This window comes from Arachis hypogaea, chromosome 6 (genome assembly GCF_003086295.3).
Source record: "Arachis hypogaea cultivar Tifrunner chromosome 6, arahy.Tifrunner.gnm2.J5K5, whole genome shotgun sequence".
Lineage (NCBI taxonomy): Eukaryota > Viridiplantae > Streptophyta > Magnoliopsida > Fabales > Fabaceae > Arachis > Arachis hypogaea.
This window is the reverse complement of record NC_092041.1, coordinates 92,158,836-92,230,924: the sequence shown is the minus strand read 5'-3', so window position 1 is coordinate 92,230,924 and position 72,089 is coordinate 92,158,836. Positions and strand designations below refer to the sequence as shown.

The window sequence follows — 72,089 nt, the reverse complement described above, 5'->3', positions numbered from 1 at the left end:
ATCAAAAGAGTTACAGTTCAGCCGCCTAGGAATACAGAAGTCTTTGGTTGAGGAAGATCGAAAGAACCACAAGATCCAAATTCTTCTAATAATAATTTATGTTTATGAATTCAGGTACGCTTCCGTATTGTGTTGTATTTTTGGTGATTCAATATGGATGATCTGGGTTATTGAAATTAATTTATTCCGACAAGTGGTATCAGAGCCGATGGTTAATCGGTCTGGTTTAAGGAGTATTCAAGGTGAAGCATCGAAAGTCTTCCCGGCAAAGGTGGTCCGGGCGGCGTGTCCCGCGATGTTTTGCGGCGGTGTGATGGACGAATACTCGTGGTGGTGGAGGAGTTAGAGGAGAGTTGATACTTGATGTGGAGGCTCACACTTGAGGGGGAGATTGTTAGTGTTGCAAGTGTGAGGAGTGTTGAAGTTAGTCCCACATCAAAGAAAACATGGAAGAGTCAGGAGTTTATAAGATGAGAGACCCATTAACTTAACACCTTAAGGTTTTGAGTTGGATGTGGTGTCTTCTCATCTTATGTTCTCTCACTTGATTCCTCCCCGAAATCTTCCCGGTAGTCGAGAGCTCTCCACGTTTGACCCAAGATGAAATTATACTAAACATATTGTTAATACACCAAATGAATGGTGAAATAAAAAATAATTGATATGTAATAGTTTATTATTAAAGTAAAAGTTTTAAGTCTATTTTTTATAATGAGTATCGTGTTGATTAATTATATATATACAGAAAATTTTCTATATGAAAACTTTAAAAATAATTTTTTTTAAAGATGAGTTAATTATATTATTACAAATTTGCTTGGACTCTCTTATTTGAGATATTACCTAATAATACAGAGGAAGATGGTGACGGTAGCAGAGCTTTAGTTAGACAACAGAGGATCATACCAACAAACTTTTTATAAAAAAAAAAATTAATAGTACTTTTCTTAACGAAAAAATGTAATTCAATTGGGGCAATTTATATAAATAAGTTGTTTGTCCTTTAAATTTATATAATTGCATTCTTTTAAATATGAAGACACAAATACACCATTTCATATATTTATAGAAACTGCTACTCCCAGTAGCGGTTTACGTAAACACATAATCCGCTATAGCCAGCTGCGGATTACATGCAAATGAGAGAACACATAAACCGCTAGAGACTGTTGCGATTTCTGTTTATTGATGCTTGGCCATAAATCGCTACTAACAATAGCAGTTTATGTGTATAGGGACACGTGCGTAAACCGCTGGAAACGGTTTAATACAATTTTGGTTAATATTACGATATAATATAATGATACAAGAAGCATGTAGGATAAAAACAAATATAATGATTTTAAATAAGATAAAAAATTAAAAAAGATAATTAAAAATGATGAATTATGATTTTAAATAAAATAAAAAATAATTAAAAATTGTAAGTCATAATTTACATCTTTTAATTTAAAAGAATTATAATTTATAAAATCGTAAATTATAAATTCTTTTGTCATATAAGTTGGTACTCGCAATTTATATTGTATATCACACTTATGGAATATACCAATTTGAATTTATATTAATGTATTACACAGTTTCATCTATGATATAAAAAATAATTAGTATCCTAAACATGTTATATTGTTTGAATATTGTAAACAAAATAATAAAAAATATTATAAATAAAATATTTTCAACTCAAAATTAATCAGTTGTCCGAGTCTAAAGTATGATATATTCATATCTTGATTTATTTTTATATAATTCGTTACAAGCTAGTACGAAATGAGTTTTTAAATGTAATTTGTTGAATCTTATATCATATTATTTAAATCAACAAATCACAAATAATCTTTTAAAGCTAAAAATAATTTAGTAGGGTTAGAATTATTAACGATATCCAGTCACAAATTAGTATAGAAGGAAAAGAGTAGTTTGTGGCAGGCTCCTACTACTTATGTGAAGGTATAATTTTCTTCTACTTTCAGCTAACTAATTTGAGAAAGGGTTACATTAATTCACCTAACCTTTTATTGAACTAACAGGAGGAGAGAGCTTTAAGTTTGTGGTTCTTAGTGACGAACTACCATTTCAAATCTTTTCTTTCGAAAAGTTTTAAAAGAACTTATACAATTATTGTGTGAAAAGTAGAATCTTAAACCAAAATAGATCATTTTTATTGACTAGACGATTTCATCTATTTTAATAGACACATTAATAAGCAGGTTAGTTCATTAATTTTTACTTAATTTAAAAATTTTCATGTTAGATTAGAAATGAAGGAATTGTTGTTGTTTATTATTAGATTTTGAATAGTAATATTTTTTGTTAGAAGTAAACTTTAAATGGTAATAATATTCTTAATTAATATTAATGAATATAATTTAAAGTAAAATGATAGGAATAATAATGATTAGAATTAGATAAAGATAGACTAAGATATGTGTGAATACTGGATTAAAATAACGGTTTATATAGGCATTCACTTTCCACGTAAATTGCTATAGCCTCCAGTGGTCTATGCACATCTCCCAATACACATAAACCCCTATTGCCAATAGCGATTTATGGCCAAGCATTAATAAACAGAAACAACGACAGCCTCTAGTGATCTTTGTGTTCCCCCATTTGCATGTAATTCGCGGTTGGCTATAGTGGATTATGTGTTTATGTAAATCGCTACTAGCATATGAAACAATGTATTTACGTCTTTATATTTAAAAGAATGCAATTGCGTAAATTTAAAGGACAAACAATTTATTTATGTAAATGGCCCTTCAATTGGCTTAAGTCTTTAATTTTAACATGAGATATTTGAGTTCAATCTTTACCTCTTATATTCGTTGAATAAATTTTAAAGGCTTTTGTTGGCTTCTTTAAAGAAGACTTCAAAATCCTTCATTCTATTTTTAAAAAAAAATTAAATCTAGAAATATTTTTGTTTATTTGTGGAGGTTTTTTCTCTTATTTGTGGAGGTTTATAACCTCCGCCAAATAGTTTGTGGGGTTTCCAAAACCTCCAAAATTTGAGGTGCCACGAGGTCTTTTGTAGGGGTTTTTAAAAACCTCCACAATCTATTTAGTGGGGGGGTTGTGTGTGTTTAGTGGGGGTTTTATATTGTATTTTTGTGACAGTTTTAAATTACTTTTGTGACGGTTTAAAACTCTCACAAATTAATTTTTTAATTTAACAAAAATTAACTATTTTGTGAGATTTTCAAACCTCCACAAATCCTGTAATTATTTATTTATTTTTAATTTCAAATCATTCATTAATCTCATCTCATTTACATACTCTCATCTCATTAATTAGCTACTTATCAATCATAGGATTTTCTATCAAAATTCAACACCAACAGTGTTTTTTGCACATGAGTCAAAATATACATTGATCAATTCCATGGAGCTTCCATTCATAATTTTTTACCCCAATACAACCAAGAGGTATATATTACAAGAACAAACATGAATCTAGAATTAAATTGCACTACATGAAAGTTACAACCTTATCCAGATTGGGAGTGTTCTTCAAAAATTGAGCAACTGAAGCAGGTTTGTTTTTCCACTAACTTATAATAATATCCACACAAAAAAAAGCTATTTCAAATCCAATATGAAAGTTCAATGAAACTACAGAGAATTTTAAAGTAACTAAACTTCGAATGAACTACTTGCTTCCCATATAATTGAAGCTGTTTGAGAAACAGCAATTGCAATTTAGATCAGTATTTTGAGTACCCTGAGCAATTTGGATCATTATGCACGGCCTTGTCCAGCACAGCTTCTCAACCCTATAAAATATAAACAATCTTATCATAATAGGGATTAGTTAAATAGGATTGGATTAGTAACATATTTGTATAAACTATTTACCTTAATATCAGCACCCCTAGCAAGATGTTGAAGTGCCTCAAGATGAATATAAAATATCACACATTATTTTAATTTTTTGCCACACAAACCCACTTAAGATTAAAATAATATATTTAACATGTCACACACTTAATATATATCTCTTATTATTGTATTAAATGTTAATTTAGCAGAGAGCTTATAATAAATAGCAGAGAGCTTATAATGTTAAATGTTAATACTTTTTGAAAGCTGATCTTCACTAATAACATATAGTAAAAGAATGAATCGCATATTAACTCAGATTCTCTCATATTTAAGCTTAACTGCAGCAGAACTTGATTGATGTGCATAGTAGCTAGTTAGCTTAAAAAGTCATTAATTTGCAATATAATAGTACTAATAGACAGTCAAGAATAATAAAGAACAAAATTGGTTACCAAAACAACAATAAAGTACAATCAAAGTAAAACCATAATCAAGATAATTATTGGGGGTAAAAACTTTATTTTTATAGTGTTTTTTGTTTTAAAATTTTTGAACTGCATCTATTGAAACATTTAAATTGTTCAGTCGCCTGATATATACTTGCAAATCTTTTTTTGTTTTATTTCTACTTTCAAAATAATAATAATAAGTTTAAAAACAAAAAGCATAGGTTGTTTGCTACTTGGCCTGCAATGCAACTTAGCTATTTACTGTTCAAAATCAATGAAATATAGTTTTCAAGTGTTCATAGAAATTTGGTCATATTTTGTGTTTTAAAGACCAATCTAAACTGTTTCTTTAAACACTTGGTCACATATAATACTAATAAATAGTAATTAACGTTAATGCAACTAGATAGATAGCTAACAATAATGAACTATAGAGGCAGATTTTTTAGGATGATTATTATTATTGTTTAGGGTGTTACCGGTGGAGGTATCAAACACATTTCAATTGTCTAAAAGTCACTAAAAAGGATGAACAAGCACTGAAACCTAATCAAACCTTTCGTTTCTTCTAGTCACACACTTTAAACCTCCTACACGTGGACACAACCTGCATTGAAATTTAGAAATATTAAAATTACATTTTCACCTTAATACAGTACAAAAAGAAATATCAGGTGAGGTGCACATTACAAATGAAAGTACCTCATCAAACTCTGCCACTGATCGTGCCATTGGTACTCACTCGGATAAGGTTCCTATAATTCCACGCAAATATATAAAATTACAGAAACGCACCATTGGATAATCAGAATTTAGCTGTTGCATATCTAGGCAAAAAATTTGATACAATTAAAGAACTCACCTGTAATTTTTTGCCAAAATTTTTGGAGTGAGACCACTGAGATTATTAAATGACAAGTCCCTACAAACAATATAAGGTTATGGAACTATATTGGACTGATTTAGAAGGTAAAATTATTACAAAGTTTCATAGAGGAGTAGAGGACATACAAAAATGAAAGACCTGTCAAGTTAGCAACAAGTGGAGGAATCTGTCCAGATAAATTATTTTTGTTGAGCCGCCTAAAAAGTTTGGCATGATTGAATTAGGAATTATGGAGTTAGAGAAACACTAATTAATAAAATTAAAATTTAAGGAGAACAAAAAGAACAGAGTTAAAATAACATCATCATCTATCTATTTGTTAAGACACATTCACAAGTAACTTAGTTGAGACAATAAGCCCAAAGAACTAGGAATTTCTCTAACAAACTGGTTACTGGAAAGGTCTAGAATTTGAAGCTCTGACAACTTGCCTATTTCAGTTGGGATAGGACCAAATAACTTATTGTTCTACAGTAACCTAAGTTCAGCAATGAAAAGCTCACTTAGTCACATGATAAAATGAGTTCATTGCAGTTATGACTACTTATTTTTCTCCTACTGTTGTTTGGCATCTATTAAAAATTAGTGGAAGATTATTATGACTATTTTTGAACAAAAAGCATAATAAAGAAGGCGTCTTTCAGACACTTCTGAGTAAAAAATACACCACAATTCACCATTAAGTTTGAAAAGTATAGGCAATTTATGTGGAGAATAAGAGAGACACTCACAATGTTCAGAGATGGCTCAAATTTCTAATTCCTGACGAAAGAGCTCCAGATAAACCAGCATTGGCCATTTTCCTGCCAAAAGTAGAATGTAAGATCCAGAATCTTTGAAAAGTCTTTTTATGATCAAGTCTCAAATCATATAGTTATTTATAGCCTTAATTTCTGAAATTATTTTATTAAGAATAATTAAGGCAAGTTTTGATTTATTGAATTTGAGATGAATTATAATTATTATCTAATTTTATAATTATTGGATTATTTTCTATATTTAAATTATAAAGTTGACAGTTATGAAATAATAGGGATTTTACATGATTTGAATTAGATAAGTAATATTTCAAATATTAATGTTGTTATTTTGGAAAATAGAGAAATTAATTATATTATTTCTAATTTTTAGATTTGGGCATTTTATTGGAAATAACTTGTAAAGTTGATAAGCAAATAATATTTTCCTATATATGATTAGTGTTGGATTTAATTTGGGTTTCAATTACCATATTATCCCTATTTTTTATGTGAAATTACTATATTACCCCTAACCTAAGTTTCAAAAATTAAACCCTAATTCCTAAGCATAGCAGCTGCCACCCCATTCTTCTTCCCTTCAGCAAACCTGCAACCCAACAATTTCCTAAGAGAAAAGGAAACAGAAGCAGAAAATGGAAAGAAGGGAGAGTGCGCCGGCCAGGGGGAGAGAGAGCTCGCTGCCGCCGCGCTGTGCAGAGCCGCCGCTATTTGCTCTCCAGTTCGCCGTGCTCTGTCGATGCCACGGCGCCGCCGCCACCGTGCCACGCCTCACTGTCGAAGCTCGTCATTTGCCACTGCCAATCGCGAAGAGAGAGATAGCAGCGCCGAAAAGGGGGGTTCGAGGGAGCAACTGCCATGTGTGAGCTAGAGGAGCTCGTCTGTACCGTTCTGCCGTCGACGTTGAACCTTGACTGCCGCGGTCGGAGGAGCCCGAGGAGACAGAGAGATGACGCGACGGGAGGAAGGGGGTAAGCCACCGCAACTCCATTGGAGCTCCTGTCGCTGTCAAAAGCTGCCGCCTGTTCCACCGCCGTCCAGCGGGTCGAGCCTCTGCCGCCGGGAACGCCTCAGATCCGTACTGTCTCCACTACCGTTCACTGCCACTGATGTTGTCCACCGCCGCTACTTGCCGAAAACCCCTAGTGCTCCATAACGCTTCTGCTGCTCTGGGCCGCCACTGCTGCTTGCACTGTGAGCGGCTGCACCATCACTGCTGTGGTTGGGGTCTGCTGTGTATGGTCGCCGGAATACCTCTCTGCCGCCAGAGAACACTTTGCCGGTAAGGGTTTTAAATTGTGATTTCTGTCCTTTGGATTCGAAAAGGTTTTGATGCCACATGGTTATTATAGTTGAGCCACCGGAGCCTTTGGCCGCTACCGGAGCTGTTGCCGGGTCGGTCCGGAATTGCAGCTGCTTCGTTTTGTTAATTTAGTGAGTATTTCTATTTCGAAAGCCTCGCGTTAGTATTTTGCTGTGTTCGGTTAATGAATATGAGTTTTGGTAACACGGGGTCAAGTCCTAATTATTATGTGTTGCGATTAGAGTCGTGGTTGTTGAGAAAGCAAGTGGAGCCAAGGTTCTGATTGTCGGTGATTTCGGGCTGAGTAAAAAGGAATCAATTAACGAGATGGGTTATAGTTTCAATTTGTCGAGGTAGGGGCGCTTTCCCAAAACTATGTTTTGTGTATTGGAATTATTACATATGGATACTGGTGTGAGATATTGTGTATTTGGTAATTGTACCTGCCTTATGTATTATTTGATTGACTCGAATGATTATGGATGTTGGTTTAGCTGAATTGTTGTGCAGCTTTGTGAAATGTAATGTTTTGAAGTTGATTCTTTAAAGATTTGAAATCTGAGTTTAAACCGTTGAGGATTGGTTTGAATTGAGTCAATTATTTCAATGATGTGAAAAGTCGAATGCACTTTTGAATTCAGCCTGGCTTATTTTAATTGACTTGGTTTTGGACAAATGATTTGTTATTGAGCCGTTTCTTTAAAGCTTTGGAAATGAGTTAAATCGGTTGATATTGATTTGATTTTGAAATGGTTTCCTTGAGATATGCCACTTAGGCGACTGTTGGATTTAGCGTGATTTTGAATTGATTTTTGGATTCTGGACTGTTGAAAAGGATTGAGGAACGGTTTAGTTGGGACCCGAACCGAGTGGCAAAGTCCAAGTTTTAGGGGAGATGCTACCGAAATTTCTATAAAATTCGAGTCTTTATTTGAAATATTATTTGGGAAATTTTGAGTTTAATGCCTTTCCTAATTACTTGGAGGATTGTGAATTTAGAACTTCTTTATCATCTTTACTTAAAACAATTATGAAAGCGATGAAGCTACGCTTTGAAAGAATTATTGAAAAGAGAATCATGATTCCTCCTTATTTTCCAAGAGGAATAGTATGTTTTTGGGAACAATTCATTCGAAATAGAATTTTGCTTTGAGGCTATTTTAAAAAGGTAAAACGGGTTTATGTTTTCTATATTAAACATAAAGATTGTCCCTTGGAAGAGTTTTCGTGGTTTTGAAAAGGATTTGGATTTTGATTGATGAACCTTATTATTCTAACGTTTTAAATAAGCTTCAGAGTATCTTTTGAACTCTAGTTAATCACAATAAAAATGATTCTCTTGGTAGTTTGAAATGCTTCAGATTTAGTCGTGGAATTGAAGCCGATTTTGTTAAGTAAAGGAAATGGCTTTGAAAGGAGTGATTGATTTCATGACTCGGTTTGGCTTAGATCCTATTTTATTACTCAAATCGGAAAGCCAAGGTTTTAATGATTTTAAATAAATTTGGCGAAATGAGTTATGTTATTCTCCCCTAAAGACTTGGAATTCTGTCGGAAAACTTTTGTTATAAAATGCTTTGAAATAAATCCTTAACTTGCCATGGTTTCGGAAGTTTTGGAAAGAGAATGCCGAGAGTGGCTTTGTTTTAAAAAGGAAACTCACCTTGAGTAAATTTGGCTTATGAGCCTGAGATGATTTGAGAAACGAGATTTCTAAAGCCAAGGCTGAAAGAGTTGAAACTTGATTTCAAAGTGATATGATTTGAGAAAAAGTGATTTATGGCTTAAATGCCGATTTTATGAATTGATGATGTTGAATGTGGAAGTGTTGTTTTGTTGTGAGCCGGAATGGCTGTGTATGATTATAAATATTGGTTGGTTCTAGATTGAACCGTGAGTCGGAATGGCTGTGTATGATATGAATATTGGCTGGTTCTGGATTGAACCATGAGCCGGATGGCTGAGATGGATGTTGATCTATGGCTGAGAATGAAAGCATTTAGGCTGAGATATTGATAAGTTGTGATGTTGCACTTCCACTATTAGAGATAAGAGTTTCCCTGTGAGAAAGCAGTGGCTAGCCACCACGTGCTCCAGGTTGAGACTCGAAGCTCTTTTGACCCTATGTCGTCAGGGTGGCCGGGCATTGTGAAAGCCCCGGATGAGCTCACCCCCATAAATATTCACCAGTGAGGGTGATGGATATGGATCATGATTATGATCAAGTTTATATTGAGTATAACTCGAGTTGGGGAGACACGATAGAGGGACAGTCCAATGGTTAGCTACCAGGACTTGTCGGGTTGGCTCTATAACCGACAGATGATATCATCAGCCACTAGGGAGAGGCATACATCATATGCATCTATGTGACATTATTTGGGTGTGCATATTATACTTGGTTTGCCTATGTGATTAATTGCTAATTGTCCTACTTGCAATACCTATTTGTTTGTGCTTGAACTTTCTATTTGTGTTTGCATCTGGGACTCTGTTGGTTTGTGGTGATTGGTTGTTGGATTGGATTGTTTGGACCTAGGGCCGTGGTTGAATTGAGATGGACCGATGGTTAGTTTCGGTTTGGTATTTCTGGTTTGGAAAAATATGAAAGGCTATTTTGACTCAGTATGATAAACCTTTTGAAAGGCTTTTGAGTTTTTGAGAATTGAATGATTCATCTTTTAGAAAAGATTTTCGATTTTACTTTTATTGGAAACCGTTATTTTTGAAAAAGAGGCATGAGACGGTTATTAATCACTGGTGCAGTTATCTTCATGTATCCTATTACAGTAATTCCCAAGAACCCTCTACTGAGAACCCTTTCGAGAATGATGTTCTTACCCCCCTACATTTTTTTCCTTTCAGGATATGCGCGCAGAAGTCACGAAGAGTTTATTTATTTGTTATTGAGATGCTCTGTATTGCTTTAGATTATTATTTTTGTATCCTCGCCTTTATCTTGATATTTTCTATAAGAGGGATAGGAATTGTATTGGGTAATATTTATAATATTATTTATATATATGTATGTATATATATATGGATGTACTCTTTATGAGTTTCTGTACGTTGTATGGTATGTATGGATGTACGTTGTGTAGCAAAAGTATTGTTGGGAGCGGTATTGCGGTTTAAAGTTTTAAACAGGCTCATATTTTAGTATTAAATAGTATAAGTGTCGTCGTAATGTCCAAGCTATCAGAGTCGCGCAGTCGAAAGCGTGAGCTTTGGTAGTTAGGGTGTTACACAGAAAGTTACCACCAGAAACAAAGATCAGTATCATTAGAATACAGTGGATGATATTAGAAAGACAGAGAAAACACATGAAAATGCTAACAAGATCTTTCATATTTTTACTAGTTGGGGTTGGAAATTTCGATGGAGGGAAAGATGGTAAAGAGAGTACGTCGGATGGGAATGAAGGGAATGAGGAAGTAGTAAGAGTTGGTGGCAATGAGATGGGAGAGAGTGGTTGAGAAGACATTGGGTCTATAGCCAACAGTGCTGCTACTCTTGTGTATGAATTCCAGCTCCTAATGGCAAGTTGGGGCCAAGCTTTTGTATATCCCAAATCAAGGAATTCGTTACCTACCTTTCATTAACCTCCCTAAATTCTACAAAAGGAATTAAAGAACAAACTGGCAACCATGGTTAGAGTATTTATTTTATTCATACCGTTGGACCTGCCAACAAAGAAGTCCCTAAGTTTACAATAGCTGAACAGCTGTCAGCACAAATTCCTGGATAGCAATGTAATCAGGTTAGTAAATTAGAACTGAAATCATGAACCATTTATGATCATGTCATATGAAAAACTAGCAGAATTATACTAATTTTTTTGTTCTTCACATACCAATTTTTTTGTCTCCAATAAGTATATCTTCCATATCAAACTTTTGCAAAGAAAAAAAAAGGATAAAAGTTAGTAAAAAAAGAAGGGAAATAAAAAATGCATTGTAATTTTTAAGAAAAAAGATTATATTTAATGATTAACCTCCCAATAACCTTTTCTTGACACAGGCACATAAGTGTGCTTTTCCTTGTAGTGATTGGGATCAACACCTCCAAAAATAAGTTCACTCCCATTCTCTTCCTCTGGGTTACGGTTTAGCCAAAATGAAAACACCGATTCCTTAACAAAATATTGATCAAGCATATTGTACTTGTTACAGATTATATCTGACAAGAAACAGGGATCAGATGAACTTGAAGAAATGAGTAATCAAAATTTAGATGCTAGCAGTTCTAAACTGGAACAGCTTTCCCAACTACTGTCTCTTAAAAGTGACTAGTGCAAACTAATTAGAATGCTCTATTCAAACAAATGCAAACAAAAGCTTCAGTGTCTTAAATCAATCCTACTACTGAACTTAAAAGCAAATTGCATCATTAATTACCATCATCCTCAGAAACGGCAACAACAAGGTTAGTTAGATAGTGCATTAACCCTGACATGAGCAAAGATGTTATAATCAACCTATACAATAAAATAGAGAAAACAAGAGTTGGAAAAATAAAATGAATGAAAATGGTTCTACTTACTAACCTGAGGGTTATTGTTGTGCTTATCAAATATCAACAGCCTTTACTTTGCTCCAATAGTCTCTAATCTGTGCTGCTGTTGTTGGGAAAAGCATCAATTTCCAAGAAAAGGGAAGAATCCATCATGCTGTTGTTGAATCAAGAGCATAATTAATCAATAATCATGAATCAGAGCATGGAGTTGTTGAATCAGGGGAAAAAGGAAGAATAAAATAAAATAAAAATAGCATCAATTATAAAATGATCAAAATGGAGAAATAAAACTCAACAAGAAAGTTATAATTGAATTATTGATTGCTAACCAAATATGCGATTCACATTGTCCGATACTTTGATAGAAGGTGACGCCGCTATACTCTGAGTTTCGAGACCTCGGTCCATGTCTACTTTTCTTCACTTGTTGCGCTCTATGAAGAGCCATTCTTCGCTCCACCGCCGTCATTGCTGTCGCACTATCACCGCCGCCGCACTACCACCACTGCGATCTTTCTTCATAACAAATTCTAACCATGCTATATATGCATGAAAAATGTAGAAGAAAAGTGAAAAACAAAAGAATATCCAAACTGAGTTAAATAAATAACAATGAAAAAGAAAAAAGATGAACAAACAGAAATTGAACTTAGGTGATTAAGAAGAAAATCAAACGCGTCGACAGATAAGCTTGATGGAGGCGCCGGCGGTGGCTACGAACTCACTCTCTCTGATCTCAAAAGCTATGGCGTGTAGATGAAGGAAACAACACATTGACATAGAAGCTTGATGGCGGCAACGACCAGGACATGAATGGCGACAATGATGAGCTTACTCTCCCTCTGATCTCGAACACTGGAGTGAGCTTGATGGTGATAATGGAGAAGAGATGAAAGTGGTGGTGGTAGATCTAGGGTTTCAGATCTCATATAAACATTGATTTGGATTTTGGACTATTTTGGACTTGAGATTTTTAAATTTTAACTAGCAGTAATTAATGGGAGTTTCAGATTATGCCACAAATAAAATAGATCGGGGAGGTTTTAAAAAACCTCCATAAAAAAATCCCATAAATAAATAGAAATTTTGTAGTGGTGTTGATATCATTTTTTTCGGTAAAAGTTGATGGTGACGTAGCTTCTCATCCCCTTGAAGTTCGACTCTTTGGTGTTTTTGGCAAAAGAATCGATTTCTGACATTTTCTTCTTTGACAGCTCAGTCAAAAAGTTTTTTCGGAACTTTGAGTATTTTGATTTCATATGGAGGTAGGATTTCGATAAATTCTCAATGATTAAATCTATATTGAATAAGTGATTTGGTGCTGTGATTGATTATTGACTGAGTTTGATTGAGTTTATATTGAATTTTTGCAATATATTGATATATTTGTGAAGTTCATGGCTTGACTGTAATGAAACCAGTAGGGACCGAATTATTTTGGGAATTTTTGGCTGGAGTGTTATTGAGGATCAAGTAAAAAATTGGTGAGGTTTGATGGTTGAGAGAGAAAATTAAAAGTTACGAAGAATCGATAACCGAAAAACTTGACAATGGATTAAAATACAAGTAATATTTTGAAAGAAAAAGGTTCAGGGGTTCGATTTTGGCATGAGAGGGAGACTAGTAATTAAATTTTATTTTTGAAGGCTAACATTATATTTGTATATAAAAATCAAGGTAAAATTTTGCAATTGTATAAGTTTTTGGCTATTTTGAGTAATAAGTAAAGTTCAGGAGTAAAATGGGTATTTTATAAAAGTTCAGGTTATTTTTATAAATATGAAAATAAGTGAGGGTTCAAATATAATTTTATAAAATATTGAGGTTAAAAATAGAATATTAAAAAAGTTTGTGATTTAGAAAGTAATTAATAAAAATTTAAAATAAGATTTTATAAACTAAGATTTAAAAAAAGATTATAAATATTATTTTAAATACTTCTTTAAAATTACTCATTTATATTAAAATTAATTATTATTATAATTAGTATTTATCAAAGATATTATCTTGTAGAATATCATAATGTGTATTATTAATGAAAAAACAAGCAAGCAGAGTAATCTTAAAATTTTTAGAAAAGACATACTTAATTAAAGAACTTTATAATTCTTTTCCATAAGTCACTTAGAGAAAGGGGAGAGAATAATGCGAAAATAATTTATATTATAGAACAATAGAAAAAAAAATATTAAAGAAACCTCTACCACAGGAGAGCAGAAAATAAAGATTAATAAAATCTAAAACAATCCATGCTGTAGGAGGGTAGAGCAAAGAAAAAAAAGAAAAAAACAAAGAGAAAAGGGGATAAGCAGATATATTGTTTGGCATTGAGAACGAGCTTATATGACTATGTACCTGCTGAAAATGAGCAGAGATATGGTGGTGAGTCTATTGAGGTTCGCTTTTAGAGATATATCGGCCAATCTAGGGGATGGTCACACCTGTAAGACAGAGGTTATCGATACATACATTGGCTAGAGAGAGCCTCACCTGTAAGATCGAGGTTGCTTACAGAGGTTATGTTTCCATACATTGGCTCAAGAGAGTCGCACTTGTAAGATAGAGGTTGCATACAGTGGTTATGCTAGGGGTGGCAAAACGGGCTGGCCCGCCCCGCCCCGCCAAAGCCCGCCCAAATATGGGGCAGGCTGGCCTGCCCCGCCAAACTGATATGGGCTCAACTTGCTACACCGCCCCGCCAAAGGGCGGACTGGCGGGTTGGCGGGCTGGCCCGCCTCTTTTTTTTTTTAACCAATTTTTTTATGATAAAATTAAATTTAACGATCTAAGAACTAACAATTATTTTATTTTATAATAAAATTATTTCATCGAATTAGTTTTTTAATATATAGAGTAATATTCTAAATTAATTATTAATCCATAAAAAAATTATAATTAACCATAATAATTTTTTTGATTGAAATTAACAATAATAAAAATAACATAACAAATAATAAGTCTCAAAGTCTCAAACATAACTGCATAATAATAACAAAACAAACATATAATCCACACATAAATCCTACTATAATTAAAATAAAACACAACATAATTCATAAATCAACAAGATACCCAAAAAAACCTTAAATCAACACACATAAATCAATTATCAACTTCTAAATCAACAAAATTTGAATCTGATCCAGAAGTTGAAACACCGCCTCGCTTAGCACCTTGAGGATTCACATCTTCACCTTCGCCTTCACCTACAATTAGAAGAATACCCGAATTTAGAACAAGATATAAATACTTAAATGTCATATAAATATTAAATTAGTAACTAACAATGTAATTACCATCAACAAAGCCTTTATTCCAATTGCGAGTACAAATCACAGCCTCAACATTTTCTGGCAACATTTGACTTCTATATTTGTTAATGACATGAGCTCCAATACTAAAGGTAGATTCCGATGCAACCGTAGTAATTAGAATACTCAATAAGTCACGTGCCATGATTGATAACTTCGGATAACGACTCTCGTATAATTTCCACCATTCCAAAACATCTAAATCTTCAAAGCAATCCTTTGACAAAAGTGGCTCCTCCAAGTATGTATCAAGTGGATTCTTTCCACTAGAGACCTCAGCTTGATGGTTACATTTCATCAATTTCTATCAAAATAGAAATAATCACATCTTGTTAGGATAGAATAATGACAATTAATAAGAGAATTTAAATATGTTAGACATTACTTACGCCAACAATCGCAAGTCGCTTCTTGCTTGCACTTTTAGGGGTATGGGCCATGGATGAAGATTGATTACTAGGTCCTTGTGCTTGAACAGTTGGAAGAGAATTCTTGTCATATTTTTCAAAAAGCTTATATAATTTCTTTTTCACATGTTCCACCTTCCCTTTTGCAGTCTTAACATCAATCTCTTCGTACATAAGCTCTAAAGTAGAAATCTTAAGTCTAGGATCAAGAATAGCACCAAATGCAAGAATGACACTATACTTTTCCCAATACTTCTTAAATTTGTTCATCATCTTTTCTCCCATGCTCCTTAGAAGCTCATCTTCACTTCTCAAACTTCCCATCAAAACACATTGAATATGATAGACTTGTAGAAAATACAAATTTGAAGTAGGGTAAGATGTGCCAGAAATCAAATTAGTAGTTTCATAAAAGGGGTATAAAAATTCACATATCTTTTCAGCTCTCCCCCATTCATCAACCGAAGGACAATACTTATAAGCATGGTCGGTTGCCTTCAAATACTCAAAGGCCTTCCGATACTTGATAGCACTTTCGAGCATAATGTACGTAGAATTCCATCGAGTAGTAACATCTAGATGCAACCCACTTGTAAAAGTCAAACCCTGAATCGCTGAAACACATTCTTTAAACCTTATCATTCTACTCTCCGATCCCCTTACATATTTCACACTTTCCCTAATCTTATCCAGTGCATGATGAGCAATTTTTAATCCATCTTGCACAATAAGATTCAAGATATGAGCAGAACATCGAATATGAAAGAACTCCCATCACACAACAACCAATCATGCATATTTAATGTACTTTTCAGATGATCTTGGCATGTATCATTAGCAGATGCGTTATCTAGTGTATGTGTACCTTATGTTTTTTTATAGCGTTAATGTCATGTCCATTTATTTATTTTTTCCTCTTTTTTTCTAATTTTTTTTCACAGGAAGCATTTTTGGAAGATTCGAAGTTTAACAGCACTACATTTCATAAGCTTTAGAGTTTAGCAACTACTTTGTGCTTTGGTCATGCTTTAACTTTATTTTACATTATCATGATTTGGTACTTTAGTGGGTTAGTTTTATATATTTTTATATACTCAACTTTATTTTACCTTGTTACAACTTCATATACCATTATTAAATAAAATATAATAATAGACTTGGGCCACTAATATATAACCTTTTTGTTTTTTTAATCTTTTTTACCTTTATTATTTTTTACTAATATTTAAAATAATAAATGTTCAGCTGATAATTTGATCATTATGATAATTTGGTGCATTACATGAAGTTTAAACTTGAATTTTAAAAGTATCTCGTACGCAATAAGATCTTTATTTCATTATTTAAAAAAACTAGCCATCAAAAAAGCATATCCAGGCATGTATTTTGTTTACATCCAATAACATCATCTAGTTTTTCAGAATAACATCTATAATCGACAATTTATTGTTTGGGCATAGATATTTTTAGCTACCTGTTAAGTATAGGTAATCTTAAACTTCAATTAAAAATTTGTCATTAGATATACAAAAGAAAATTCAAACTTCAATCAACGTGTTCTCGATTTGAGCAAAAATAAACCAAACACATATAAAAAAACTAAAAGAAAACAAAAACAATTTTTTTCATATATAATCTTTTATTGTGAGTGAATTCTTGTGAATTTTTTTCCTATGTAAATCTAATAACATTCACAAGTATTTCATGATAAAATATAGCAAATCCTGCATCAATAGTAAATACACACAACAACTCTAGTCCTAATTAATTGTTTATAGATATATTTAGCCTGTTGTCCAGTATAGGTAACTTTTTAAAAAGATGCACCCATTTTTTGTTTAAATCCAATAACATCCATATGTATTTCATGATAATATCCATAAAATTCTGGAATCAAATTAACGGAAAACACACACACACACCAACTCTAATCACAAGTTATGGTTTATAGTTTCGTTTAGCTTTCTTAGCCTATTCCGCCCTTCGAACCAGTCATTTTGTCCTTGGATTCGTCCAAGGGTCTTTAATCTTTTTTTTCTTTCTCCTATCCTCCACATGACGACATGGCACATTGAGTACACCCTCTACCACACTCCTGGAGACGTTGTCTTTGCAAATTAGTATGTCAGTACAATTTTCTTTTAAATTTGTTGCAGCTGGGCCTGTGATAACAAACAGATGTATATGTGTTTGGTATAAAATACATTATAGAAGAAAATATAAATGCACACCATTATAAGTAGAATTCATCCAAAAAGAGTTAAATATTAATTATTAGATACGCAAATATGCATCGTCATATGTTTTGGATTACACTAACCATCGTCCAAATAGACATGTTCAATCCATCATCTGTCAAACTCTTCGGATCCCACATTTCCATCCATTTTATGACATATACGCCACAGTCCCACCTATGCAACATAAACAATATAGAGTCGTGCCAATATATTAAAATTTTGATTCACTTGATTTTTTTAACCCTTTTTCGTTTTCATCTCTAGCCCACTTACCCATTTGGCTGTTTTGGGATCATTGTTTCATAGCAACACTCGTAGCCTCAGTTGTGAATAGTACACTCTGGTCTATAGTTGCGGCCAACTCTTGGAGAAGAAAGCCCTACGACAAGCCAGATAGAAAAATTAGGGAGAAAAATAAAAAAACGTACAACAAAAGTAACAACTAACACCCATAAAAATATGCATCATAAAATCTATTCTCACTTACAACATATTTATCTATTTTCTCTCGCTGCTCGGAGTGTGGCCCATTGTGCATGGAGTCTAACACCCATAGGTTATCAATATGCCGGTGGAGCATATATAGCCACCAGTGATCATTTTGACACACTGGAACAAACCACTTCATCGTTGAATAAAGCATGTTAGCATATAGTTTTTTTTTCACATTCTTGTAATAAAAAATAGATTTTGTGTATAGATGATAAGTAAGTACGTGAATTACTTACATATTTAACTTGTTTCGCCTTCTTCGCATCGAACCTATAACACCCTCACTATCCGAATGTCACGCTTCTGGCTGCGCCACTCTAATAGCTTGGGCATTACGACAACTCTAAACATATTTAATACTAAAATAGGAGCCTGATAAACCACTTTTTTATGGTTTATCTTGTGCTAAATTGAGTAGTTTTTATCAGTTCTTTACACACTTATTCATACAAACTGCATGGTTTTACAAATCCTTCCTAATTTTGTTCTATGATTGAAAACTTGCTTCCTAAGCATTTAAATTTTCAATCTTTAATTCCCCTTTTTACCATTCGATGCCGTGATCTGTGTGTTAAGTGTTTTCAGGCTTTATAGGACAAGAATGACTTAGAGGATGGAAAGGAAGCTTGCAAAAATGGAAGGAACATAAGAAAGTAAGGAGTTGATCAGTGAAAATCGACGCGCACGCATGCTCACGCGTGCACGCAACATGGCGCATTCCATAACGACGTGTACGCATACCTGACACGAACGCATAACACGCGCAGAAGACCATCGACGCGCACGCGTGACTGACGCGTACGCATGACGTCCGTAATATGATGCAACTGCAGAATTTGCTGGGGGCGATTTTGGGCTAAGTTTGGACCCAATTTTCGGCCTAGAAACACATACTAGAACCAGGAAACAGTAGAGACTCAACACACATTCTCATTCACTAGTTTTAGTTTTTAGTTTTTGAATCTTGGAGAGAATTTACTACTTCCTCTAGGGTTCTTCATATTCATAGATTTCTAGTTTTATGCTTTTGGATTGGATATTGAGAAGAGTTACTACCTCCGTTGAAGTTTCTATTATTATAGTTTTTTTCTCATTCCCTTACTCTTTTAATTCCCATTTACTTTGTTCAGAGTTACATATGGATATCTTTAATTTTGGAATTTGTTAATGCAAGGATATTTTTCTATTTAATTTCATTATTTGTTGATTATTTTCAATTGATTTTAATTACCATGTCTTCTTCCTAATCCCTTTACATGTATGGGAAAATGGCATCCATGTCAATGGAGTAGGCTTTCAACTTGACTTTGGAGTTGATTAATAGGAGGCCCTTGAGTTGGAATACTCAAGAGTTACTTTGAACTGGAAGTTGTTGGCTGGATCTCTAGTCACTAACGTTAATCCTTCCCAGGGACTTGCAAATGTGTTATTACAAATGTGTGCCTTATTATTAGTTATTGTAAATATTTGCTTTTTTCTTGTCTGTTAGTTTTTGTTAGTTTTAGGACTTTATTGCTTATTCTCATTAGTTTTTGTTTTTATTTGCTATTATGAATTCTCACCCCTTTGGCTACGAGTGTGGTTACAATTATGTTGTAGGAGATGGAACCTACAATGAGAATATGCATCAAAAACGGGAAAATCAAAGATGGGAGGAGCCACAAGGATTTGATCAACCCTCTTGGCAATAACCTCCCCCGGTCTCATATAGGTATAACTCCAATCCTAATGCATACCAATCTTATGGATGTGGTAGTCCTTCTTGTACGTGTCAACAACCACCACCATATGCCTATGAACCCCCTCCTCAACATAATTTTGAACATCAATACTCACAATCCTCTTACTACCAAACACCTCCATATGACCCTAACCCATATCCACCATACCAACCACCATATGAACCATACAAACCACACAAAGAACCACCCCAACTCCAACACAATTACTCCTATGAACCACCACCTCAATATTCACCACCTCCATACCCTTACCAAGAAGAACCACCTTCCTATTATGAACTCTTTCTCCCAACAAATGAACCCTCCTATCCACCACAAGCTCCCATAGATGATACCTTAGGTGTTATTCGCCAAGGGCAAAGAGATCTTCAAACTACACTTATCTCTACTCTTACTAGTCTCACTTCTACTCTCCAAGCTCTTATATCTTGTATGGATCCCCCCTCTACCTCCAATACTCAACCCTCAAGCTCTAGCCCACCACCACCCTCCATGAAAGAACATCCATATCCATCAATCCAAGAGCGACATGATCCTAGTTATGCTACTGACCTGGAACAAGAGCGAAGAGATCGTCTTAGGGACTTAATGGATCGGGTCCATGCGTCCATACTTCAAAAGAAGCAAGAGGAAGCCCAAAATGTGGAAGTATAGACCCTTGAAGCAAGTTGTCAAAAGGTGGAAAACATCAAGGAGGAGTTTGATTTTGTACTAGAGCAAGTGGAGAAAGCCAAAATTATCAAAAAAGAGGAAGTGGTTGAAGACTTAGGGGATGTGGAACCTCCATGGGAAACTCGAGTCATAGAGCCTCATTCCGAGATGTTTGAATTTGATCTTGAGGAGGGTGTACAACCTCCAAGACATATCATGGTTGAAGACTTTGAAGAGGTTGATCAAGAGACGGCGATTAAAGAGGAAGATGTTGAAATTGAAAAAGCTTGCAAAGGGGTGGAAGTTGTCAAGAAAGAACACAAGGGAGTGGAGTTTGAAATCACCTTGCCAAAGTTGTTGGATACCCCTCCCCCTAAGTCACCATCACCCTTCACAACATTCAAGTGGATAAAATTCATATCACTTAGCTTTCTCATTCCACTTGAATATGGTTTGCTTGAGACGGATGGTCAACTTAGGACTATTTGTGGCTTTAAGAGTAAAATAGATAGAGTTAGTGGTTGAAAGCAACAACCGAAGCTCATTGTGGTTGAACAATCAAGGTTCAATTGTAAAGGTTAGAGTCATGCTACATTGAATGGGTCTAGGATGTCGTTTGGAGGCTTCATTCAGAATTCATCTTGCTTACCACCCAAGTGGAGAAATGATGATGAACAAGAAAACAGGTGTAAAAAGTAAGATTTGGGACCCTGGAATTCATTCCAACAATCAAAACTCTTGGGGTCTTGTCACTCGCTTTAAGTTGCTTGAAGGCTTTATGCGCTTAGTTTGGGATCCTGGAGTCTATTGGAGTTACAAACATTGGTGGGGATTCAAGGAAGAGTTCAAGCACAAGCCACCATGATAAGGAGCTCACCATATGTCCAACTTAAGGACTTTAACTAAAAGTGCTAGGTGGGAGATAATCCACCATGGTATATTCTTCCTATTTTCTCTTTTATTTATATTAGTAATAAGTTAAATTATTATTTTTAGTTATGTTTATCTCGTTTAATTTGTGGTTTAGTTGTTTAATAATTTCTGGTGTTGATATATATATATATATATCAACACCAGAAATTGGCATTTTGACGCGCACACGTCATATGGGAGTTGGCTCTTTATTAAAAATGGACAGAGAGTTATGTTGGAACTACGCAGGAGGGGTGCCTGGCGCACAAGCCACCCCACGTGTATGCGTGACCCACATGTACGTGTGACCCACGCGTACGCGTCACTTGCACTTTTGTCAACCCACGCGTAAGCGTCAACGACGCGTACACGTTGGATGAAAATCGGTGTCATTGGCATTTTGAATAGAGAGTTGGGCAGAAATCAGGCTGAAGTCGTGCGTCTAGCATGAGGAGTGGTCACGCGTACGCGTGACCGACGCTTACGCGTCATTTGTGATTCTGCCCACCGACGCGTACGCGTGGGCGACGCTTACGCATCGCGTCCTGTTTTCCATTTTACTTCTTTCTTCTCTCCTTTCTCCTTCTTTCCTCTTCCTTTTTTACTTTCTTCTTCTTCATTTCTTTAACTTCGCATCCTTATTCTCTTTCCTTCTCTTTTACATATTGCATTTGCATACTTTCTTTCATTGCATTTTAATTTTGTTTATGTTTTTATCTTATTTTCTAATTTCCTATTTTATCACTGGTGTTAAATGTTCTTATTCAACTGTTGCATCTTTTCTTGAATTATTTTGGTGCTTCGTGACTTGTTTTAAACTGTTGGGTGTTATTAATTATAAGTCAAGGCTAATTTTTATGATACTTGTATTCCATTTGCATTGATATGCACCTATATTGTCTTTCATTTCCCACACTCTCTCCCCCATTATTGCAATTTTTGCACTATTCATATGCCATTTGCTTCTACTATTTTCTCACTTGCATGTTGTAGCTACCATGTAGTTGAGATCCTCCTTATTTGGCATCAACCCACCCATTTTCTATTTGTTTCCTTATCTTTGTTTGTGGGTTATTCTTCTTCTTTTTCCTCTTCTTTTAGGATGGCTACCAAGAAGGGAATCAGAATACTTCTAAATGGAGCGAACAAGTCCCGCCGTATACTCTTTGGAGACAGTGCATCAATTGTAGCAATCCGTCCACTTGCCCATCTTTGCATGCACCGAGGACGGTGCAATCTTTAAGTGTGGAGAGGTCGATACTGACTTTCGTGGGTTAGTTACTTTCTTTTCAACACCAATTTTTATTCTTCTTTGTAGTTAGTGGTTGCATTTGCATGTTTGTTAGAATTTGTGCATATTTTACTGCTACTTGGTTGAAGTGGTATTTTCTTTTTCAAGACACTATTTTATATCATTTCACTAATTTAAAGCAAAATTTTTGTTAAACTTGTTTGAAAATTTTTAATTTGGAACATGGTTTTAGAGCTCGAACACATAAAACCAATGAGATTTTGAGCCTACTTGATTGGTTGCCTTTTATCAACCAATGTTTTATTTTGGTGTGTGTTGTTCTCTCTAAAATTGTGATCTATATCTTGCTTGATTCTATATTTCCATGGTATATGTATGCATACACTTATATGATTGAGGCCTTGTTTTACTATAGCTCACATATCCATATGGCCTTACCCTATCATTACCCTTGCAATCCCATATTGAGCCTATATTACCCCTTTTGTTTTTTATTATAGCACATCATTAAATCTAGGCGTAAAACAATAATTATCCCTAATTTGAATCCTTGATTAGCTTAGACTAGTGAGGTGCACATGAATTAAGTGTGGAGAAATTGAATTGGGGGAATACATGTTTAGGAGATTGGGTACTTTATATGCTTATATGAAAATGTGAAAACAAATTGAGCACTTGTTCATGCAACATAAATCATATGCATTAATTCACTTAAAAGAAAAAAAAGAAAAAAAATAATGACAAATAAGAAAGAGAAAAAAAAGAGCAAATAAATAAAAAGGGGACAAAATGTCCCAATGCAAATAAGTGAACTAATGCATATCAAGGTGCATGAATTTGTGAAAAAATAGTTAATGGATGGCTAGGTTTTGCATTGTAATGTCTTGGAATGTCTTAGGTTAGGTGAGAAGTTTAGGTTGATCAAGGATTTGGATTTTAGTCCACTTAACCAAATACATTCCTACCTTGGCCCTAACCCCATTACAACCCTTGAAAAGACCTCTTGATATGTGTATTGGTGCATTAAATTCTCACTTGCATGTTGTAGCTACCATGTAGTTGAGATCCTTCTTATTTGGCATCAACCCACCCATTTTCTATTTGTTTCCTTATCTTTGTTTGTGGGTTATTCTTCTTCCTTTTCCTCTTCTTTTAGGATGGCTATCAAGAAGGGAATTGGAATACTTCTAAATAGAGCGAACAAGTCCCGCCGTATACTCTTTGGAGACAGTGCATCAGTTGTAGCAATCCGTCCACTTGCCCATCTTTGCATGCACCAAGGACGGTGCAATCTTTAAGTGTGGAGAGGTCAATACCGACTTTCATAGGTTAGTTACTTTCTTTTCAACACCAATTCTTATTCTTCTTTGTAGTTAGTGGTTGCATTTGCGTGTTTGTTAGAATTTGTGCATATTTTACTGCTACTTGGTTGAAGTGGTATTTTCTTTTTCAAGACACTATTTTATATCATTTCACTAATTTAAAGCAAAATTTTTGTTAAACTTGTTTGAAAAATTTTAATTTGGAACATAGTTTTAGAGCTCGAACACATAAAACCAGTGAGATTTTGAGCCTACTTGATTGGTTGCCTTTTATCAAACTAATGTTTTATTTTGGTGTGTGTTGTTCTCTCTAAAATTGTGATCTATATCTTGCTTGATTATATATTTCCATGGTATATGTATGCATACACTTATATGATTGAAGCCTTGTTTTACTATAGCTTACATATCCATATGGCCTTACCCTATCATTACCCTTGCAATCCCATATTGAGCCTATATTACCCCTTTTGTTTTTTATTATAGCACATCATTAAATCTAGGCGTAATAATTATCCCTAATCTGAATCCTTGATTAGCTTAGACTAGTGAGGTGCACATGAATTAAGTGTGGAGAAATTGAATTGGGGGAATACATGTTTAGAAGATTGGGTACTTTATATGCTTATATGAAAATGTGAAAACAAATTGAGCACTTGTTCATGCAACATAATCATATGCATTAATTCACTGAAAAGAAAAAAAAGAAAAAAAATAATGACAAATAAGAAAGAGAAAAAAAAGAGCAAATAAATAAAAAGGGGACAAAATGTCCCAATGCAAATAAGTAAACTAATGCAAATAAGTGAACTAATGCATATCAAGGTGAATGAATTTGTGAAAAAATAGTTAATGGATGGCTAGTTTTTGCATTGTAATGTCTTGGAATGTCTTAGGTTAGGTGAGAAGTTTAGGTTGATCAAGGATTTGGATTTTAGTCCACTTAACCAAATACATTCCTACCTTGTCCCTAACCCCATTACAACCCTTGAAAAGACCTCTTGATATGTGTATTGGTGCATTAAATTGTGTTGATTGGTAGAAGAAAAGCAAGCCTTAGAGAGCAAGATTAGTAGAGAACCGAGAGACTCGACCCTCAAACACTAGAGTGATTAGAGTGTATACACTTCCAGTGAGGGTTCGATGCTCGACTCTATGTTCCCGGCTTTTATGAGCTTTCTTCTTACAAGTTTACTTGTATCTTGTTGCGTGATTTGAATTAGTGGAATTTATTTATGTTTGTCTTGAAGAGTTTGTTTACTTTTAACCAAGTAGGTAAAAGCATTTTGCATTTAGCTGCATTCATACAAATAGGTTGCATTTCATACATCTTACTATTTTGCCTTCACTCTTTATAGTCTCTCTTGAGCTTAGCATGAGGACATGCTAATGTTTAAGTGTGGAGAAATTGATAAACCCCATTTTTAGGGTTTATCTTGTGCTTGATTGAGTGGATTTTATCCATTATTCTCACACTTATTCATAGAATTCGCATGTTTTACATTTTCCTTCCTAATTTTGTGCCATGATTGAAAACATGCTTCTTTGGCCTTAAATTTGATACTTTTAATCCTCTCTTATTACAATTCGATGCCGTGATATGTGTGTTGAGTGTTTTCAGGGTTTATAGGGTAGGAATGGCTTAGAGAATGGAAAAGAAGCATGCAAAAGTGAAAAGAATACAAGAAATTGAAGGAATTGCTAAGTTGTCAACCCTGACCTCTTCGTACTAAATCAGACATAACTTGAGATACAAAGTTCCAAATGCAGCGGTTTCAGTTGCATTGGAAAGCTAACATTCGGGGCTTCAAAATGATATAGAATTTGCCATAGTTTCCTTGCTGTTAGGCGACACGTACGCATGCATGACGCGTACGCGTGGATAGAGCGGTAGACAAGCGACGCGTACGCGTGATGGAGCCACGTGTTGTACGTATCAGCTAGGCTATTTTTGGCCAAGTTTCAAGCCCAAAAACACTTATTAGAGGCTGCAGAGTGGATCAGAAGGGGGATCATTCAATCATTATTCACACTTTAGGTTTTAAATGTAGTTCTCTAGAGAGAGAGACTCTCTCCTCTCCCTAGGTTTTAGGATTTCTCCTTTCAATTTCTCCTTAGGTTCAGGTTTAATCTTCCTTTGATTTAAGTTTCTTATACTTTTATTTGTTTTATTACTTTAGTTTATCTTCTCTTGTTGATCTCTTAATTTTCCCAATTTAGTTTATGAACTTTTGATATTAGATTCAATTTCTAGATTAATGCAATTTATGTTTTCTATTGTTTATTAGTACTCTCTTTAATTGTTAGTCGTTGATGTTTGCACTTGGTTGTTTAGATTTAATATTCCTTGTTAATTTTTTACTATTTTATTTTGTACCTTCCAAGTGTTTCATAGAATGCTTGGGAGGATTTTAAATTAGCTTTTTATGTTCTTAGCTTAGATTGAGTAATTAGAGACTCTTGAACTATCAAGGTCTCTTTTTGGTTGGGGATTGAAACTTGCTAGTTGGTTTGAATTCCACTAAAGCTAGTCTTTCCTTAGGAGTTGACTAGGACTTGAAGAATCAAATTGATTTATCCACTTGACTTTCCTTCATAGTTAGAGGTTAACTAAGTTAAAGGGAAAGGCAATTACCGTCACAATTGATAATGATAATTAGGATATGACTTCTAATTATCAATCCTTGTTAAGAGCTTTTCTTAGTTTTAGTTTATTTTATTGTCATTTTACATTCCTTGTTCAACATTTAAAAACCCCAAAAATATACTTTTCCATAACCAATTATAAGTACACCTCTCTGCAATTCCTTGAGAGACGACCCGAGGTTTGAATACTTCGGTTACTAGTTTTATTAGGGGTTTGTTACTTGTGACAACCAAATTTTTGTATGAAATGATTATTGTTGGTTTAGAAATTATATCTTCAACGAGATTTCATTTGTGAAATTCTATACCATCAAAAATTCGATCATTAGAGCCTGTTTAAAATTTAAAACCGCATAACCTTTCAAAAACGCTTTTTCGTTGAAAACATAAACATACATATATATATATATATATATATATATATAACACTAGCTTACAAACATACATATCACAAAAAGATAAGGCAAGGGAAACATAATAGCTAAGATAATACAAAAATACCGAATAAACAGAAAATAAACATAACTCTTCTGAAGCTTCGTCGTCCATATCCTGAAAAGGAATAACCTGTAGGGGAGTGAGAACGTCGTCCTCACTTGTTCTCACTATAGGATTACAGATATTGCTATATCAAGATACATAAAATAAAATTATCCTTAGAGTACAGCGATCATTGCTCGTCTTATGAGTCTTTCCAAAAACCATGGGTTCACATTCGAAATCCAGAAAAATCCTTTTCGAAGACTTGGTAAATTTTTCAAATATTTTAGAAAAAAACCTTTTTCCTTTCTTGTAAAATCTGAAAAGTTTTTCCTAGACAGTATGAATGACCAACATGTCCCAAGCATAGGTTCAATTAAATATAGGCTGTAAGAGTTTGATTTTCCATACTTTTCTAGACCACAACCATGAAAGCAGTTACCTACGTGGTATAAATGATCATCCCGTTCCAAACATAGGTTCATTAAGTCTATGCTGAACCAGTCAGATACTTTATACAAAACTAGAACTCAACATACCAACCACGGCCTCAAGCCCATCCAATCCAACACGGCCCCTGGCCCAAACAACTCAATCATCAACCAATTCATCACAAACCAACCAATCAATCACAATCAATAGCAATTACAACAATTATAGCAGTTAGCAGTTAACATAAGTATTCACATAGGCAAACCAATTACAATATGCACACCCAAACATTGTCACATAAATGCATACGATGCATGCCTGTTCTACTGGCCATGAGCTCACGCGTCGGTTAGGTTGCCAAACCTAACTCGGATAAGCAGGATCCAACGACCGTCCTTACCCGTAGGTCCCAAAGACAAGCGGAATTAAACCACCGTCTTGCCCATGAACACGCAAGCGAGATTAAACCACCGTCCTTGCCTCCACCGTAAGCGGGATCAAACCACCGTCCTTACGTGGGCGCTACACCCTCGACAAACGGGATTAAACCACCGTCCTTGCCAGGTGCCAGCAACTTATCAACAATCTCATCTCAGCATAAGCGGGATGAACCCGGCCCTTTTGCCTACCAAACCATAACTGATCAATCTTAAGGACATCCATAATCAATCAGGCTCAATAACTTATTTCAAATTCATTGTTGGCCCATTTTCTTTTAAATAACATGTATTCAATTCACATCTTACCAAGAATCACTTTTCAAAACGGAGCCACTTTCCACATCTGTCCAACACTTCCAAACAATCACAAAACCATGCCAAGTTCAAAATCTCTTTGAAAGACTCAAAATCATTCATTTCTAAATCAAGATTTGGTCGTAAAATTCCTCAACAGAGTCTCAAGACTTCAGGAGAGAGTAACCCTAACTCATTTCTTAAATTCGTTGAAAACCACCGAAACTTTAACTTCTTGATTTGAATAAATAGAATAGAATTTAAACCAAAACCAAATCGTGTTTCCAATTCCAAACCAATTTCAAAACCAACTAAACTTAAGCCAAAACCAAATCATTTTTAAACCAAAAATCAATTTCAGTTTCATTCTTAAATCTGTTTCCAAAGGCTCGGAAAGTGTTTCAATTTTACTAAGTCAAAGTTTCAGAAAATACTTCAAACTCTTCCTAAAATGTCGTAAAGTGAAATTAGTTAATCGAACTCCATTAAAACTCCTTCAAATTTGCTTATTCAATCAAATTCAAAAACTTGATTCTTTTCATCTTTAAATCGACTTTAAAACATGATTCTTTTCTAAAATAGTTTACATTCAAAATATAACAATTTTCTTAATAAAAGGGTTCAATCTAATTATTTTAGCGGTAATATAGTTCAAGCCATAATCCGTTCCTTCTTAAAATACCGTTTCACATAAAGTCTCGGATTTTATAGAAATTTCGGCAGCATCTCCCCTAAAATTTGGACTTTGCCACCCTGTCCGGGTCCCAACCAAACCAATCCTTAACTCTTTCCAATAGGTTCAAGACCAAATCAATTTTTAATAAAACAAAAACTCAAACTTTCAAATTATCAAAAATTATTTCAATTCAACTAAATCCAGAAATCTCTAATTTATCAAAGCAGACATTATCCCAATCAAACAGGCAACCATATTCATTTAGGACAAAATCAAACAATTCATAAGACTCACATAATCACCAAAAATACGTTTCTCACAGCATATCTATTTAAAACAATTTCCAATTTAAAATAAATTAATTTGTATAAAAAGCCTCTACTTCGACACGTTGAAACCACAACCCAACCTCGTTAACTGACTCCTTTCGTCTCGACCCGAAACGACTGCAACCAAAACCTCAGCTCCACTTGTGTTCTCAACAACCACTATGACTTTAATCGCAACATATAATAATCAGGACCCGACCCCACATTACCAAAACTCATATTCATTAACCAAACACAACAAAATACCAACGCGAGACTTTTTGAAACATACTTACTTACCGAAATAACAAAATAAAGCAGCTGCGATTCTGAATCGACCTGGCAATAGCTCCAACAATAACCCTAATTAGTAGTCGCGAGCAACAACCACGGTGACGGTGACTGTAACAACCACGTGGTGTTAACAACCTTTTCGGAATTCCAAAAGAGCAGAAACCAAACTTAAAACTCTTATCGATGGTGGAACTCTGTGGCAGCAGAGGTGTTCTCCGGCGGCAGATTATTGGAAACAACTCCGATAGCGGCCAGAAGCTCCGGTGGATCAACTATAATAACCACGCAGCATCAAAACCTTCTCAAAATCCAAAAAAGACAAAAATCACAATTAAAACCCTTACTGGCAGAGCGTTCTCCGATGGCAGAGGCAACTTCCTCCACTCTCATCCATAACCAACCACGATGGAGGTGGAAGCTGGCAGTGATAGCGGTGGTTTTGATGGAGGCGCTCCTGGCACGCGGCAGTCCGGCACGACTCCCTCCTCTCTTCTTCTCCCTCTCCGGTCTTCTTCTCCACGCACGTCGGGATCCTCCTTGTGCATCCCCTTTCTCCTGGCAGAACCTCATTGACAGCGACGGCGGAACGGTGGCGGTCAGTGGCGTGACAGTGGCAACTGGACGCAGCTCCTTCAGCTCGTGTCTTTTTCTCCCCCAGCGTCGCTTAGTCTCGGCATTCCTCCTCGACGCGACGCGGCAGCAATTGGGCACAACTCGTGGCTCCATGGGTGACGGCAATGAGGTATGAGCTCCCTATCTCTCTTCGACGCGAACTCTCTCTCTGCGTATTGGTTTGGTGACGACGATAGTGGCGAGGCCCACCGGTGCCAGCGCCCCTCCCTCTTCTCTTCTCCTCCCTGCCGCAACTCAGTCTCCCCTTCCCCTTTCAGCTTCGTTTTTCTCTCGTTCAAGAAGGAGGGAAAGCTATGTGTGCTATTGCTACTAGGTGAGGGAAATATTGTGTGTGCTACGGCTGGGTCTTAGGGGGAAAAATGGGTAACCGGGTAGGGTTTCAGGGTTTGGGTTTTTGAGTAAAATTAGGGTTAGGGTTAGTTTTGTAATTTCAAATAAAAGTAGGGGTAATATAGTAATTAGAAAGAATTTTAATCCAGTAATAATAATGTATAAAAATACTATTTGTTCACCAATTTCACAAATGATTTTCAATAAAATGTTCAAATCTAAAAATTAGAAATAATATACTTAATTTCTTCATTTTCCAAAACAGCAGTATTAATATTTAAAATATTAGTTATTTAATCCAAATCATATAAAAATTCTTATTATTTCATAACTATCAACTTTATAATTTAAATATAGAAAATAATTCAAAAATTGTAAAATTGGATAATAATCTTAGTTTATTTCAAATTCAATTAATCAAAATTGTCTTTGATTATTTTTAATAAAATAATTTCTGAAATTAAAACTATAATTAAATATATAATTTGAAATTAGTTCAAAATAAGATTTTTCAAAAACTCTGGGTCTTACAGAACCAGTGCTACCTGCGGCCTATGAAGCCACTAAGAATAGGGACAAAACCAGTGTTCATGCCTACACATCGTTCAATATTATCATCAGTCAATATTAGGGCATACAAACCTATTTTCGGTTAGTTAAACACCTAAGGAAATAATTAAGAGTGATAACTCATAAGTATAAATTTCGTATATCTTCAAAAGTATCCTTCACCGAGGCAATTATGGGTATTAATTAATATTAAGTAGATAAGGACAGATTGCACTAACCATTAGTCTCGGTGGAATACAGTAAAAATCTGTGCAAAACCTTGTGTTGCTTGAAGCATTGACCATAGCACAACAGTAATCAACCACCTGAATAGAATAAACGTATTGTATTTTATAGCACTTTAATGTAGAATACATACTCACCAATTGATTATGGTTTTTTGTTCAGTCTTACCGTATCGTTTACCCTTCTACGCTAGCCTAGTGATTGCAGGTCTGCTCACTGCAGCTGAACATCATCACCATTCCAAATCCATGCGAGCGTGGCATTCTTTGAAGCCCTACGATCTATCGCTCACTTGTATATCCTGTTTACCTCATCACATGTAGGCCTTGCAGCACCCCCATATGGCATTGGTATGTTCACCACATCTTCTGATTTTCTTATATTTTCTAGTGCTTCGAGTTCCGGTCACATTTCTTTTGTTTGTTACTGGAGATTTGGGTGATGAGTCTGGTATGTGCATCTAAGTGATGCCAAACAAGAATGATGGGATTGGAAAGTAAACTTGAATTGGGTCCTCTAGTATAACATACACTACCATTGCAGTTCTGTAGAATCCCTGCACATTCATTAACAGTTAAGTGCTCGTAAGTGAGCGCCTATTGCAAGTTCTCGTGCAATTTTTTAATACTTTAGTTTAGTAGAAAGCATGCATTTCCAAAAAGGGTGTTAGCGCGAACTAAAGTAAAGAAAGTCGTGTAACATTCATAAGATTAGATAGATAACATCTCTTGTTGATTAAACATTCCACCTGAAAAGCAGGAAAGAGTAAGAAATAAAAGTCATGCACCTACTATTATGGTTAAATTCAACTAACTTGCCTTTTCTCTGAAGGCCCTTCATCAACATTATCATCTATTCCGTTTCCAATATTTGTGTCAGGCATTGTCTCATCCCTTGTGAGCGTTTCAGTACATGTCTTATTTATACACACAGTATTCTCCCCAATACATCCGTTTTGGGACTCTTGACTGTAGTTTTTGTTTAAATAAATTGGAGGTTGAGCAACTATAGGTGATAATAATAAAAGACACTTTACACAAATCTATTCCGATCAAGTAAATCTAGTACGCTTAAATGTATAAATGATTTTAAGTCGAAAGTTTACCCAAACCTCCTTCGTGCAGAGTAAAATAAAGAATGGATAGTAACATCCGCAATTTTAACCAGTTAGCAACTATAAGGTCACACAGATAACATCAGGTGTCAGGCATACATAACATCCGAATTAAAAGAACAAATATTAGCTATTCAAACTCTTATTCAAGGTAAATCTACAAGTTACAGCATTAATATCACACTTCTAAAATTAGACAAAAATTTGATTATAGTTGCTATCCTTATCAACTAAGCTCAGTATTATATGTAGGTAACGTATATTAAAATTACTCTATAGATGGTAAAACTTTGTATACAAATGTTATAATTAATTATGTTAATGCAGATGCCCAAATTAAAAAAAAAATTATACTAGTATACTATTAAAAAAAGGCAGGTTAAAGCATTAAAATTTTATACTATAACTAAAAAATCATTAACTTCGCTTTTCTCTAAAGGCCCTTCATCAACATTATCATCTGTTGCATTTTCAATAGGCGTGTCGGCCATTATCTCATCTCCTGTGGGCGTTTTCGTACATGTCTTCTTTATACACACTGTATCCCTCCCCCCCAATGCATCCGTTTTATGACTCTTGACTGTAATTTCTGTTTAAATAAATTAGAGGTTGAACAACTATAAGTGATAAAAAAAGGCACCTAACATAAATATAATCCTATCAAGTAAATCTAGTACGTTCAAATGTATAAATGAGTTTAATTCAAAAGTTTACCCAAGGCTGCTTCGTGCAGAGTAAAGTAAAGAATAGACAATAACATCTGCAATTCCAATCAGTTAACATCCATAAGGCCACACGGATAACATCAGGTGTCAGGCATACATAAAATCCGAACTAAAAAGACGAATATTAGCTATTCAAACTCCTATTTAAGGTAACTAGTATTAGCATTAGTAAGATCTTTATTTAATTGGAATAACGCTTATCAAACAGTCATACATATTCCACATTAAAACCAAAGCAGCTTAGTAACAAAGTTTTTAACTATCCATATAAGGGAGAGTAGAAATGGTGTTATACATATTAATACGTCGATACTCACAGTTTTCAAAGTTATTATTTTATTAAGTGAATGCTAAAACATAAAAAGATGCATCTAAATGTTTAAGGTCAATTGCCATGCTCAACATAAGTAGCTGCAACAGTTTTTTAAAGATGGATCTACAAGTTACAGCATCAATATCACACTTCTAAAATTAGATAAACAATTAATTAATCTATAGATGGTAAAACTTTATATACAAATGTACTAATTAATTAATTTAACACATATGTCAAAACTAAAAAATATTTATACTAGCATACTATTAAAAAGAGGCAGGTTAGAGCAATAAAATTTTATACTATAACTGAAAAATCATTGACTTGCCTTTTTTTCGAAGGATGTTCATCAAAATTAGCAATTGATGCATGTCCAGCCCGTATGTCAGTCTCAGTCACATTTACCGTGGGAGCTTCTTTACTATTCTTTCTATTAAACTTTGTTTTTAGCCTAATGCATCCTCTCTTTGATATACGATTGTGCTTTTTTGGTAGCCCAGTCATATTCCCAATTAAATTTAAAAGACCCTACAGTGGACAAAGTATAAGTTTTATTTTCGTTAGAGCTTGAAAGAAGTGTCTAATTAACATATCTTTCACACTTATCACTATTAAAAGATTATATATCTATCATATGCCTCACCGAATGAGATGTGCTTTCCTCTTCATCCATCGTCTTCAGATCAGCAAGCGACCAGTCTCTGATCCATGGTTCTCTACCATTATATCTTTCTAAATCTCTATTCTTGTTATCATGGAGATATATAATTTGAAAGTTATAGTAATTAGTATAAACAAGGTATACTATAGATTAACAAACAAGAAATCAAAGGTTAGGGATATACGGGTCACCAGCAATGCGAATATACAACCATCCACTGTCTTCTTTTCTTTCCTACATCCTGAAACCTCAGAACTCCCTCAATTAAAAAATTATAAATGTACCTCGCCCAATATATCTTCCTTGGGTTCGATACTTCAATGGCAGCCCGTATATATATGCCTAGCACGGTGGCCTTTGGCGAGGGAAAGAACAAGCACTTCGCTATCAACATGATGAATTGTCTCCATAAGTTTATTCTATTGTCATCAAACTGCATCGAGCATGTGATAACATCTCTTTTCAAATCTGCTTGCGTGTTTTCTGTGAAGGTGTTAAAAAGTCGATCATCTATTGGTGTTTCTAGTTTTTTTGAAACTTTTCCCTGCCAAACACAAAATAAGTCAATGCAATCCAAATCTTTATTGGCTAATTTAACAAAAAAAATATACTCAACAAGATTATTGTAAAAAAATTTCTTTTTTTTCTTTTCTCCCTATTTTATTTGGGAGATTGCTCTCCATGGTTCGGTGGTCCAAAACACCGCGCAATGGATTGAACTGTCATGGGAATTTTTCTTGTTCCGACTATCAATAAATTCTCATTTCGACTATATGATGATGCTAATGCCACCATCATATCTTGGTTAACAGCCCATTCAGGCACATATTACAGCCAGCCAAAGCCTGTGTTCTCCACCTCCATCATTTTCTCTCTGCCCGCTTCTGAACTTAAATCCTTCATAACTGAAGCCACGCAACATGGCAAGCACTTAGATACCAGTGTTTTTTACACAAACAATTATAATCAGCACACAGTGAATGACGATCAGATTTTCTGTCGGTAAAAAAATTCACAAATATATAATCGCGTTGTAAGTACAGCTTCTAAACCAATAGAAAATCCTTTCATACAAATGTTTGGTTGTCACAAGTAATAAACCCCTAAATAAATTGATAACCGAAGTATTTAGACATTGGGTCATCTTCTCAAGGAATTGTAGGGAGGTGTTCTTATTATTGGTTGTGCAAAGATGTATTTTGGGGTTTTCAAAAGATTTGAACAAGTAATTTAAATGGCAAGGAAAATAAATTGATAATTAGAAAAACTCTTGGCAAATAATTATGAAAACTGGAAGTCCTATCCTAGTTATCCTTATCAATGGTGATGAGAATTATATTTTTGCTCCCACTAAGTCAACCTCTAACTATGAAGGTAAATCAAGTTGATAAATCAATTTAACACCTAAAGTCCTAGTCAACTCCTAAGGAAAGACTAGAGTTATAAGAATCTAAATCAATCAGCAAAGATAACAATTATCAATCACGATGAGTTTGATAACTCAAGAGTCACCAATTAATCAACTAGAACCAAGAATATAGAAAACTAAATCAAAATCATATGTCTGAAATACCTCAAATATTAATAAAAGAAATCACATCCAACATGGAAAAGTTCATAAGTCAAATTGGGAAAATAAAAGGAACATTGAACCTGTAATAAAGAGAAGTAGTTTGAACATAATAGAAATCCTAAATCCTAATCCTAATTCCTAAGAGAGAGGAGAGAACCTATCTCTATAAAAACTACATCTAAATCCTAAAACTATGTATGAATGTATGTTGTATGCTCTCCCCATGAATGAATGGATTCCCCCACTTGTTAGCCTTTAATATGTGTTCTCTGGGCTTGGATCTGGACCAAAAAAAGGGTCCAGAAGTTGCTGGGGCCGACTTCTACAAATTCTGCAGGTCGCGTATGTCACGCATCCGCGTGGGTCACGCGGTCGCGTCATCTGAAATTTTGCTCTTCCACGCGGTCGCGTCAGTCACGCGTCCGTGTCATATGTGTTTCGCATAAGCCACGCGTTCGTGTTCATGCACGCGTTCGCGTAGATGCCACTTTTCGCAAAGCATGCGTTCGCATCGTCCACGCATTCGCGTCATTGCCAATTTCTTCAAAAACTCCATTTTGTGCTTTCCTTCCATTTTTGTATGTTTCCTTCCCATCTTTTAAGTCATTCCTGTCTTGTAAAACCTGAAAGTACTCATCACACAAATCACGACATCAAATGGTAATAAAGAATAATTAAATTTAATATTTTTTAAAGCATAGGAAACATGTTTTCTCATATGTCATATCATAAGGAAGGAATTGTAAAACCATGCAAATTCATATGAATAAGTGGGTGAAGAATTGATAAAATCATTCAATTGAGCACAAGATAAATCATAAAATAGTGTTTTATCAGTGAAAATGAAGGAGAATTCAGTTTTAACATTTACTATTAAAACACAACAACCCCAGTTTTTAGTTAATTCACCGCTAACCATTCAACGTACCTTTTTTGGTCCACCAGGTTTTTTTGGCCGTCCTCTTTCGAGAGTGTTACTCTTATTTATCTCCTTTTTGCTCCTGGTACCAGCCATTCCTACTTCTTATTTTTTGAATACCTGTTCATGAGCAACCGGGAAATATACTTAAATATCCCACTTAACTTAAATATAACATCCCAACATGTTTATTAATAATATAGCTACAATAACATCTTTGCTTAATATAATATACATGATTGAAACATTTCTTACTCTCGCCTTACAATATCACAATAGTGCCCCAACACTACCATTTACAAGCCCAACTTTTTGAGAGTTTACTATTAATCTCAAGAAAATTTCAAATTTGATATTCACTTGGACTAACAACTTTGCTTGCAAATAAAATTGAATAAACGTAGAATATCAAGAAATTGAATATGAAATTATTATCATCATCATCATAATTTTCACCATGCGAAGGTTAGAGAATCAGAGGTCAACGGGAGAAGAGAAGCCAACGTGGTCAACTTCAGAAACTGCAAGTTAGTTCTCCTTTCGATATTTTAACACAAGAAATAAATAAACAAATAAAAAGATGCATGTTAATGGTCCCAAATTCACCAAACTAAAACACACTAATTTGGTCACCAATAATGGGCTGCTATAATACTTTGTCATCAATAATTATGATCCTCCTACATATCCCATTCTCTATTCCTACTGTGATTATTGTGATAACCACATTTATCAGGTTATTTCAATACTAAAATCATGATTATTTACTATGTATCCATCATTCTCATAATCATTTCACTCAATTAGCTAATCAAAATTTTGTGAATTAATTTGTTTAACTATATACAATTATTTAACAAGTTATATATGTATGTATGTTCAGTTCTTAGTAGACACCAATTATGTAGAAATATGTACTAATCTATGCAAAATTCTAACTCAACCTTTTATAAAGATAAAGTAATTCACATAAAAAAATATGAAGGAATAACATTTTTATAGCATGCATAACTAGAAGGATTTTTTTTGTTAAATGAATAAAAACAAAAAACTGAAAAAAAAAGTTTTGTGGCTAACCTTAGGTACTCCTTATGTACTCCTACTATAATTAATTACCATTATCATTCAACTAATAAAAAAGATCTAAGTGACAGACATAAAGTAGAAGGATTTGTTAGGTTTTTACTTTATGATTTTCAGGACATAAATTTACAATCTTGTATACGTGTAGTGTTTAGATTTGCGAACGCTAAAAAGGCTAAAATGAATACAGTTTATGCAGTGTGGCAGAGATGGTATTACTTATAGGTTATAATCACTGTCCTATTCCCTATTCAACACCTGAATTAAAATTCTAAAATAAACACAATCTCCTCTTCAAGTAACTAGCGATTTTCTATACGCATGCATAAAGAGATTTATTAGTTGAAGGTATTAAAACAACAATGAGAAAGAAAGCGTGGCTTCTCTTGTGCTTACCTTTTACGGAATGTTATGTTATCTGCATATATCTCTTTCTCATAAAACTTTATTCATCTTCTTTAATTTTTCTCTCTCATAGTTTTTTAGGCAACTTGAACCTAATGGCCACTTTACAATTGATACATTATTAATCCCTTAAAACAAAGCACAACATGTAACAAGAAAAATAGCAAATCAAACAAAGGTTGAACAGATTAAAAAATAGGAGTACTGTAACACTGCATAAAAATCATTGCTGATTATAAAAACAAAAAAACAAGCCCTTTTTGCAGCCTTCCCTTCATCTCCACCCCCAAAATGCAATCTTTGCAAGCTTTTTCCTTTCCACAAACCCATCAACGTGAAATAAATACTAAAACTTTCATCATTTACATCCAATTTAGACACATGCAACAACTGATAACGAAGCCCTACTATGCCAATTAATCGAAGCATGAAACTATATAACATACATGTACGAGTAGAAGACAAGGCTATACGATGCTCCGATGACGAAGCTGTTGAATTTCCTTCTCTCTGTGTCTTTTTGTTCTTCTCTGTTGTGGGCTTATGGTTCGAATGAAATTGGAGAAAATGTATGATCTTTCACTCAGGTTAATGTGATAGTATTTTCGGATGTAAATCTACTAGATAGAAATTACATTTTAATGGATATAAATGTAAATGAGAGATGTTAGGGATTTGATTTAGAAGAAATTAAAATAGATTTTGAGAATGAAATTAATGACTCCAGGCATGCAGAAGAAGATTGAGTGATAAGTGGGTAATTGATAAACAGGTGGAATTCACTCGCTTATCATGAGAATGACCTTTATTTGTGATATCTCTACATTATACACTATTGTTTAGCTACCTAGCATCACCGTTGATCTTATTTGAGTTTGTATTGATCTTGCATTTAATGAAAGATATTATGGGAATAACTGATGTTCTTTGTCAAACTTTACAAAAGTAGTCTCAAGACATAAATAATACTGTGCAACTAGTTTATTCTACAAAAACACTTATCCAAAACATGAGAGATAACATATAGAAGGAATTATTAAAAAATTTGAAATTATTTATTGAGCAACATGATATTCTAATTCCTGATTTACCTACTTATATAGCAAGGCAGGGATGCTTGCGTCACCAAAAAGATCATATTAAAGTTGAACATTATTTTAGAGTGGAGATATTTTTAGTCATAATTAATAAGCAATTATAAGAATTGAATAACATATTCAATGAACAAGAAATGGATCTACTAAGTTTGAGCTCTACTCTCATGCCTAAGGATGCTTACAAAAACTTTGACATTGTTAAGATTTCTACTCTTGTTGATAGTTACTATCCCGAAGACTTTATTGAACAAGAGAAGATTAATTTATCTTTTTAGCTCAACATTTTATTCTTGATGCTCGTCAACATCTAGAAATGAAGAATCTATAAACTATTCATGAATTGTGTAGATGTTTAGCAGAAACAAAAAAGTCAAAAGTGTATTGCTTGATTGATAGATTGATTCATCTGATATTAACTCTTCCAGATTCTACAACTACTACAGAGTGATCATTTTCAGCAATGAAAATAATGAAGACAAAGTTAAGAAACAAGATGGAGGATGACTTTTTTACAGATAGTTTAGTTATTTACATTCAGACAGAAATTGCTGAAAAGTTTAGTTCTGATACAATTATTGAAGATTTCAAGTCACTCAAAATTCGAAAAGTGTCATTATAAACTATTTTATATTTTTTATCTGTAGAATTATTTGTTTATTATCTTATTAGTAACAACTTAAAGAATAATTATATTTATAAATTTTATTTTACGTAATTTTTATGTTAAATTTTTTGTCCCCTCAAAATTTTTTTTTCAAGTTCCGCCACTCGTGATTAATATAGGAAGGAAATGTTGATATAGAGGAAGGTTCTTGAAATAGTGAAAAAAGTATAGGTGCTAGTATGGAAATTAGTATTGAATTTCAACACAAATCTTAATTTTTCTCAAGAAAATAATAGTAAAAAGAGTACTGAAAAAAGGAAAAAAAAACATGATTTGTGAAACAACAAAAAAGAAGAAAAGCTCTAAAGGCCTTGCCTCAAAGCAAATTGTAGATGCAATAAATAGAATACCTTTGCATCTGAATCATGCTCAACTATTTATTCACATTTGTAGTACCTAGCGCATCTATTAGGGAAGTACGGGATGAAATTCAAAAGATGAAAGCTAATACCAGTTATCTGATTTTCATAGTCATTGTTGTCAACTAATGATGTTTAAGCTTGTCAGAAAAATATCTGTGTCCTTATAAAGATATGAGCAAAGATTGTTGGATTAGCCAAACATACTACTTATAAGTCACTACCATTCAAGCAAAACTAATTAAGTTATTATTGTACTCCATTTTAATTTGGCTATAAATTTCTTGTTATGCTAGAATAAGACAATAGAAAAAATTTGTGTGTTGTTTATATATTATTGTCTTATAATATATTGCTTATAGTACTTAATGATTGTTCTTATTGTACACTATTTATTCTTTACTTTGATGTTATGTTTATAAGAATTTATTTGTCTTCATATAAGACTGAATCGGTAAAATAATTTAGAATAAACATGGAATATTTATTTGAAGATAATGGAAAAGAAAAAAATGAAAAATCAAATTACTTTTCATTATAGAAGAAGATACAGATGAGAATAAAAATATTACTGCATTGATTAGTCATATGTAGTTAATTATTTTATGTAAAGAATCATGTAGGACTAGTGAGCAAACATGTCATTTATGGGTGCAAGAAATTCTATGTGGCTATGACATTTGTTATGAAATATTTTGAATGAAAAAATATATATTTATGGAAACATATATATTTTTTATTTTATGCAGAATCCACTTCAAGAAATACGCTGAATACCATCGAATTTAGCGATGGACATTACCAATGGATTTAATAGCAGATTTTCTAACAGTTACGAGTGAAAATTCATCCTTTGAATAAGTTAACATAAGATTTAAAATTTCACTACTAAATCTAACGGTAAATAGAGGCGTGAAAATTAATTTTATTAGTGCTAAATTTATCGTCGGATTTTTCGTTGAAAATTTTTGATGGTAATAGGATTTAGTGAAACACGTCGTTTAGGCAACGACAAATACCTTATTGTTGGATTTTGTCACTGGTAAATCTGATGGTAAATTTGGGATAAAATTCAAACGCAAAACCCTTCTTTCTTATTTCTTCAAACTCTCTCTCTTCTCTTCTTCTTCTTCTTCTTCTTCTTCTCTCTCTTATCTCTCTCCCTTTGGTCTATTAAAGAAGGTTACGCTGCCACCACCTGGAGCTGCCGTCGCCGCTGGTAAGCCACATTGTCGTCACAGATCAGCATGTCGTCGTCACTACTGTTGGAGTCTTCGTGGAAAGCCTTTGCCATGCCGCCGATGTTGGTGTCCCTTGCTGCCGATTGGAGGTCATCGCCTTGTTGCTATCACCGTGGTTGAGGTCTACCACGCCAAGGGAAGGTTGTTGTCCAATTTTTCTTTTGGTTAGTTGTTATGTTACTAAATTCTAGCTCCACCACTATATGTTTCATTGCTGTCTCCTGTCACCACCACGCTTCCACCATTATATAGCCACCATCAGAGGTAAATTTTCTATAGTTTTTGCATTTTTTAAGATTTTTTTGTTTAGAATTTTGTTAGGTATGTTATTAAACTATTGATTAATTTTTTTAATGAATTTTGTCATTAGAATTTGTTATATTAATTTAGTGTGATTAGAAATTAAATAATGTTAGATTAGGTAGGGTGTAATTTAGAGTTTGTTTTGAGTTGATGGTGTTTTGGATGATTGTTAATTTTTTGAGCTTATTATTATCTGAGTTAATTATTTTTTGAGTTAATTAATTTTGATTGTTGTTAATTGTCTGAGTTAATTTTAGCTTGTTAATTTTTTAAGTTAACTATTGACTTATTGTGGATTATTGTTAATTTTCTGAGTTTATTGTTGTTTGAGTTAATTATTTTTTAAAGTAATTTTGCTGAATTGATTGTTGTTATTTTACTAAATTTGTTGCAATTTACTCATTTGAATATATGAACTTTGATTTGTTTTTTTAATTATAATTTGTGTGTTGATTATGTTTATAGTTTGCAATTGAAGGTGTATAGCCTGCTATTCTAGAAAATGCGCATGTAGACAGTAGGTTTATGATGCAAAACCTCCGACTAGGTTTGTAAATTGCTAAAACTATATAAGCTTAAATAGATATACCATTTGAGAGATATACATATACATGTTAGTGGATTACTTAGAATCTTAAATAGATATACCATATGTATAATTAAATTTTCTTTTCAATATTTTGTTGTCTAAAGACCTTCAACTATATAATTTACTTAGCCACCAAGGCGTATCTTATTTTTCATATCGAACCTTATGTAAGTTCATCTTTTTTAAATTTAGAGTATATGTTTATAACGTTACTTTTTTTTTCATATACGAGTAATTATTATTTTTCTTTTTTATTTTTAAACTTTGATGTGTGAATTTATTTGTGAACTTTTAACAAAAAATTGTAGATAAATTATTATGAAAAATTGTAAAATTTTAAATTTTGTTAGTTTAAAAATTATTGAATTTAAACATTTAAAATTATATATTAAACTTTTAAATAAATTTTAAAAAATAAAATTTAAGATTACTGTCGGATTTACTGGGGGATAAATCCGACGGTAACAAGCTCCAAAATGTTTCCATCTAAAAGTTAATATCTGTTGCTAAATTTGTTGGTAATTAGCAGCGGACGAAAAAATTCTCTGTTAAATAATTACCGGTTAGGCTTATACCGTTAGATTTATTCCGATGATAAACATGTTAGCAATGGACATTTTTGATAAATCTGCCGGTAAATCCGATGATACTCAGTGTTTTTCTAGTAGTGATTGGTTGAACATAGCTAAAATGCACAAAGTGGATAAGAGTTTAAGAGACAGTTACAATGTTCTTAAATATGATTGGTCATGGAGTAGGTAATAGGATGATACAAGAAATATCTCAACACTGTGGAGAGATAGTAAGTAGACATTTTTATGACGTATTGGTTGCTTGCTTGATGTTGTGTTTTAAATATATTAAGCCATCTGATTCGACGTTTTAGAATGTTCATCAAAAAAATAAGAAATGACTAATGATACTGGCCATTTTTAAAAATGTTATGGGAGTAATTAACGGTACTCATATTCTATAGAAATTAATTTAATAATAAAAAATGGTGTTATTCAAGAATATTGTATCATGGTGTGTTATGCAGAAATATGAATCTACAAGTATACAAAACCTACAAAATGCAACCTGCTTTTTATCAGTAAGAAAAAACAAAAAAAAATGACTACAAAACGCAACACCCAATAGCGTGATAGTTGTTGCATGCTCGAAAAGTGTCATTGTTTGACCAGGATAAAGCAAAACGCAACTTGCAAAAAGTAAGACATAACCTGCGTTTTGCAAGTGCACCGCTCTATAAGCAAGTGCATGTGCAACACGTGTCCTTTTGTTGAATACTTTTCTCCTTGACTTGAACTTTATATTTGTTGCTGAACCTGCATTTTGATGTTGAACGAGAGAAAGGATGTAGTTCTTTGTGAGTGTGTGAGTAAAAAGGTGAAGAGCATTATTTTGTTCATCAACTACATATAATTTGTAATTTTTTTATTTTAATTTAGTTAAAATAGTTTGTGATTTTACATTAGTTGCGGAACATGTTATTGAACATCTAAATAATCCTAAATATATAAGGGTGTGTTTGGTTTGCATTTTCATTTTCTGTTTTTATTTTTAGTGTTTTTTGTTTTCTAAATTTTATGAAGAAAAAAGTGAAAACAGGAGATAAAAAAAGACAATAGAATTTTATTGTTTTCACTTTGTTCTTCACAAAATTCAAAAAATAGAAAAATATTGAAAATAAAAATAGAAAATGAAAACATAAACCAAACGCACCCTAAATTTTTTTTATTAGTATATTATACAATTTTTGTAATGTTATTATTATTACTGTTGTTATTATAATTATTATCACCAATTTTGTTATTATTATTATTATTTTTTATTAGTATATTATACAATTTTGTAATGTTATTATTATCACAAGTTTACAATATTTTTTCATAGACTCAACTTTATCTTATCTAATTTTTTGATACTACTAATTGTCACAAAAAATCACAAGTATGAAAGAAAGATGAATAGCAATTGTATTTAGAGGCAAGGTTCTTGACTTCTCGGATTAAAATATTTTATTTAATCAAAATACAACCTATGCTTTACAAAATCCAATTTGTGTTTTGCAGGTTTTATAATAAAAAATTAATATTACAAAACACAACATGCATTTTGTGAAGTTTGAAACACAAAAAAAAAATGAAAAATGTAAAACACAACATGCGTTTTGCAGGTTGCATGTTTGAAAAATATTAAAACACTAATCGCAACCTGCATTATGCATGATTAAAATAAAATAAAAAAAGATGAAATCAAATCGCAGGTTGTTTTTTGCACTGACATCATAGCAGTGTAAATACTTTATATATATCTATTTCATTGTGTAACACTAATACTTTTTCCATGTGTAACAAAATCAGCCCATATTCCATATATAGTTAGCCCAAGTGAACAATCCAAATTTATTGAAAGAAAATGATATTCAACATAAAATATAATGGTTGTATATGATTGGGATATGTGCTTTATTTTTGTATTACATGGATGGGAAGACACTGCGCATGATGCACATGTATTTGACAATGATATTACATCTCCGGCCATGAATTTTTCGCATCCTCCTCCGGGTTAATTTTTATCATATTCTTATAAATGAGCTATATTTACTTAGTTATCATATGATATGTAACTAATTTTATTGTTTATTAGGTAAATATTATTTGGTAGATACTAGTTATCCAACAACGAAGGGATATATTGGTCCATATAAATGTGAGCGGTATCATCTTGCAAATTTTAGGCATTTTTCTAGATTTACGAATCATAATGAAGGAAGGGTTGTGACTATAGATATGTGTGTGGAAAGGGATGTGAAGGTTGGTATGGACGCATGAAGGGCTGTGAGTATGGCTGTGGTTGTCGAACATAACAAGTCAACTACAGGTGAGCACCATATGCCTTACTATATACCATTGCATGTACCCATCATATACTTGATAGTGCAAGACAAGATCACTAACTAGAACGGATATCCAATGGTTTGTCCACCTCATAATGTATTCATAATGCTCAACTCTCTAATCTTTGTTCCTTGGTCCAATCAAAACTTCTACAAGATGATTAGGTTGTCTAGGGACTTCCTACTGCAAATCGAACTCCTCCATACCCTATCTGTAAACCCTATAAAATTAGCGAATGATTAATCAATAAATTAATTTTTAATAAAAAATTAGAAATATGAATTTTATAGTTTAATAAGATAGAGCTAATTAAAACAAGAATTTTGACACTAATTTAAAAGAATTTGGACCAAGATTGGGCCAAACGGGCTGAACTGGTCAAACCGGATCAAAAATGAGCCCAAAGCCCAACCCATCAGCCCAATACACTTAAGAAGAGTCCTTCTTCTTCCTGCATTCAGCAAAGGAACGCTGAAGGAAGCTCAAGAACAAGGGAAAGGGAACAAGACCCTTGGCCTTGATTCAAACCACCATATCTTCTCACTTTGAGCTCCAATCCCCACACTATTTGTGGCCACGCATCCGTGCCGTCAAGCTCTACAAAGTCCAATACATTGTAAGGTAAGAAAGTTACATTTTCTTTCACAATTTTCTCATTCCCAAACTTTGAAATTTATAAATAAAGATGTTAAAAATTATTTAATTCTGGTGTTTAGGTTCGAATTAGCATGAGAAAAATTCTTAATCTTGCTTCATTGGTGCTTTAGTAAGGTGAGAATCCTAGAACCCTAGTTAATTCATTGATTTTGTATGTCAGGTATTAAGTTTTGGGTATACATATGTGGTAATGTGTATTAGGTGTGTATATATGTAAATTGGAGCTTGATTGTGAACATTGGAGTCTTGTTGGAGCTTTAGGTGTCATTGCTTTAGATCCTTGGGGCTGAGTTTTGAACCTTTTGGTGGTGCCTTTGGGTTATACGAGGAAATTGGCCAAGGTATGGTTTTTGTTTTGGAATGCATGAGTATGTTGAATGCTTAGTGCCTTTGATGATATTGTTGTTATGGATTGAGTATTTGTTGGATGATTATTGTTTATAATGAAAATAGGTTGCTAAGTGATGATTTAATACTGGTGATATGAATGAGTAAGAATGGGTGATGGTATATTGATTATCTTGTTGGCATTATTGATAATTTTTATGGATATGATTATTTAAATTGAGGAATGGTTGGGTATGGTAGGATGTGGAGGTTGTGGTGCTGTAATTGGTATGTTGTTGTGCTATTTTTGTGTTTGGCAGGTTGAGTTTGAGTTGGGTTTTGGTAGAAATAGAGGTTTGAAGATTTTTGTGTAAATCTTATTTTTGGCCGAACTTCGATGAGCCATAACTTAGCTTTCAGAACCCCAAATTGTTTCAAACTTATATCATATGAAAATTGGGTCTGTGAGGTTTACGCCGTTTGAAGAACGGATGAAAAATATTTTAAAACTAAAATGTTATGCGCCTCAGAAGTTTGGAGTACAAAACTAAAAATTCTGCAGCATTAAGCATTTTTGCCATTCTGCATAGCTTGCATATGCGACCACCGCACGCGACGCAACCAACCTTTCTAGGTTTGGCATCTTGCATACGCGAGCAGGGTGCTTACGTATGTGAGCAGTAGTTTTTGTGGGGTTACGTACGGGACCACCTGCACGTGAAGTGACCAATCTTTCCGGATTGGGCATCTCGCGTATGCCAGCACCCCTGTTTTCAGAAAAAATGAATTTTGTGTTTTAAAACCTAATTTTGAACCTCTATTTTCATTATTTTAGCCCTAGATTTTAATAGTATATCAGTCATAGGACAAGCATGCATCATATGTATATTAGTTGAATTGCTTTTTGTGCATTAATTAGGAGTGCCTAAGTGAATTTACTATGTTAGTTGTTGTATTTACTATCTGCAGCACTTGTATTCTACTTGTATTTGTCATTGTCTGCTTGATTGTTTGTGCAGTTTCACGGGTATCGGAGGATAGGAGGAAAGGAGGAGGATTGATGGTTTAGGTTTAAAGAATTGGTTAAGTTAGAAACCCTTAGAAAACCACCTTGATTTATGGTTTCTGTTTTGGTTCTTTAAGCTTTATAATCTGAGTGTCGGTGTTTTAGGATTGCTCTTGGCTTTTCCGGGACCTTATATCCTATGTATGCGGCACCATTACCATGCTGAGAACCTTCGATTCTCATTCCATACGGATATTTGTGTTTTTTAGATGCAGGTCGAGAGGCACCTCGCTAGGCGTCTGGAGTTCTGCAGCGAAGTTGATCTTTGGGACTTTATTTTGTGTACTATTTGTAGATGACTATATATATAGAATTCTCCCAACAAGTTGTTTTACTTTGTACCTCGAGGTGTATGGCGAACTAGTATTTATTTTGTATATTTTGGGTTATGGGCTATATATATATATATATTCTCCGGCCAGCCTTAGCTTCGCAGGCTGAGTCAGGAGCTTGTTATTTTGTACTCTTGACCCTCTAATCTTTTTTTTGTATATATACATTTATGAACCTTATCTTTCTTCGTATGCAAGTAATCCTTATTCTTGAGCATTGCGCTTTTAATTTTACAAATTTGCTTTACCTATTCTTCAAAGCTCCCCGTATACTACGTTCTTACAATTATTATATATATATATATTTTATTTTAGAGGTCGTAATACCACACCACCTCAGCTTTATGACTTAAGCGAAAAGCGCTGTGTGGTAGGGTGTTACATTATGGTATCAGAGCATTTCGTTCCTGTAGAGCCTGAGGGACTGACTAACTATGCTTCTGTGCATTCTGTGTGTGTGTGTGTGTGTGTGTCTATGTGCTATTAGGATATTTAAATTATATATGTGGCATAAACGTTTATAAGCATGCATTTGGGACTTTGAAGCATTATACTTGCAATATTGAGACTGGTCAACTTGATATCACTTGTTTGGTGTGTATAGGAACTAGATAGCGCCTTCTGGATGCAGTCGCAGGTGAAACAGAGGTAGAGTATGCAATGTTAGTCCTAAACCAGTAGGGAATAACCCTGTAGACTTTATGGCTGCCCTAGAAAATATGGCTGTGGCTATTCAGGCGACAACTGAAGTGATGGGTAATCAGATGAACAATAGGAACAATGGGAACAATGGTGAAGCGGGTCCTGTGACGCTCGCCTCTTTTCTGAAGGTGCACCCTCTGACCTTCAGGGGAACCTCAAACCCCACTAAACCAGATAACTTGATTCAAGTTATGGAACGGGCACTGCATGCTCAGCAAGTTCTCGAGAAATAGTGGGTTAAATTCGGGACTTATTTGTTGCAGGGTAAGGCCCAGTACTAGTGGTAGGGAACACGACATATTCTGCAGCCAGATGGTGCTGTGGTACCTTGGGAGGTGTTCCGAATAGATTTTTACAGGAAGTACTTTCCCAGTTCAGTAAGGAACGCCAAGGAGTTTGAGTTGCTGCAATTAAAACAAGGCCAGATGACTATCATTGCGTACACTAACAAGTTCGAAGAATTGTGCCAATTTTCTTGAATCTGTCAAGGTGGTCCTGAGGATTTTGCTGAATGGAAGAGTATCAAATATGAGGGAGGTCTTCGAAGTGACATTCTGAGCTCCGTTGCACCGATGGAGATTAGGGTATTTTTTGAACTTGTGAATAAGAGTAGGGTGACTGACGAGTGTGTGAGGAAGGCAGCAGTAGAGAATGGAAGTCAGATGATGCCTTTTTAGATGACTCAAGGACGAAATTTTGCACCGAGGGGCAGAAACTTTAAGCGGAGAGGTTTTGTTCCACAACATATTCAAGGTCAGACTCACTTTAGGAGGCCGAATAACAATGCCAATCAAGGAAGAAGGTATGGAAAGCAGCCACAGAGTAATCTAAGCTGTCAGAGGTGCAGGAAGTATCACCCTGGAGTCTCGTGCAGAATATGATTGGGAGTGTGTTTCTTTTGTGGAAAACCTGGGCACCTAGCCTGGAATTGTCCAAAGAAAAAGAAGTACGAGACCAGCAAAGTGCAGCAACCGGGAAGAGTGTTTACTACTTCTGCAGCAAGTGTTGAGGGATCTGAGACACTGATAAAAGGTAACTGTGAAGTAGCTGGTAAATCTTTAACTACTTTGTTTGACTCTAGAGCGACAAATTCATTTATAGCATTTGAAAAGGCTAGTGAACTAGGATTGAAGATTGTAGTTTTGGGTTATGATCTGAAGGTGCATAATGCCACTTCTGAAGTCGTTGTGACTAGGTTAGGATGTCCACAGGTGTCATTCTAACTTAAACAGCATGAATTTGTGCATGATTTGATTTGTCTGTCAATGACTAGTCTTGATCACAACTTGGGATTGGTTTTGTTGTCCAAGAACAGTGTTTTGCTAAACTGTTCTGAAAAGGAAGCTGCATTTTATGTCAGAAGGGTTAGAAGGGCAGGTTGTAGCAAAGGTGTAAACTGTATTGGGTGTGGATGTGAGGGTGTAATTCTATTGGTGACAAATGCGTCGGGTGAGGAACAGAGCTTAGAACAAATTCCGATTGTATGTGAATTTTCTGAAGTGTTTCCGGACGACATACCTGAATTCCCTCCTGCTTGAGAGATTGAGTTTGCGATTGAGTTGGTACTTGGGGCCGGGCCAATCTCAATTGCTCCTTATCGAATGTCACCACTAAAATTAACCGAACTTAAATCTCAGTTAGAAGAACTAATGAATAAGAGTTTCATACGACCGAGTGTTTCTCCGTGGGGAGCGCCAATGTTACTGGTAAAGAAGAAGGATGGGAGCATGCACCTATGTGTTGACTATCAGCAATTGAACAAGGTTATCGTGAAGAATAAGTATTTGTTACCAAGGATCGACGACCTAATGGACCAACTTCAGGGAGCAGGAGTATTTTTCAAGATTGATTTGCGATCCGGTTATCATCAAATAAGGGTTAGAGATGAGGACATTCTGAACACTACTTTCAAAACGCGATATGGTCACTACGAATACACGGTATTATCTTTCGGGTTAACCAATCCTCCTGTAGTGTTCATGGACTACATAAATCGAATCTTCCGTCCGTTTCTGGATAAGTTTGTAGTCATCTTCATTGATGAAATACTAATTTATTCTAAGAATAATTAAGAGCATTCAGATTTGCAAACTGTGCTACAAATCTTGAAGAAGAGAAAATGGTATGCTAAGTTATCTAAATGCGAGTTCTGGAAGAGTGAGGTGAAGTTTCTTAGTCTTGTGGTAAGTCAACAAGGAATTGCTGTGGATCCTGCTAAGGTGGAGGCGGTAATGGACTGCCGACGACCAACTTCTATGACAGAGATTATGAGTTTTCTCGGTTTGGCAGGTTACTACCGAAGGTTCATCAAACGGTTTTTGCAACCCACTTTGCCTTTGACCAAGCTGACTAGGAAAGACATACCGTTTGTTTGGACTTCTAAGTGCGAAGAGAGTTTTCAAGCATTAAAGCAGAAGTTGACCACTGCACCTGCATTGGTATTGCTTGACCCGAGTGAACTGTTTGAGGTGTACTATGATGCATCCTTGAAGGGTCTGGGGTGCATGCTAATGCATCACCATAATGTCGTGGCATAGACCTCACGACAGTTAAGGCCGCACGAGATAAATTATCCGACTCACGACTTAGAGCTTGCTACTGTTGTGTTTGCTTTAAAGTTTTGGAGGGCATTACTTCTATCACGTCAAGTTTCAATTTTTCTCTTATCACAAAAGTTTGAAGTACCTCTTTGAGTAGAAAGAACTGAATATGCGTCAGAGGAGGTGGATGGAGCTTCTGAAGGATTATGATTTCGAGTTGAATTACCATCCTGGAAAAGCAAATGTTGTGGCGAACGCTTTAAGCTGAAAGTCCTTATGCGCTACTAGGATGATGCTACGAGAGGAAAAATTGCTTAAGGCGTTTGAAGGTCTATAATTGGGGGTTAGAGAGGAGTCTAGTACTCTATGTCTAAGCCAATTGCAAATTTCAAGTGATTTTAAGTCTAAGATCGAAAAAGCTCAACAAGACGAAAAGGAATTGCAGAAGGTGTGGCCGGCAATTGAGCAAGAGAAACGATGGAAAGTATCTTGGGACAATGACAGGATATGGAGATTCAAGGGTAGGATCTGTGTACCAGACGTTGGAACCCTACGGCAGAATATTTTGAAAGAAGCGCACAAAAGCAGATTATCTATTCATCCGGGAAGCACTAAGATGTAACAAGATCTAAAAGCTATGTTCTGGTGGCCAGGAATGAAGAACGACGTAGTGTTGCATGTATCTAAGTGCCTGACTTGTCAGAAAGTCAAAATTGAGCATCAAAGACCATCTGGAACCCTTCAGCCCTTAGAAGTTCCACAGTGGAAATGGGAGAGCATTGCGATGGAGTTTGTGTCAAGATTACCAAGAACTCGAGCTGGTTATGACGCTATTTAGGTGATTGTAGATCGACTGACAAATTCGGCTCACTTTCTCCCCATTCGAATAATTTGTACGTTGGAGGAGCTAGCACGCTTGTATATCAAAGAAATTGTGAGGTTGCATGGTGTGCCTACCACCATTATATCTAACAGAGATCCTCGATTCACATCAAGGTTCTGATGAGCCTTCCAGCAGGTATTTGGGACTCAGTTAAGCTTGAGTACTGCATATCACCCTCAAATAGATAGTCAGTCAGAGCAAATAATTCAAACCCTAGAGGATATGCTAAGGGCTTATGTTCTGGACCAGCCGGCGAGTTGGGATCGATATATACCGCTAGTGGAGTTTGCATATAACAACAGCTACTATGCGAGCATTGGAATGGCTCCGTATGAAGCTTTGTATGGGAGAAAGCATCAATCTCTGATATGCTGGTATAAGGCTGGAGAAAAAAGCTTGTTAGGGCCTGAAATGATAGTTGAAACCACTGAGCAGATAAAGAAAATCTAAAGCCAAATGCTTATCACTCAGAGCCATCAGAAAAGCTATGCTGATCAAAGGCGGAAGCCTTTAGAATTGGAAAAAGGAGATCATGTGTTCCTGAAGGTTACTCTAACAATCGGAGTGGGTAGAGCAATTAAAACGAAGAAACTGAATCCCCGTTACATCGGTCCATTTGAAATTCTGGAGAGCATTGGGCCAGTAGCTTATAGGATTGCCTTACCGCCGCATCTTTCAAACCTGTATTACGTGTTCCACGTGTCGAAACTTCGAAGGTATAGTCCTTATGCAAGTCACATTCTGGAACCATAATCGGTTCAAGTAAGAGAAGATCTGACACTTTCAGTGATCCCGATTAGGATTGACGACACCAGCATCAAACAATTGCGTGGAAAGGAAGTATCATTAGTGAAAGTAGCCTGGAGTTAGGCTGGTATCGAGGAACATACTTGGGAGCTCGAATCAGATATGCGGAAGGACTACCCACACCTCTTTTCAGGTAACTAAATCTGAATTTTCAGGGCAAAATTCTTAATTAGGTGGATAGGATGTAAACCCCGTATAAGTAGCAAATAATTAATCAATAAATTAATTTTTAATAAAAGAAATTAAAAATATGAATTTTATAGTTTAATAAGATAGAGCTAATTAAAACAAGAATTTTCACACTAATTTTAAAGAATTTAGACCAAGATTGGCCAAATGGGCCCAAGGCCCAACCCATCAGCCCAATACACTTAAGAAGAGTCCTTCTTCTTCCTCCATTCAGCAAAGGAACTCTGAAGCAAGCTCAAGAACAAGGGAAAGGGAACAAAACCCTTGGCCTTGATTCAAACCACCATATCTTCTCACTCCGAGCTCCGATCACCGCACTATTTGCGGTCATGCATCTGCGGCATCGAGCTCTACAAAGCCTTGTACATTGTAAGGCAAGAAATTCACATTTTCTTCCTTAATTTCCTCATCCCTAATTTTGAAATTTATGAACAAAGATGTTAAAATTTGTTTAATTCCGGTGTTTAGGTTCGAATTAGCTTGAGGGAAACGCTTAATCTTGCTTCATTGGTGCTTGAGTAAGGTGAGAATCCTAGAACCCTAGGTAATTCATTGATTTTCTATGTTGGGTATTAAGTTTTGGGTATACATATATGATAATGTGTATTAGGTGTGTATATATGTAAATTGGAGCTTGATTGTAAACATTGGAGTCTTGGTGGAGCTTTGGGTGTCATTGCTTTGGATCTTTAGGGCTGAGTTTTGAACCTTTTGGTGGTGCCTTTGGGTTATACGAGGAAATCGGCCAAGGTATGGTATTGATTTCTCGTATTTAATATATAATGTCTTGTGAAAACTTAGGCTAGATGACCATATGATAAGTTGGAATGCATGAGTATGTTGAATTCTTAGGGCCTTTGATTATATTGTTGTTATGGATTGAGTATTTGTTGGATGATTATCGTTTATGATGAAAATAGGTTGCTAAGTGATGAGTGAATGCTGGTGATATGAATGAGTAAGAATAGGTGATGGTATATTGATTATCTTGTTGGCATTATTGAGAGATTTTATGCATATGATTGTTTCATTGAGGAATGGTTGGGTATGGTAGGATGTGGACATTGTGCTGCTGTAATTGGTATGTTGTTGTGCTGTTTTTGTGTATGGCAGGTTGAGTTTGAGTTGGATTTTTGTGGAAATAGAGGTTTGAGAATTTTTGTGTAAATTTGATTTTTGGCCGAATTTCGGAGAGCCATAACTCGGCTTTCGGAATCTCAAATTGTTTCAAACTTATTTTATATGAAAACAGGGTCTGTGAGGTTTACGCCATTCGAAGAATGGATGAAAAATGCTTTAAAACAAAAAAGTTATGCATGTCGAAAGTTTGAAGTGCAAAATTGAAAATTCTGCAACATTCAACATTTTTGCCATTTCGCATAGCTTGCGTACGCGACCACCGCACGCGAAGCGACCAACCTTTCCAGGTTTAGCATCTTGCGTACATAAGCAGGGTGCTTGTGTACGTGAGTAGTGGTTTTTGAGGTGTTGCATACGTGACCACCTGCACGTGACGCGACCAACCTTTTCGGATTGGGCATCTCCCGTACGCGAGCATGGAAAAATGCAGGCCCACGTGTACGCGTGACCCCTGTTTTCAGTAAAAATGAATTTTGTGTTTTAAAATCTAATTTTGAACTTCTAAACATCTATTTTCATTAATTTAGCCCTAGATATTAATAGTATGCCCTAGTGATGAGATGAAGTTAGGAAAATGTGGTAACTTGGGGGTGAAGTAAGGTTGAAAAATGACGAATTATGTATGAAAAGTATAAAGAAGTGAAGTATATGTGATGCCATGGCTATGATGAATGATTGTACAATGATTATGAATGTTTACATGGCTTATATATTCAATTTATCTGAGATACGAGTTTTTCTAGGTAAAGTACTATGGCTTGCCTCCACGTGTTCCAAGTCGAGACTCGATACTCTGTTGACCCTACGACATAAGGGTGACCGGGCACTTATAATATCCCAGGAAGGATACCCCCAGTGACGGATCCAGAAAACTTTGATAGTGGGGGCAAAATATATATAATATTATAATAATTTTATAATAAAAATATTACATTTATATAAAAAATTAACTATCAAATAATCTACTATAAATTTGTGTATAAATTCATATATCATTTAACTTATTTTTAATATCTATTTTATATTTCAAAATTTATATTTTAAAATTTATTCTGTACAAGTGATTATTTTATGTATACGTAACATAATTATTGTTATAATTATATTTTGTTATTGTAAAATATGATTATGTTTCAAAATATCTAATTACAAATTAAAATACTAAAATAGTAATTTAAATAATAACATATCATTTAAAATTTAATTTTTTATATTTTATAGTTTGAAACCTTGACAATATAATTAAAATGTCTTTTTTGTATAAGTCGTTAAACAATTATTTAAAACTCAACTTTCATACAATTAGCTCTTGATGATATTCATAGTTGAAAAAGTTCATTCAATTAGTGTAGTTATTATGAAAAAAAAAACTAAAGCTAATTTTAAAAGAATAAACACAAATGGATAGATAATATTCTTTCGAGTCAATTTCTAAGAAAGAACACCAATCTTATTTAAATTTGAAAATTGATCATTATAATGGACATCTAATACGAAGTTCTCAAATTGGCTATCAAGTGTCAAAAGTTGAATAAAAAATTATTGTAGGGTCAAATTTAATAATTTAGTGAGTGCAAATAAATATTATTATTATGTACTACTCAATAAAATTTCAAATTGTAACGGGGCGCTTGCCCCCACACCCATATGAGTGGATCCATCCCTGGATACCCCCATTAAGCAATTTTATATATAAGAAAAAGCTATGCATAGACTCTTGGGGATGCGCGTCGGGGGACAGTCCAGGGTTTAGCAGCCAGACTTGTCGGGTTGGCTTTATAACTGATAGATGAGAATCATCAACTGTAAGACAGGCATGCATCATATACATATTGATTGAATTGCTTGTTGTGCATTAATTGAGAGTGCCTAAGTGAATTTACTATGTTAGTTGTTGTATTTGGCATCCACAGTACTTGTATTCCACTTATATTTGTCATTGTCTGCTTGATTATTTATGCGGTTTCACCGGTGTCGAATGATAGGAGAAAAGGAGGAGGATTAAGGGTTTAGGTTTAAGGAATTGGTTAAGTTAGGAACCCTTAGAAAATCACCTCGATTTATGGTTTCTATTTTAGTTCTTTAAACTTTATAATCTGAGTGTCGGCGTTTTAGGATTACCCCTGACTTTTTCGGAACCCTATATCTTATGTATGCGGCACCATTACAATGCTGAAAACCTCCGATTCTCATTCCATATTTGTATTTTTCAGATGCAGGTCAAGAGGCACCTCGTTAGGCATCTAGAGTTTTACAGCGAAGTGGATCTTTGAGACTTTATTTTGTGTACTGTTTGTATATGACTATATGTATAAAATTCTCCCATCAACTTGTTTACTTTTGTACCTCTTAGAGGTGTATGGAGAACTAGGGTTTATTTTGTATATTTTGGGTTGTATGTGTGTGTAAATATCCTCCGGCCAGTCTTAGCTTCGCAGGCTGAGTTAGGAGCTTGTTATTTTGTACTGTTGACCTTCTAATCTTGTTTTCTGTATATATACGTTTATGAACCTTAGCTTTCTTCGTACACAAGCAATCCTTATTCTTGAGTGTTGTGCTTTTACGATTTTGTTTTACCTATTCTTCAAGACTCCTCGTATATTACGTTTTTTCAATTATTATTATTATTATTATTATTATTATTATTATTATTAATTTAGAGGTTGTAATACCATACCACTTTAGTTTTACAATTTAAACGTAAAGCTCTGTGTGATAGGGTGTTACACTTTATGATGCATGCCACCAAGGTAGAAAAAATTGCGTCATTTCTCGTAGAATCGTGCGTTCTTATGAGTTTAAGGGTGTTGTCCGTCCTCGTTCATACATCCATTCTTGCTTAAGTAGGATTGGGTGAAATCGACGTTGATGACCATAGAATTGTGCAATCCAATATTTTCTCACCGCTTCAAGCTTGCCGATCCAAAAGATTGGAAATCTGTTGGCGGCCATTACCCACCATGACCAACTTGAATTTTCCCAAAAATTTGCCCCACCAATAACTATAGTTGATCCCTTCAACTTCAAATTTGATGCTATTTACAAATAAAAAATTCAATAATTAGAAAGTTGTGTTTGTACAGTTTATGTTATTGTGCTATAGTTGTTGGCGAGTTCTTTGCAATGCTTTTAAACTCCACTTGTCCTTCTTTTGATATTAAGACTAAGCCATTGGAGTAATAAAAATGCACCTTTCTTATTTTCTTTTTTTTTTTCTTTTGATTAGTAGATTAAACATTTAATGCTCTTTTCATTTTTTATTGTTAAATGATGAGACTGAATAGTTGTTTTATACTCAATTTTTTTAATGTAATTTCATTTTTTATGTTTTAACTTATTTTGTATAATTATTTATGTTATTTTGACAAATTTAAATTCTAAACTTTAGTTAAATCATTCAATTATATCATGTTAAATGACACATATAATTCATATGGATGTGATTAAGTATTTTTGTAGAATTTTACTATTCATTTTACAATTATGCGATTTACGATTTTAAATTATATTTTTTATTCTATGCAAAATTTCGATTTTCTCTACCTTACATGCCACTCAATATACTCAAAAGATATTAGCAAACGACATGGTTGCACTCCATATTGCGTGATGTTGCATGATGTCATTTGGAACTACAATATTCTCTATGTGATTATGATTGTATGGATTCCACACAAACTAAAAAAACATAAAACAAATGTATAAATATAAATACAAAACAATGCACAATAATCATAAGAGCACTATTAAATAGAATAAAAAAACCTAGCCTGTCTGCAGGAACATCATCCAGTAATTGTTTGATATGAGAGATGGTCCACTTTTTGTATCTCTGAAATTGCGATCGCCAATCAATCCAGCTGTCATAAAAGATATCATATTATTCACGATAGATATATTTAAGTAATATATTTAAACAGTATATATTAAAAAATAATATATATATATATATATATATTAACATATTATATTAAGTAATTTTATCTGCAAGCAAGTAAAAAACTTTACTGCAATCATATTCGTGCCAGAAACGGTAATTATTCCCAAGGCCACACACATAACAGCGTCAAAAGACTATTCATATCCTTGCAATCATAACATGATGTCTGAAATAATACTCTATACAAATGTGCTAAGCAAGTTGATCCCCAACTAAATTTCTTACTCTTAGAAAAATTTTAGAGTAGAGGCAAAAACTTCTAGTGGATCGACAATCCTAACTTGTCACAAAATAAATTTGTCTCAAACATTAACAATATGTAAATTTTTATGTGCATCTGTCTGCCAAATGCGATATCAAACTGCATGCATCGCTTTATGGTGCGAGGCCATGCAAGTTTTGTACCGCTTCCTTTATGATCATCTGTCATAGATGTAATGTCAAACTGCACCATAAATTTATATTATTATCGAAGCCAGCACTATGTCTATTTATAAATATTATCACTAACATACCATCTGTCGGGAGTTCAAATATCAATGCAACATCTTTTAAAGTAATCGTGCATTCACCATGTGGAGGATGGAACGTATAAATTTTTGGATGTCACCATTCAATGAAGGTATTTATAAGTGTATTGTGTAAATTAAACTTTTCAATTTGAGATACATAATAAAATCTACTATCTCGTAACTCTATTTCAACTCGAAAATCATACGCATCTTAGTGGAGATGTATAAATTCTAAATTTTTTAAACTCCGAAACAAATTGATAATAATAATAATAATAATAATAATAATAATAATAATAAACAAATATAAAAAATAACTACATATACCGGATGTTTAAGGCCTTCAACAATATAATATTCAAGACGCATAATGTCATAAACCATCTTCTTCTTTTATTCTTTTTATAAAAAAAAAATCTATCATATTATATAAACTATATTTAATATATCATATAATATATGTTTCATATTTTTCAAACATTAAATAAATATATTAAAATATATTTAAATAATACTACATGTAATATTATTTAAATATATTAAATAATACTACAAATTATCAAAATTTAACATATTTGTATATATTTAAATATATATTCAATTAAAATATTTTAAATACTTTTAATATTATAGAAAATATATATTTAATCTTAGATTTAACCTCATATAAAATATATATTTAATTATATAAAAAAATTTGATTCTGGTTTAAATAAATAGCTATCCTACTTTAAGATATATTAAATATGTTTTTAATAACATATTAAGTAAAATATATTTAAACAATATATCATATCAAATCTTATATTTTATATTCATATAAACAATATATATTAACATATTATATTAAATATGTTTAATGAAATTTTAAATATTATATTTAACTAATATATTATAACATGTTGTATAAGATATTTTTAATATATTTAAATATATTGAAAGCATATATTTAAATAATATTTTTTATAAATAAATTTAATATATTTTATCAATATATATTATATAAAATATATTTAAATATGTTGAATTTAAACATATTAAAATTCATAAAACATTCATACGTATATTAAAATTTTAAATATATTTATAATAATATATTATATAAAATATATTAAACATATTTAAATAATATATATTTAGTACTTTTTTTTCACATACTCAAAATATATCTAAATAATACTTTCATCTAATTAATACTAATAAGTAACTAACTAATATCACTAATAATTAACTAATTAATACAAATTAATTTTAAAAATAATAACTTAAATTATTTATTTACTACAGATCTTAGAAAAAATAACTAAGTAAAAAATTATCATTCAAAAAAATACTTAGTTGTTAAATGAAAATGTTAATGTTGATAGAGATGAAGATGGTGATACTAATAAAAATCTGGATATATAGCTGTTCGATTTTAAATTTTAAGTGAGGGAAGAAAATTGAGAGCGTGAAAGAGAAAGAACACGAATTACGAAAAAAGAAAAAAAAAAAAAAAAAAAAAAGAGAAAGAGAAAGAGAGAAGACTTGGCATATCCGCATATATTCACCACCGAGTTATAGGTCCTTTGCCATGGGGGCACGTGTTGTGCATGCAGACAATATGCAAAGGGCGTATTGTTAGTACAATATGCAGGAGGCAAATTATTTGTCTGTTAGAATGATGCTTTCAACCTCTTGTTAAATTTTGTTTGTGTTATTTCAGTATGAAACTCACATTTTTTTCCAATTATTAAATAAAAATTATTTAATAACAGGTCGCTTCTTTAATTTAATGGCTGATTTTTTTTATTTAAGTTTACTTTTAATAAATAAAAAATTAATGACAAAATTTACTTAAAATATTTTTTAATATAGATTAAAAATGTGTTATTTTCAAGTATATTAGCATTTTCAAGTATATTGGCATTTTATGTTCTTCTAAAATATGGGAATATTTTTTATTCAGAATTCAACAAATCGATGGGTTCAATTTAGTGATTTTGAGATCTTTTTTATTTTGTAAAAAAAAAAAGCTGGAGTTCTCGATCGATTTTGATGTAATATATTTTTTATTTTTTAATTTTATAAAAATAGAAATTAAAGGATTTGATTTTAGTATTATGTATTTCTTATTTTGTAAAAAAATTAAATCAAATGGTCTAGAGCAAACCCAAAAATCATGTGAACCACCTTGAAATCAATTGGCATGATTTTCTCTATGCCAATTAGCCTATATAGGTGTGTTACACCACCATCTCCCATATATGTACATTTTTTTAGAAAATTATTAATTTTTTAATTTATTTATGAATAATATATATATATCAATCATAATCACAAAATTAAGTTATTTCACATTAAATAATTTATATAATAGTGATTTCTTTTATTATTATAAATATTAAATTAAATAAGTTATTATTTTTTATTTAGAATTAAATGAAATTAAAACCAAATATACTATTTTATTTGGGTATAGAGTTTAATGAGTGTCGTATTCAAATATAAATAATGACTTCAGATTTTTTGTTCCAATATATCAAAGCCACCTCCGCAGTTCTTTTCCCATTAGAAGAGTTGCGATTCAACCTTATCAGTGATAGTGATATAGAAGGATTTGGTTGAGAAAGATCAAAGAACCAAATTCTTTCAATTATGTTCACGAATTTAAATATGTTTTCGCTCTTAAGTATTTATTTTTTAATGATTTAATATAGATGGTCTTGAAGTTAAGAAATTTAAAAATTTTTAACAAGTGATATGAAAGTTTTTCGTGATTAAATCATTAAAAGGATCAATTTTATTATTGAATTATTATTTTGATTAAAACGATCATAGCATGACTCCGTATTAGTTAAAGGATTATTGTGATTAATTTTTTTATATATATGAGAATTGTTGTAACTTTTTGTTATTTGAATATTTTTTTGTTGTGGCTTTAATTTTGGGGTTAAATAAAGAAATTAACAATGATAGTATGAATATATATATATATAATTAATAAAACTCACAATATTATGTGATTATTATATATTGTGATTTTTTTATGCTATATGTAAATTCTGTAAAATTAATAAATAATTAGTCAATAAATTAATTTTTTTTTAAAAAAATTAGGAAATTAAATTTTATAGTTTAGAGAAGTAAAAATATTAAAAATACAAATTTTGATACTAATTTTAAAGATTTTGACTAAAATTAGGTCAACAGGTCAAATCAATTGAATCGAATCCATATTGGAGTCAAGGTCTAACATATAAAAGTCATTTGTAGCCACCCCTCCCTCTTTCTTCTTTATAATTCACGTTGAGATTGACGAGGGAATGGAAGAACCCTAACTTCCATTTTTTAATTCAATCTTCTATCTTCCATAACTTTCAATCCAGAGCTTTAATTGACGAGCTGTTTGCAGCCACGCATTCGTCTCGTCGAGCTCTTCAATTTTATATAAACAAAGTGGTAAGTCTCTCTAAATTTTGTATCCAATTCTCTATTCCTCTCTTTTTCACAAATTTAGTTTGGGTTTTGAGTGATTTTGATGATTTTTGTGGTTTAGGTGAGATCTAACATTGAATAATTGTTGAATTTTACTCCAATTATTAAGCAATAAGATAAAAAAACTCTAAATCCTTGTGGTTTGTCCAAATTTGTAAACCCTATATTGATTATAATGAAATTGCATGGATTAGATTGAAATTGTATTGGTTTGAAGTTGAATCGGTGAATTGGAGTGCTCGAAATCAAGTTTTGGTGGCTGGAATTATTGGGTTTGATTTGGAATCTTGGAAGCTTGAAGTGTGGCATTTTGAGTTTAGGAAAGAATCAACCAAGATATAATTTTTGTTTCTCGTAGTTAATATGTAATGTCACGTGAAAACTTAAACTAGTTGACCTTAGGATAAGCTAAATTATGTGATTGGTGCATACTTAGTGGATAAAGTTAATTGATGTTGAATGGATATGAATTGTAGTTGAAATGAGGAAGTGGTATTGAAGAATTATACGTTGAATTGATGTGGTGTAGTTTGAGTTGATGGAATTATTATGTATGTACAGGAATGTGGTAAATAAGATGTTGAGTTATGATGAAGTGTTGGTATTTTGGGTAACTAATAAATAATTGATGAGTAATGAGTTGGTGTTTGATGAGTTATGATAATGTCTGAGATGATTTTGTTTAGGATCGAGTTGAATTTGATTTAGGAAACTTGAGTTTTAAAGTTTTGGTAAAAACAAATTTTTAACCAACTTCGACGGATTATAACTTGAGTCTCAGATTTTGGATTTGAATGGATTTTGTTTCAATTTAAAGATTATGGAAATTGGAGTTTTGTAGAGAAATTTATAGACGTCGAAAATTGGGTACAGAAAACTGAATTTAACTAAGTTGCAGAAAAGCAAGATTTCTGGTGTGCGTGTGTACGCACACTGTCATGCGCACGCACGGACCAGAGCGTATGGTTTAGCTCGTTCGTACGCACGAAGGGTGTGCATATGCAAACTCTGAGAATTTGTAAGTTGTGCGTACGCACACTATGATGCATATGGACAGGCATAGGAAGATCGTCTGGTGCGTGCGTACGCACACTATGATGCGTATGCATATATTAAGAAATTTGAGTGGTGCGTACACACGCATGCATGATGTGTATGCACAATGCTCTATTTTACACTAAAACTCTGTTTTCACTGTTTGACTTTCTCGGCAAGTCTGTAAACCTTCGAAACCACTGTTTTGATGAGAATTCACAATTTTTGAACTATCAACCAGTCCTCTAGTTTTTTAAACTTCTAAAAATTCTGTTTAAGGTCTAATAGCTAGTATTTAGGTATTTTGGGATGAGTAAGAGTGTACTAGTAAAATAAAAGAGATAATTTCTATTTTGTATTTAGAGCTGGAGACTTAGGGTTACAGAGTACTGTGGGTTGGTTAACTAGAGTGGTTTAGTGAAGTGTTTTGAATCAATTAAAGAGAAGATGTCGGAGTGTAAAGAAGATAGGGTTGCATAAATATATTTTTAAATTTTAATATTAACAAACTGATTTTTAAAGGAATAATTGTTTCATCTGAGCATTCTTTCTTGAAAGTGCAACCCCAGGAGATGGTGGAAGGTGAGGATCCCCTTTTTTGTTGTAACACCCTAAGTTACATCTATCTATGAAGGTCTTTAAATAAGGTGCCACACTTGATAAAGATAGAAAATGAACTTAATCGTTATGCAAGGGAGGAGAAAGTGCGCGTGAAGGAGAAAACGAGTAGCACTAAAACGATGGAATTGAATATAATAAATATGAAATAATAACTTATCCATGAGTATGGTTCAAAATAAAATGCTTAGAGGTAATTATAACAAAGAAACTAATACATCCTAACTAATTTCGTCGAAGAGGCTCCCATACTTGTGTCACATCCTATCCTTGATCAGGACCCTTTAGTTATTCATGAATCGGGGTACCAGTGGTCTTCCTCCAACACCTTTCCGCACAGTGAAGATCTGGTTCCATTGTGTGGGATGAACTAAGACTCGACGGGGTGCCGAGGTGGGTGAATAGGGTACGTATTCCACCTTTAGACTTTCGCAAGGATTCGACTCCTCCTCTGGATCCTCCTCAATGGTCTCTTCCTCCTGGTCAGGGTTGTCGGACCCTTCTTCCTCCATCTCAGAATCTGATTCAAGATGCACCACTTCGGATGACCGTTTCTTGAATGCTGAAGCGTTCTTATCTAGGAAGGTTACGACGGGCAGCTGGGATTCTTTCTCCACAAACTCTCGACCTAAGTAGATAGTTTGGAGCACGGTAGTAGTGGTCGTAACTACCCACGTGTGCTTCGAGGGGTCATACTCAGAAGTTACCTTCGGGGGCACTGTGTCATCTCTATCCGCCGTGCCATGTTCCTCTGGAGACAGTATGGGAAAAGAAAAGGGATGAGAACCTAAAGTCTCAGTAGGAGTGCTATACAACACCTCCATGCCTATCTCTAGCCCACGTGCGGGATTTTAAAAAAAGTCGTACGATATGGCATGTAATATGATTCTTTCTTGTAAAGCACATAGGTAAAAAGGGAAGCACATAGGAAAAATAGAAGAATAATAACATATGAAATGTTGATATGTTCATAAATAAATCTTTAGAAAAAAAATATCATCATGATCAAACTTTTTCCTTATACTTTCTCTTTTTCTTAATTTATAGCTTTTATGAAAGGTATTAAGTTCAAACTGGTATAAAATGAGAGTCTCCTTCCCTTACGAATGTTCTTATCTCGAATGTCTTGGCAATCACCTTCCCTTACCAAAGGATCATCTCGATCGATCACCCTCCCTTACCGAGGGATCATCTCGATATCTTGTTTTTGGGGGTCACTTTCCCTTACCGAAAGATCATTCCCTCAATTCAATTTACAATCAAGGTTATTTAGACATACACAAGAAAAGAGTTATATCAACAAAGATATCTTATTATATAAAATTGATGGGAATCCTCTTCCCTTACCGAAGGTTTCCAAAAGTTTGCCAATCACCTTCCCTTAACGAAGGATCATCTCGATTCGATCACCTTCCCTTACCGAAGGATCATCTCAATTATCTTTTCTTTGGGGTCACCTTCACTTACCGAAGGATCATTCCCTCAGTTTAATTTACAATTAGGATTGTTTAGGCATACACAAGAAAAGATTCATACAAGAATAAATCATGCAAGAGGTGGGACATATACCATGATAAAATGAACATGTTGAATAATGATATTATAAGAAAGTAGGTACTCTCGGCCCTAGAGGGATATTAATAATATAGTGTATAAAATATCACATAAGTGTTCATTTATTAAAAAATAGAAATATTTTAAATAGTTGAATAGTTATAAGGGGACATGTACTCTTAACTCAGAAATATTATTAATCCAATGGTTTAAAAGTTAATATAATTCCATGTAATAAAATAGGGGATATTAATTAGCTGAATAAAACAATTATAAGAAAACATGTACTCTTAACCCTTAAAAGATGTTAGTAATATAATGTATAAAGTATAATCTAAGTGCACATAGTAAGAATGGGGTATATTAAATACTGGAATAAAATATTATAAGGAAGCATATACCTTTTACTTTAAATTTTAAGGAGTAATAATAACATAATGATATAAGAGGTCATTTAGTTGCACATAATAGAATAGGGTACATTAAACAAGACATAAAAAATATGTACTCTTAACATTAAAGGAATAATAATAATATAATGATATAAAAGGTCATGTAAATGCACATAGTAAAGTTAGGGTGATTAAATAAAATATTATAAAGGAGTATATACTCTCAACATTAAAGGAATAATAATATGATGGTATAAAAGGTCATGTAAATGTACATAGAAAATATGGGATATAAATCAAGAGGGCATGAATGATATAATAGATAATCATGACTAATGTGGATGAAAGATAAGCAAAGGATCATTAATACCATAAGACACATGAAAGATGGTAGTCATGCATGGATGGAAAGGAAATAAATTAGAGCATACTACACGCCAACATAAAAGTAAGAAGAGCATAATTCCCTACTCTTTTTCCTAACGCTTCTTTTGAGCTTGCCTCTTGTGTTTGCGCACAGAATATATTTTTTGTAGAGAGAGAAGGGAGAGGATTAGTATTTGAGAGGAGTGATCTTCTACAGTACCCCTATTTATATACTTTCAGTGGTAGGGTGGTTGGGATAATTTTAAACTCAAAAAGACGGTTATTAGATTCCTATCCATAATTCAAAATTCTAAACCCATCTCCTAACTGACTTTCAAAATTCAAATTTGATTTTGTTTCTAGAAGGGGTGAAGGGAGGTTGTTACATTCTTTCCTCTTGGTATGTAAAATCGTCTCCAGCGAGATGGTGGGAGGTTAGGATCCCCTCCTTTATTCCTCATGGATATATGAGAACGTTCCTCGTAGGTAAATGCAAGGGTGTGGTTCGTCCCACTTGCTCCAGGTTGGTTAGTATTGAGGCTCTCCAGGTAGATGCAAGGGTGTGGTTCACCCTACTTACTCCAGATTATAATGATTTGAGCTTCCTGGGTAGTAATAAGGGTTGCAGTTTGCCTCCACTTGCTCCATGATGGAAATTTTAAATTATTTGCATCTCATTCCTTTGACCTTGGGTCGTAAGTATGGCCGGACACTTATACCTTTCTGGATGATTATGAGTTTTTGAGCTTGGGGATGTGTGCACGTAGGGACCGTCCAAGGTTAGCTACCGGACATGTCGAGTTTGGCTAGATAACCGACAGATGAGACTCATCGGTCATAGGGCAAACATGCATCATGTACATTTATATGACTTGTTTGAGTATGCATACTTTGGTTTGCCTAATTGACTATCCATGCTTATCTGCTATTGTTCTACTGGTTGTAATTGCATTCTATCTGTGTTTTCTTTGCCTATCTTGTATGTCTTTGCAATTGAGAGATCCCTCATGCTAGCGGAGGTGACGCTGAGGGTAGTTCCACTGTAATTGGGAGGTTTGGGTCGATAGGAGATGGATTTAGATTAGAAATAGAATTCCTTAGATAGAGTACTGGATTTTTTGTTTAATATAATCTTTAAGTTAAAATCTGAGTGTCGGAGTTCTAGGAATGCCTCTGACTTTTCTGAGACCTTATATATTATCTATGTGGGCACCTCTACCATGCTGAAAGCCACCGGTTCTCATTCCATACTTATTTTGTTGTATTTCAGATGCAGGTCGAGAGATATCTTATTAAGTGTCTGAAGAATTCTCGGTGGAAGCGAAGATTTTACTCTTAGGTTATTATATTTTTAGTTTAGGCTATGTATATATGTGTATATATACTCTCCACGGTATATATTGAATTTTGTCCCTCTTAGAGGTTGAATTGGAGAACAAGTGTTTATCTTTGGTTGAATTGGGATATATATGTACACTTTGGCCAGCCTTAACTTCGCAGGTCGAGTTTAGAGCTTGATATCTGTACCTTTGGAGCTTTGATCTGTATATTTATGTTTTTAGCCTTCTTTTCAATCTTGTTTATCCTTCCTTTCTTTTTTGTCTATCGGTTTTTCATGTATTTGATCGTGAGTGATGCGATTTTCTGTTTCGCTTGCTTAGCTTCTTTTTCAAAACTCCTAGCTATATTATCCTTGTTATATATGTATGCATTTTTGTTTTTAGAAGTCGTAGTTCTTCGCCACCCTTGATTTACATCCTAGGCGTAAAGTTCTGTGCGGTAGGGTGTTACACTATATAAGCATTTTTGGATTTCGTTACATAACAAAATTAGTAAGGATTTGGTTTATTATACCCATTCATTTTATAAAGTTTAGTTTTGAAATCAATTGATTAAACATAATGCTTTTAAAGTAACATCTTTTGTAAAAATTGATTTATTTTAACGTTAGAAATATGATGATATGTCATGCGAATATTGATCAGCTCAAAAGAAGGTCTCTATTATTTGGCTAAATTACATTACATATTGATGGTAACTATATGCTTGGGTAACTAAAGTTAAACTTAAATCATCAATGCTTATTATTTATGTGTACAATAATCTTCCCAAAAAAAATTATTGTTTGGCTAAATAATAAACATTGAACTTTGTGTTTATTTTTTATTTAATTATGCAACCACTAATTGGTTCAAAAAAAGTTGGTGTTTGTCCAATTGATAATGTGAACAATGAGTCAATCTAAAGATAGGCTTGTTGTATGACAGAATTTTGTTAAGAATATCTGGTAAGCCGCACCAAATGAATTTATATGTGTGTAGTTTATGCGAGTACAGATCGACCCAAAGGAAGTTCTGTACTTAGCTAAATTACGCATTTGTGGTAATAAACATGTGATACTTATTTGGCTCTATCTGAACGATAAATTTGTCCAAATATAGACTTATTGTTTGGCATGATTTATTATCAATGTTTGATTATTATATCAAAATACTATTTATAAATTAATATTTTTGTCCAAAAACTAAATATTAATGTCGTGTTGGATATTTGTGATGCACTCACCATTATATGAATTTTATTTATATGATTTGTAATTTGTGTGAATATATTATTTTTCTTTAAAGTTATATCTGTCAATGTCACTGTTAATCTATTTTTTTAAATAGATTTTTTTTGTAATTAGAAAAAAAAAGACTTTCTATCATCAGTAACTTATATTTTATCAAATTATTATCTTGTATAATCTTTTGAGATAAATATGGTTAACGACTTATATCAATAAGTGGGAATAAGTATATTTTCACAATTTTTTTATGTCAGCGACATGCAAGATTATAAATAAAGTTATATATTCAACTCTAGGGGAGACAGGTATAGTCTCATTAGGTACTTCAAAAAAGTTATAAAGCTCAAAAATGTATAAGATTTATTATACTTCAACAGTAATATGATGGATAAAGAATTTATACACTTACAATTATTGTGTATTTTATTAGTATCTTTGTCAAATATTTGAGTCAGATAACATTGAATCATTAAATAGTAGACAAACAAATTTTACTATAGCAAAACATTACATGTTCACATATATGAATTCAGAAACTAAAGTTGGAGATCATTTGCTATTGTAGGTATATTCATATGTTCATTGAAAGAGTTCTTTGAAAAAATATTGATAAGATATTTATTATTCTTTCTATTAAAGCACTTGAATATAAATCACATTTTGAAGGACATCCGATTAGGTGACTACAAACACATGTCACAAATTATGAATATATATTTCAAAGACTACTTGAATTATTTTATGATAATGTGTTAGTAGTCTAATATTTTAAATTATTATTAAACAATAGCATTTAGAATGCTTAAGTGCCTAATGAGCAAATTAACACAAACTCAATAAATGTATGCATATTTAGTTTATAAAAAAAAAAGGCCAAAGTCTTTTGTACAGATACTATTCATATGAATGTCACGGTGAATTTAAGGGGGCTAAAGTGGCAATGATCTTCCTCAATTTTTTTAAAAAAAATTAGTACTATTAGTTTATTATTATTATTATTATTATTATTATTATTGATTAAATATATTTTAGTATATTACACACTAAAAAAATTTACATGTTAGTAACTTAATATGCATAAATTATAATGTGTATTATAATATATTAGTAGCAATTAATAAATGAATTTAAAAAATAATAAAATTGTATAAATATATAAATAATTGAAAAGTTATTGAAAAATATAGGTTTAGATTAACGTAAAAAAGTAATAACTATAAAAAGAAAATTTTGTTTTGACTCTTTCTATAATAATAATAACAACTGAATAGACTTTTTAAACAATAAAAATTATTAAATCAAGAGTTTAAAACAAGATAGAAAACAAATTTTTAGCAGATTATATAATTGTATATGTTGAAAAAGAGAATATTTCAAAATTTATTTCAGATGGTAAATTGATAATTTTAATTATATAAAATATCGCAGAATAAATTTAAAAATACCAAAATTCTAAAGTATATAATTGAATGTTGATTTCTATATAATATAATTATTAATTTTGACCTATATACTATAAATTATATTTTGTTTACTTGTTTATGTTATATTTTAATTTACTTTGTATTTAATTTGGTCTCCTCTTATAAATTTTTTGGATCTGTCATTGATGAATGTCATATTATTTTATGATATATTGGTTCAGTGGGAGTGTGTATTTGAATGTTCATATAGTTTAGACAATTTTACTCATGATCTTTTAAAGTTTATTATAGTAGGATCAGTTGAAAATAGGCATGCATGAGATTATTTTCGCAAGTAATTTCTGAAATTTTTTGTTTCAAATTTGATATATATATGTCGTTGAGTATATTAGTATGGTGATCATCGTGATTTTATGGTTACACACTAATGCATTATGATAAGGCACCAAAAAAAATGTATTATGATAATTCCATAACTGATATATGAGACAGACCAGATTGTTAAAGTAATCAGAAAAATAACATTCTAATTCACACATAAAGTTTATATAGCCCAAGTCCCTAATCTATTCACGGGTAATACACATAACAATCATAATCACAGAATTAAGTTATTTCATATTAAATAACTTATATAACGGTGATTTTGTTTATTGTCATAAATGTTGAATTAAATAAGTCATTATTTCTTTTTATTTGAAATTAAAAGAGATTAAAACTAGATATGGTATTTTATTTAGGTTTTAGGATTTAATAATGAGTGTCGCATTCAAATATAAATAATGACTTTAAAATTTTAGTCCTTAACACATTAAAACCACCTCTGTAACTTTTTTTTTCAATAGAGAATTTGCGATTCAATCCTATAAGAGATACAAAAAATTTTAGTAAAAAAATTAAAAAATTAAATTCTTTCGACCATATTCACAAATTTAGGTACACTTTCATTCTTAAATATTTATTTTTTAATAATTCAATATAAATGGTCTCAAAGTTAAAAAATTCTAAAAATTTTCAACACATTTCACTCTTCTTTTCTCGTATAAAAGATCACTTTACAAAAATTTGTTGTATAAAAGTTGCATATTTTTTACAAACTTAAATACAATTACGTAGCATCAGTGTGTTTAACTTTACTTTTGTTTATATATTTAAAATAAATTTAAAATTAATATGCGTACTTAGTTATTAATATAAAATATATCTAAAATATTTTATATAATTAAAATAAAATAAAAAAATTTTTAAAAATCATTTTTATTTTAATTTAATAAAATTTTAAAATTTATGTCCTATGTCATATCGTATTTATATCAATATTCATACATTATATATAAATTCTAATAAAAGAAAAAAACACATTAATTTGGAAAATAAAGAATATTTTAGTAATATTAGGAAATTTTATAATTAAATAAGATTATTTTTTGAAATTAAGTTTTAATTAATATAGTTAATAATATATTGATTAATTTTCTTAAAATAAAATTATTGTTAGAGTTAAAATATAAAAAGATTAATACTATGTCAATATCTTAAATAACACAAATATTTTAAAATAAAAAAGGTACACGTATTTTGAAAGGGAAAATCTAATCCATTAAAAATAATATTTTTTTATCTTGAATTGTATTTTGCTTTTATAAAGGAAAAAAAAGCAAAGATTAGCTACTTAGCTGAAGTAGAGAGTTTTTTTTTTTTAATTGAAACGGGGATTTAAAGCCAAAATTACAAGATATTAGCCATCTGGGATAATTATCCAGCTAAAGTAAAGAGTTTGGTGGCGAAAGAGGTGGTATCATACAAGAGACAACCAAGGTTTAGAGGCCCATGTTTTTTGAGTTGCCCAACGAATGCAGCAATCTACGTTTGAAGTATTTTATGCCGACCAAAACGAAACACCTGGAACAAAGTTGGGATGGTTTAGTGGTTAATTTATTAATCCACTTAAATAAGTATCGGGGATTCGAATCTCGTTTTATGCATGTAGCAACCCATTGACCAACGATAAATCCTTAAATGGAAATAAAAAAAATGAAACACTTGTTAATTTTTTTTCTATGGAAATGAGATAAATGATATTTATAAATATTGTTGTTCATACCCTGCCCCAACGACAAAGGCCCAGGTCCAATTAAAAGGCCTAATCTGAAGGATTAAGCCTAGCTAAGTATCGACTTCCACGTAAGAAGTCGGTATCAACCACGACTT

The 72,089-nt window shown here is 33.1% G+C and overlaps 2 protein-coding genes across 2 annotated transcripts; one reads left to right on the top strand and one right to left on the bottom strand.

Annotated features, from left to right (window-relative positions):
• Window positions 1-14,838: 14,838 nt before the first annotated feature.
• Window positions 14,839-17,990, bottom strand: LOC112805740 (zinc finger BED domain-containing protein RICESLEEPER 2-like). Its single transcript, XM_025848074.1, has 5 exons — window positions 17,968-17,990; window positions 17,775-17,868; window positions 15,437-16,222; window positions 15,033-15,351; window positions 14,839-14,942 (listed from the first exon to the last, which is right to left on the bottom strand). Exons 1-5 carry the CDS (start codon window positions 17,988-17,990, stop codon window positions 14,839-14,841), a joined length of 1,326 nt encoding a protein of 441 aa, XP_025703859.1.
• Window positions 17,991-49,215: 31,225 nt separating this feature from the next.
• On the top strand, window positions 49,216-49,970 carry LOC112805739 (uncharacterized). Its single transcript, XM_025848073.1, has 3 exons — window positions 49,216-49,234; window positions 49,354-49,627; window positions 49,706-49,970. Exons 1-3 carry the CDS (start codon window positions 49,216-49,218, stop codon window positions 49,968-49,970), a joined length of 558 nt encoding a protein of 185 aa, XP_025703858.1.
• Window positions 49,971-72,089: the final 22,119 nt, after the last annotated feature.

What these genes read in the sequence shown, in the direction of transcription:
- LOC112805739 (XM_025848073.1), top strand. An exon ending in TCTGAAGTCGTTGTGACTAG is followed by an intron (nt 49,628 to 49,705) that starts GTTAGGATGTCC and finishes GTCAATGACTAG; the next exon opens with TCTTGATCACAACTTGGGAT.
- LOC112805740 (XM_025848074.1), bottom strand. Translation starts at nt 17,990, where the DNA reads ATGATCCCAAAACAGCCAAATGG. An exon ending in ACATGTCTATTTGGACGATG is followed by an intron (nt 16,223 to 17,774) that starts GTTAGTGTAATC and finishes GTGTGATGGGAG; the next exon opens with TTCTTTCATATTCGATGTTC. An exon ending in GAATAAAGGCTTTGTTGATG is followed by an intron (nt 14,943 to 15,032) that starts GTAATTACATTG and finishes TTCTAATTGTAG; the next exon opens with GTGAAGGCGAAGGTGAAGAT.